At 40.1% G+C, this 72,089-nt stretch overlaps 1 protein-coding gene across 2 annotated transcripts; it reads left to right on the forward strand.

Moving 5' to 3' along the window:
* The first annotated feature begins 18,538 nt into the window (after nt 1-18,538).
* On the forward strand, nt 18,539-43,676 carry UGCG (UDP-glucose ceramide glucosyltransferase). 2 transcript variants are annotated; one of them, XM_085307883.1, is made up of 9 exons: nt 18,539-18,719; nt 35,989-36,130; nt 37,084-37,186; nt 38,048-38,149; nt 38,662-38,774; nt 40,826-41,004; nt 41,289-41,375; nt 41,866-42,055; nt 43,466-43,676. In XM_085307883.1, the coding sequence occupies exons 1-9, from the start codon at nt 18,622-18,624 to the stop codon at nt 43,634-43,636; spliced, it is 1,185 nt and encodes a 394-aa protein (XP_085164009.1). In that variant the 5' UTR covers nt 18,539-18,621; the 3' UTR covers nt 43,637-43,676. The 2 variants fall into 2 exon arrangements, with proteins under 2 accessions (XP_085164009.1, XP_085164010.1); XM_085307884.1 differs by lacking the exon at nt 18,539-18,719 and adding an exon at nt 34,645-34,694.
* Nucleotides 43,677-72,089: the final 28,413 nt, after the last annotated feature.

Raw genomic sequence — 72,089 nt, forward strand, 5'->3', positions numbered from 1 at the left:
AGGACACAGAGGATAAGGAAGGAAAACAGCCTGCCTTAAGCAGATCTATCAGGCTAGACAAAAATGTGTAGATCAGTGTATCAAGCTTACTGCAAAGGTCAGTTGGTTGTCATTTGCTCGTTCTCTAACACTATTGCATGAACACTTGAAGTATTAACCCTTGCACAACCACATTACAATAATGGAGCTCCCCTTAAAGCTGGGGCTGAGACAGTTCTATAAGGGTTTCCATTGTTTTCCCCAAAGTTTCTGTGAGACTGTCTAACTCCACTGCTGGTAACTGAGAAGACAGGAAAGATCCAGAAAGTTCAACTAAGCCAGTTTAAAATAGCAGCTGCAAGTTGCTCTTGTTGCCTAAAGACAGAACAAAGGAAGCTTGAATAGGAGACAGGATGGAAGACTGGCTGGAATCTTTTGCTGTGAAAATCTATATTGCAAGAGTTATGTGTTTTTAGCACATCAGTCGTATTAGTCCATACAGGGCAAAATCCAGCTCAAAATACACACCTCACCAAATTGCCATATTAAGGGTAAAATTTATTTTAGTGGATAAAGTATATGCAATACAGACACAGCAGGTGAAGCTAAGAGGCTGAAATTCACCCTTAACTTTGACCTGAACATGGAGAAACTACACCAGACTACAGCTCAGGTCTTCCCTTATAATGCATTATCATTTCTCGGACTATGAATGCAAGAGAGGAAACCTCTCTGTACTATACTACTATACTAGCCCCTGCTCCTTTATGACCCATGCTAGTGTGGGAGTACATTTTTACCYAGATGAAAAAAAACAGTATGCAATGACTTGACAATAGGTAAGAACAGATGTAACTTGAAATGTATCTCATTAATAAAGATAAATACATAAATGAACAAACAGTTTCATGAACTGAATTTTTCCATTAAAAAACGTAAAATGCTTGATCTCTAAGATAACCCACTAGTTTTTACAGTACATCTATTACGACCGCACAGTTGCATTGTGGAAGTTTACAAAGCACTAATTATAAAACAAAAATTGGGAATCATTGTAAATACTGGCGAGTTTGTTTTCACGATGTTCCTGGACAACCTAGTACCTCTTATATAAGCAGAATCTCAAAGAATGTCAGAAAAAAATATATTTGGCATAAGTAGTTTGATAATTTTGGTAGCATATGTAGCAACCATTGTACCCAGATCAACACAGGGCTTTGCTGGATGTGGCTTAGGATGTTAGCTTTCTTTTGCCAAGCAAGGGACTATAAGCAAAAGGTGAAAGAAAAATAGGAGAACAGAAGCCTTCCTATTACAAAGTTTAATTGAATGATACCTGACAGATCTACGTTGAAGATCATGACAAAAGATTGTGCACTGATATAATAAACTTGTTTTCAAATTAGCATCAATTGTGCTAATTTGAAAATGTGCTCATTGAGAAGGATGATGGTGCTGGCTCTGGAGAGATACAGCTGGACCATTAAATAAAATTTAACCAAGCACTGACCTGATCTACTGACATGAAAAAAAGTAATTTGGACTGACATCAGAGATCTCATTTACAGCTCTATAAATCACGTTCATGAGGTTGAGATTCCTTTCTCCTAACAGGAGTTTTTAGATTATTCAAAAAATGTAAATAAAAGTAAGACCTTAATTGTCATATTACCTTAAGCAGCCCATTTAGCTTTGTATCTCAATTATCAATTCAGTAAAATGGGAATAATTATACATACTTTCTTCACTGAAGTGTCGTGAGAATTATATATTGTTTGTAATCAGCTTGTAGGCTGAAGAAAAATACCTTTCAAACATTCACAAAAGGGAGGTAACACTTAATTTAATGTTAACATTCTCAAAGAAAGGAGCAGAGGGAGGAAAAGATGTCTGTCAAAACTTCCTTCCCAATGTGTTCTTCCAACAGATTCCTAGCCCAAAACAGTAATTAAGTCAGAACAAAATAAGCCAGGCATATGAAAATGATGCTAAGATACTCCTAGCAGAGTTTTGGGTTTAGATGCCAGCACTACAGCAGTGTTACTCTGCTGACCAGTCAGGAACAGTCAGGATGACTATGGAAGATGTACACAAGAGCATGAATTGTTATACAGGGTGAAAAGAAGGTAGCTCATCTGTTCACTATTGCTTAACAGGGGTTTGGACAGGATTCTTCCCAGGCCTCCTTGGACACTTGGGAACTCTTTCATGTAGAGTGGTTATGAGATACTGTGGTCAACGTACTTCTGTTAACAAGCTGTAGCAGTATTTATAAACTGCAGGGCTCCAAAGATGGCAACACACATGCTACCAGGAAGTAAGACATGATTGCTTCACCTGTGTGATTAATGAAGCAAGCTTCTGCATGTTCTCACATCCTTATACAAGCAAGAAATGGACAGAAGATTCTATTTTCACAATTAAAACTCTCCTGGACACATCAAAGTACAACAGGAAGAGTAAAACAGCACAGATATCTAGCTTGCCTATCTAGCTAGGCAAGATAAAATTAACATAAAATGTAGAGATTCAATACAAGAAACTACCTTCTCAAAGTAAAATCCTCTGCTACATATACTGCAATGTAAATTTTTATAGCATTGACAATGCTCAACTGTTGGTACAGATGGTATCAGTATAAGGTACTTACTTAATATATCCACGTGGTAACACAAATTGTTCTCAGGTTGAGGTTTTTTTTATCCACACAAAAAAGTTATCACTTCTTAAAATTTACATCTAGTACTCAAGCTCTGGGAATACTAGGCCTCCGCCCAAAACCCACAGCCTCGTGCTCCAATAATACCAAATGGATGTAGGATAGTAGACAGAACTCAAAATTCAGGTCAGGGCATTTTTTGTCAGTGTTTTGCTTATGTCAGAAAATGCTTGCAAATAGCATTTCTTCTGCTCCTTCTCCCCTCTGTTGTAGCCCAGGAAATTAATCTGCTTAGAATTAGAATTTGTGGTCTTCCTGGTCACAGACTTGAGATCAATATGATCAGGGGTTGCTGAAGAATAACCACATTTCAGCTAGTTGAATTCATGTTCTCAGATAATACTACAAATCAGCTTTTTTTCCTAAGAGCTACGATTGTAAAATATGTTGTATAATACAATCTTCTTACTTCTAAAAAGATCTCCCCAAAATTTTCTATATATCTATATAAAAGGAAGGCAATAGAATGTTGGTACTAATATGTCACCTACCATCTAGGAGGGCTTAGCACACAATGAAAAAGCAAAGTCCGGGCATGAATTTGGAAAGCTTTATTGAAAACTTTTTGAAGTGTGTCTCTAAAGACACACAGACTGCATGTCATAAAAGTTGATAATGGTGAATTGTTCCTATGAGGTGACAGAAAGTAAGTTCTTTGTAACAATACCAAAGTTCTGCCTGGATACGACAACTGGAAAAAAATACTACTCCATTTTGAACTAGCTGCAAATCAGTACAGCATTTAAACTGTGTCCACAGGGCAAAAATGAGGTTTTTCTAGATCTAGTGTACTTAAAAACACAGCAGGAAAATGAAGAGCAAATTAATATGACTTGGGGGAGAAGGTAGAAAAAATATACTGGGCCTTGGGAAAGAAGAGAGGTTTGTTTTCTATCTTTTGCACTGCTGACAGCATAGTTGGCACTGAATGCATCGTAATCGCAGCCATTATAGATACACAAGTGCGTGCTGCAGATATACTCAGTAAACCACTTTTGCCAGTAATGACTCCTAGTGCAGTGCTTTGTTACGCATTAGCAGAAATACATAATTCGGAGGGGCAAGCATTCCTGCATATTGTGCTGGCAGGGCCACTCATTTCTCACTTCAGTAAGAAATCTACCTCGCAGAACACCAACCATGATTTGCTGTGTTTGGCAAGCTGCACTTGCAAAACTTATCACAAGCACAGCACACACAAACACACACAAAGGTTTTGTAAAATGACAATGTGCCCCAAACCCAGAAAGCAAATGATCATATTTCCAAACGACCTTGCCACATATTTTTCTGAAAGACATTCTTACAACATATTGTGGTGGCTCTCAAGGTTTATGATGGCTCACACCTCCTTCACTAGCTTCACTTTTCTTATTGCCTACTCACACTGGCTCCGTAACAAGAAAGCTTTTTGTCTCCACTTTTAGTTTTTAATTCTGAGCTCTTCTTTTTGTATTTGTTCTTTACCATGCTTCTGTTTCATCATCTTTTTTGGTGCTGGATTCGTCCTTTGATCTTAGCTACGTGAGATGAGATTTTGACTCCTTTACAGCAGATAATCAGCAAGATTGACGAAAATGTGCTCAAAAAATCTCTAGTATCTAGTCAGGAAACCTGCAGGCACTTCAGTACAGGTGGTGCTTCAGAAAGCATCCCTCTGAGCTGTGGGTCTCCTTAGAAACCTTGGCAGGCAGCAATCAGAGGTTGGGTACGGTGAAGAAGTGGTGACAAACTATATGTACTGGGGAAGCTATTAGTAGTTTTGTAGCACGTAGGAACATCCCAGGGACTTCAGGACTTCAGCCAGGCCTCCAGAACTAAATACCTGCAGACTTCACAGAGATTACAGAGCAATCTTCTCTATGTCTGGCCCACCCCTAAAGCAGACATTGTATTTTAAACATGACTTTAGATATACTTCATTTTATTGTAATTTGTATCAGTAAGGCAGGAGTGCCTTGGGAAGCTCTCTTTAAAAATCCTAGCTCTGTAAAGGGATTTAAAATGGGAAGTAAAGAGACTTTAACTTGGACTGAAGTGAAAAATGACTGTGTTGTATAATAAAGTTTAGCCAGTGTGTGCTCTTGACCACTGAACAGAAATACTACACAAAGCAACTGGACTGCTGGAAATTTCAGTATCAAGCTAAAAGCAGCAACAAGGATGCAGGAGTCGATGTGTTGTGCTAGTAAATGAACRTATAAGTTCCTAAAAGTGAGTACAGGCAACAAAGACAGATGCTTAGGCAGCAGGGTTGCTGAGTAGTGTTAGGTCACAGAGGTCCTCAGTACTCACACGGTCAAACTAGCTCTTTGAAAACTGTGCTCCTAGTACAGATCTCACTGCTCAAGAGTCTGCACAAAACAGACCAAACGAACTACACCAAGTCTCTATTTCTGATGTCTTTTGCAGTCTTCAATCCCAGGTTTTAAGAAAGGCATCTCCCCCTTTCTTATTTCAGGCTCACTTGTGAACAGTTCCCCAGCACCAGAGCTGCACCACCTGCAGGATGGGAGTGACCTGAGGAGAGAGAAGGCAGATTCAGAGTATGCTGTGTGATATTAGCAATACGTGATATCAGTATCTTTTCTCAAATTAGCTTGGTATTTGGGTATGTTCTGCTGGTGACCCTTCAGCACTGAATATAAGCACAATTCTTGGATGGGAGGGCTTTTCTAACTGTTGTATTCTTTTAGGGTTCCAAAGACGATACATAATGCCAGAAATATATCCCACTCTTTTTACTCTGAATCGCTGTACATTTGACAGAACTTGCTTCAAGCAAATGGGAAAACTAGCTGTTAGACGGATTCCTGTTCAGAAAAGTAAGTGAATTAAAAAGACAGAAAAAAGGGCTGAAAGCCTTGGCAGTAAAGAGGGAAAAGGCTTAAGCTAGCCTATGTACATCAGAAAATAACCCCAGTATTTATATATTAGGCTGTGAAGCAGACCTCAACATACTAGGAAAAAAAATTACTCCTTATATTTGTTACTTAAAAACAAGGTTCTGCTCACTGAAGCCTGCAAGTGGGAACCTGCCAATGTCAGTGACTTTCTTAGAAGGTATGAGGAAGAGATTCTCTTTTAACGAAAAGATTTTATGACAGATTTATATATGCTTCAGGACCAGTAAGCCAGCCTAGGTCTATTGTAACAAACACTTAATATTCCCTATGCCTTAAAACTTATTTTGCTGATTACAAACTTCTGTGAAGCTGCTGAGAAAAGTTTCACTGGACAACAGTGCAGTGGCATGCATCTAATGAAAGTGTATTTGTTTTTCAGCTGGAACAAAATAGAAGAAGCTAGAAATGTACTCAATGCAAATGAACACAGAGGTTGCTTTCTTAAGAAGGGCACGGTTTAAGATTAATGGTGTGTTAAAAAAGGCATTCTATGTTAATTTCACATAAGAACCTGCAGTCATAGACTGCTTTTCATAATTTGCTTTGCATTTCTAAGTATACTGTCAGTATTTAACTTGTAATCTTAATTTGAATTACTGCAGAATTATCAGAACAAAATCTATCGAACTGCTGAGCTTAAACACGTGCCTTAAAATGTGATCTAGAAACAAATGTCCAGATCAATACTAATGACATTGTCACACTGCTGTAGAGAGACTAGGGAATGGGTTTCTGATGGAGTCTCTACACTCTGCTTTATTAAAAAAATATAAAAATTGGTTATAACCTTAATTCCACATCCTTATCTCTCCTTCTTTTTTTATTGCTTTGTAGTATTATGGATAAATCTGACTAAACACTTCTTGAAGAACAGTCTGGTCTCTTCTTAGTGTGTAACACAGTTTGAGCAGAAGTGAAAAGAAGTTATAATAAAGAACATAGAAGATTTCATGTCAGTAGTTACAAGAAATCTAACATGATTAGATCACAAGCACATATATAAATTGCATTTATTTAATAGACTTGGGAATGATTTTCCTAGTTCTTCCGAAATGTTGTTAAAAGTTAGCAATGGTATATATAAGGAAGGTTATTGGTGTTCATTGATCTCTTGGACAATTAGGTCCTCATTCAATTAGAAATGTATAGGTAACGTGGGAAAGGATTACAGATATAAATGAATCCAGAATAATACAATGTCAAGCATCCTACAATCCAGACATTACAACGGGATTCATGAGAGCAGAATACAATTTTATTATGTTTTTGTTTTTTTCCACAAGAAGGTACACTGAGGTTTCTCTAAAATTTCAGAAAATTTCTAGGATACTTTGGACAGGCAGCATGGACTTTTACTAATATCAGCTTTTTGGAATACTGGGACTGGTTCTAGGCTAGTATAGCTGAACTTAGCTCCGTTGCAGCCAAGGTTCAATATTCCTGGACAACTGATGSAGCATTGGTTCATCCTGGAATCACCCTTTATTCAATACTTAGAGTATCGAATAACATATCTTGTGTGGTATGCCTGCTCCCCAGTGAGCACGCTCTCCTAGGGATGGTGAGAAGCACTATGGTCAGTACTAGCCAACTTCTTTGGCCACATGGCCCTTGAACCAATGAATAAGTTGTGGTTAGAACACTGAACCAGCCAGAGAACTCTGAACATTTCCTTCTGCCTTTTGGGAAAATGGATTACTTCATTCCATCCATGGCTTTGTTGCTCAATGACAGTTTGTTTACCAGCTCCACTCTCATGAGTAGATAACTACAAAAACATTCACTGGTGAATAAGTTCCTGTTGGAAATATTCTGCAGTTTCTTGTGAAGCCACATCTGCACCCATCATCTCTAAACCTCTCATGTAAGCCTCCTGCTCTCTCGTGGCATTGAGAAACTAGTATATGTCACACCCCACTGGAAAACAAGGTAAAGCTGTACTGAACATACAAACACATGTGCAAGAAAACTAATGGCTTAAGATCACCAAATAACACTATCCATTCGGCCACATCTAATGTTTTAAATACTTATACAAAACAGGAAGTAATATCTCTTGCCTGATCAATGTTTCSTTGTGACTGAGATGGAAAAAGAAAGAAAGAGCATTTTCCAGGATACAGCACACAATTTTTTTGATTCAACTGCAACAGATTCAGCTGAAGACAAAATGCTTAATTTCTGTACAAGTCCAAGTCCTTAAAAGTATGAAACAAGAAACAAAACATAGCATTTCAGTCCCTATACTTCACACACTCTTATTACATGTCTGAAAAGAACCTTTAGCTGTAGTAAATATCAGTGCAAGTCATGAAGAAATGAATGAGAAGATACGATTTTGTAATAGTCCCTTTTGGAGGATACAGCAATTTGTATACACCTGCTTCCTACATATCAAAATTAACCCTCACACCTTACACTGACTCCACAGGGTTGGAATACATGACACAGAGCAGTAATGACTCATGATGAGTAGCAGTATGATTAATGAACCTGCCCCTCATATTTCAGGTAATCAACTCTGTTAAGATTTACTGGTGAATGATTGAAGTTCTTTTCCTTAGGCTAAGGGCAAAGGAGCTGTGTCTCCTAGATACTGTGCAACACTTCCCTTGTTCCTCTGTTCTCCCTCAAGAGAAGATTCATTCCAGAGCAGTTTTGCCTACTACAGGGCTTTTTGGTAGACATGGACCAGCATAAGGACATAATCAGGTACCAGCCCTATAGTTTTCACTTTCACACTACAGGCTAAGTTCTCAAACTTGAGAGAAAATGAGAGACATTTCTCAGTCACCTTTTTTTCCACTTTTTCAATATGTGGAACAGATCACAGTCCTGAAAGGGTAAAATTCTGATGGATTCCACTGGTTGTCCCACGGTGATTAATATCACCAAAGTTGACACAACAACAGCCCGCTGTGTTCACTTCCCTTCCTGGGAAAATATATGTGGAATTTTATAAAGTGATGATTTGAAAAGGTCTTCGTTTACATATTTTGCACAGAGCTGTCTCTTTTGTTATGGATAAAAGCTCAGCCTTTCCTCTCACTACTTTCTGCTTAATTATAGGATTATTCTGTTGCAAAGAAATTTAAAAGGGCATTAAACTGTGAGGGTTTGGCAGGAGGGTATGGCAGTGGGCTTAAATGGTAAATAAAACTTATATACATATATAATCTTCATTTCTCCATCAACTTTCCCCAGTTTCTTCAGGTGYAGCTCATGTGAATCAAGTTGCAACAACAGAATTAAGGGTGATCAAATTTGTTCTTTCATTTGCCAGCAACAAATGCTAAGAAAATGTTAAATATTTTTAGAAACGGGAATTCAGACAGAGTCAATTATCTAGAGATAGAAACTCAAAACATGGGTTTAAAACTAGTCTAGACTCAATGTACAATAGTATTCTGAGCCACTTAATAGCAGCTGGACTGTGAAAGTGGTAGTTAAATAACCACACCAGAAATACACCACCAATACCAGAAGAAAGACATCACAGGAAACTTAGCAACTAGGACATCAAATCACCACATCAGTTGCATGTCATCATTGGCTCTAACTGGATGCTCACCTTTKTGCAAAGCCATAGGCCAAAAATACTGTGAAAATGGACAAAGCTTGTCATAGATCATCTATCTGATCTGGGTGAACAAGGTGAGAATGTGTGAGGAGCTGATCTGAAACTTCCTGCTTTACTTCAGCTAGCCTTGGTTCATGGTGTGTTGTGCATCTCCCAGCGTGGAGGGCTACAGAGGTCACAGCAACATTGACCAGTTAGGAGTGGTCTGGAATGTCCTTTTAAACTATACACACATATTTTGGGGCAGTGGATCTTCTTATGCACAGTGGTCTGCTACTTGCAACATTTAGCAGCAGACACAGAGATAGATGCTTTTTTTTTTGTGGGATGTGAGCCTGTATTTCATACAGTTAATGAGATGTAATCCTGCAAAAGAATTTGGCTCTACTAATATTAGCAGTGTATTTTTATCTCCAGGCTACACTGTAAATTATCTTCATATTTCTATTAATGCAAAAAGCAAAGGTTTAAGAATATTACTGTAGAAATTTTGCATTAATAGAAAAGAGAAAAGAGCACATGAATAAGTTTATCTAGAATAACATGAGCAGAAACTGAAACCTAGTATCACTATACTGTGAGGAATCTGTTGTTTAGGTGCAAACATCTTGTATAGTAGACACCTAAAAATACACTTTAGAAGAAAGCTCCTTGTAACTGYTTGTGCATTTTGTATTTGGATTTTTTGATCTGTGCAATGCTTAAAGCCACTTACTGGACTTTTTAAAAACTTAAGATAGCCTAGCAATGTAGGGAGACAACTGAAGATATTCTGAGATGGGCGTCTGCATGTACAAAATCTAGCCAAGTAATTAGGAAAAGTAAAACAAAAGCTTTTCTTCAATTTTTGAATTGCAAAGGGAGGATGGGAATTGTATATACAGGTGGAATACAGGTCTCAGAGAGTTCTGGTTACTTGTATGTAACCTTTCTTTCCCTCTTCAGTCCACATCTCCATTCAAATTTTGGGATATTGCAAGCAAATATTCACAGTTATGTGCAAATAGGTCTCAGCACTCCAGGCAGGAGAACAGAGTCATTCCCAGATGCTTACCAACTGTGCAGCAGTCAGGAAAGACTTCACAGATACTGTGGAAAGGGACATTCCTACTGATGCCTTTGACAGAGCAAGTGGAGTATGCTGTAATTCTAGTCCTTGAGAGATAAGTAGGACATCTTGTGAAATGTCTTGATGACTGTATTCAATCACAAAGGACATCTTATAGTCAATGTGTTAATTATGGACTTCAGAAACTGCTAAGTACTCTGCTTCAAGGCAGAGCTGAACCTGGTTTCTAAGCTAGACATCCGTCTAAAATCATATATTTCCTCCATTCCCCTAATACTCGTGTGTTTTGAAAAATAAGGACCAAAACATCTTTATGACTTTGATTTTCTATTTGGCTAAAGCAGTTTTGGTTCCAGGCTCCCAAGGCTCTATTAGTGAGAAGGACACAGGGGCATTTGCACTGCTCTTGAATCTGCTTTCACTTAACGCAGAAAACACCCTCCACCCTAGCTGCCCTCTCTGCACCATGGTTTTAGGTGTTGAGGCCTGGCAGTGTACCTGTTTTCTTAAGGAGTAATTTCTATGTGAGCACCTATAGATATAGCCAGAAATATTATCTGTATATATCTGTGTTCTTGGAAGGTCAGATGTTTGCTGGTGGAAGCATCAAATATGGATTTTAAATGTAGCATCCTATTCTGTCATAAAACAACACTGTTTAGGTCATTTCTCCAGTGGACTGACTCTCCGTTCCCACTATCACCTTTTTCTTTATTTCACTCTTTTTGAAAAGCTCTCTGCTTAAGTAAGTATTCCTGTTCTTGGTCCTCTAGCCCAATTGCTGTTCCGTTGCTCCCAGGCTCTGGGATGCTGCTCCCTAACTGTCTCCCCTCCACACTCCCTGGTCTTGCTGAAGGCCTTTGGTTCCTAACTTCCTGAACAACTTTCCCGTTACCTAACTGAAACCCACTAAGATTCTGAAATTGTGCTCTTGACTGCAGTTGCATTGGTTAACRAGAACGGAACAGTTTCACAGTAACTGTTCCAGTAAAAAAGGTGATAAGAAACAGAAGTGGGAAAAGATGTGTTTTGGTCCAATATTTGGGACGAGAACCTACAGAATCTTGAATCTATGTTTGTATTGGTAGCGTCCTTTTTAACTTGCTCTCAGCAAAATATCTATTTATGAGAGGTTTTTTTTGCAAGAATGATTGTGCTGATTGAAACTCTCAGAAATTCTCCTATGGAGAATCTCTGGTTTTGGATGAATTACACAAGATTAYTTATCTAATCAATTTGTAGTTTTGTTTGTTTCTTCTTCTTATAAAAGTGAATTGTCCAAACAGGACATTAAACCATTATGAGGTGATGTCAGGGCCCAATCATGATCTACAAATAAATTATGGTTAGAGTGAAAAATTCATGAAAAAAATTAAACTTAAAATATTACTAATCAGAGCAAAATGTTGTAAGACATGATGACCTTTCCTTTCCTTCCAGACGGCTGTTTTCTGCATTTCTTTAATGATGTGGGTTTTTTGTCATAAAAAACAGAAATACATTTTGACATACATCCTTTTCAGCATGTAAAATTCCATGGATATACCTGCAAACAGATTTAGCTCCTAAAGGAAACTAGTTTCTTATTCCTTGAACAGTTGGTTTCTGGAACACTTTATTTCTAAAACATACTTAGCCAAAGAAAACAAGAGAAAGACTTAGAAATTTTAAAACCTGCAAAACTCTAGGTGATATATACATATTGCTTCCTTCCATATCCCAGATATCATTGTTCATGAAGCATTAACACAAACAGCACGGGAAAAACTTTAAATGTGAGAAATATCACATATATTCAACTGTTCCTAGCAGATGCTCTTACCACTGATCCTCATCTCTTTTTGGATCAACACACAAATCTTTGCCATGCTGCTTTGCCTGTAGCTCTGCCATAATTGMAATTACTGTGGCCAGATAGTTCTGTCAGGAGCTGAGGATAGCATTGTACTCCTTAGAAGAAGTATGTAACAACTTGTTTATAGGGACATTATACTTTTTAAGAGTGAAAGGAATTACTAGTGGAGATACCACACTTAATGTGGCAGTCTGTGTATGGTAAATAATGTCTTCTCACCTTACAGAGATTATTATTCTTGTTCTGAAAATCTTGAAATAAAAAWTGAATTGAGACAAGCAAAGAAAAAAAGTAAAAAAAAAGGATAGATTAAAATTGAAAATAATTACTACAAACACTTCTTATTTATAACAAATTCAACACACTGTGCTCATTGTTAACTGGATATTAAAAGGATAAACTCCTAAATACCCATTAGAGTGTAAGACAGAACAACCATGCTTGCAGATAGACTTTGGAGAATAAGTACCTGTGAAAAATGGGAGAACATAGTTGAAGAAGCACTAAAATCACAAGGAGGGGTGGAGTAAGCTACAATAAAAAGAAGTTCAGAGAGCAAGAGAATGAGAAGACTGGGCAAGGCAGGAGAAAGGGATATTAAAATGCAGAGAAGATTGATCTACTAGGCCTCTACACTGAAGATGAGGAGTAAGAAGTTCAAAGGAGAGTCAGGGGAGGGCAGTAAAGAAAGYGTACATACTCGAAATACATGAACAAAAAGGCTGGATTCCTGGTCTAATTTATGTTTATGCAAGTGTGTCAGGTCTGAGGCTCTTTTCCAAATCTAGGAACTGCAAAGGCCTCAGTCATCTTCAGAATCCCTTGGGAGAGAGGCCTAGGGAGAAGAGGGATCCRGGAAAGCTAGCTCATTTTCAAGCATCATTTCCTGCAAACTTGAGAATGATTCATCCTGACCTGCAAGAAATCAAGTAGAAGTGGCAGGAGGCCTGCATGGATGAGTGAGGAGMTCCTGACCAAAATCAAACACAAAAAGGACTCACACATGAGGAGCTGGCAGGGACAGAAGACGACCCAGGAGGAACACAGAGACACTGTCTGAGCATATGGGATGAGGTTAGGAAAGCCAAAAGTCCTCTGGAACTGGACAATGTCATTCAGAGGCCATTCTCAGTTACCTTTGAAATGTTGTGGAGATTGGAAGAGGTTCTGGATGACTGGAAGAGAGCAAATGTCACTTGTCACTTCAAGAGAGCAAGGAAGATGATCCAGGGAACTACAGGCTAGTCAGTTTCACCTCGATCCCTGGGAGRGTGATGAAGCAAATAATTCTAGAAATAATTTCTAAGCATATGAAGGACAAGAAGATGATCTGGAGTAGTTAGCATGGATTTACGAAGAAGAAATCATGCCTAGCCTACATGACAGCTTTCTAGAGCTAGATGACTGGTTTGGTGAACGTAGCGGTGAGAACTGGATGCTGTGGATCTAAGCTTTAGGACTTTTGACATTACTTGGCTCTCATAATAGCCTCATAGACAAACTGATGAAGCATGGACTACTTAAGTGTGCAGTGAGGTGGACTGAAAACTAGCTGAACTGCTGGGCTCAGAGGATTTTGATTAGCAGCACAAAGTCTAGCTGGAAGGCAGCTATTAGCAGAGTACCCCAGGGATAAATATTCAGGCCAGTGCTGTTTAAGATCTTYGTTAATGACCTAATGATGGGATTGAGTGCACCTTCAGAAAGTTTGCAGGTGATATAGAACTGGAAGGAGTGCCTGACAGCCTAGAAGAGTGTGCTACCATTCAGAAGGACCTTGCCAGACTGGAATGGGCAGAGAAAAACCTCATGAAATTCAAAAAGGCAAGTACAGGGTCCTGTCCCTGAGGAGGAATAATCCCATGTACCAGTACAGGCTAGAGACCAAGCAGCTGAAAAATTAGTTTTGCAGAGAAAGATCTGGGGGTCCTGGWGGATATCAAGTTGACCATCAGCCAGAAATATGTCTTTGTGGCAAAGATGGTCGATGCAGCCTGGGCTGAATTAAGAAATGCATTGGCAGTACAAGACAGACATGAACGCACTGGAGTGAGTCCAGCAAAAAGGGCACAAAGATAGTTAAGGGACCAAAGCATCTCTCATATGTGGGAAGACTGAAAGCGCTGGGACTTTTAAGCCTGGAAAACAGAAGGCTCAGGAGGTATTATCAATATGTACAAATACCTGACAGAAGAAGTTAAGATGACCTTGCAGTCCAGGCCTCCAGCCTGGAGCAGACTGAGAGGGGATCTTATCAATGTCTACAAATACCTTAAGGGGGGATGTCAAGAGGACGGGGCTGGATTCTTTTCAGTAGCGCCTTGTGACAGGACAAGAGGCAATGGGCACAAACTGAAACACAGGAAGCTCTGCCTGAATGTGAGGAGTTTCTTTGCTGTGAGAGTGACAGAGCACTGGACCAGGTTGCCCAGAGAGGTTGTGGAGTCTCCTTCCCTGCAGATACTGAAAACCTGCCTGGATGCAAYCCTGTCTAATATGCTCTAGGTGACCCTACTTGAGCAGAGGGRTTGGACTAGATGATCTCCAGAGGTCTCTTCCAATTCCAGCTATTCTGTGATTCTACAAAATAATTTCCTCAAGCTTTGTAGATTTAGAGGTGAAGTGGGGAAACTGATGGCAGAGAGCCATTGCATAAACTTTGGAGTTTCAAACAGCAGGAAGCTGCAAGAAGACAAAATACTTGCAAAATAATAAATATACTTGGCAGTAATATCCACATTTCTTTGATTTTATTCAAAGAAAATGTACAAAAAAACATTTTAACAAAGAGTTACCTACACAAATCCAACATCCTGCCTGGCCTTTGAGGCAGACTTTTCAGTGTTTAAGATATTACTAAAAATGAAAATTTCATTTCAAAGTGCATTGAATGCAAATGCACGAAAAGATGAAATCATTATACACAGGTCAAACTTCTTCCCTCCTTTATTTCCATATTTTCAAAAAAGGAAATTGCACATAATCAAAAGAAAGCTAATTTGTTCTTGCATTCATTTTGCCCAGAACCTCAGCTATATCATTCTCACCAGAAATAGTGATGGTTCAGTGAACCTGGAAAAAATAAGCATAGGAACACAGAAGCTGTGAAACAGCATTTCAGTAGATGGAGAATCTACTGAAACATAGCTATTTCTCAGTAGACAAGCTGTGTTGTCTTCTGAGGATGCAAGACCAAATTTACAGTTTTCTCTCTCCAAAGTTTATGTAAACTGTATTTCTCAACATAAACTCTCATGGTTTAGGAGGAACCTGAAAAGTCTTGTGTAGGTGTTAAATGTTTACACAGTGATAGTAGTAAAGAAAACTTCAGTGGTTTTGGTTTGGACAATCTCAGAACTAATATTAATATCACTACAGCTTAACATACTAATATTTTCTAGCAATTATCTATCTATCTATCTATATATATATATATATACACACACACTTTCTATCAGTTTAAAATTACTTAAGATTCTTCATATTTCATGATTTGCTGTCCTAGCAGCAGCTCTCATATCTAGATACCCTGTGGCCTTTTAGGACACTTGAGAAGGAGATTTCTATTAAATTAATCTTTCTCAGATTGCAGCAAAGCTCTACTCAAATACTGTTAATTAAATTTATAAATACTTTACCAAAATGATGAATGAACTGACAGCAGTACATGGGAATAGTGGCTGTTTTTTTTTTTTTTTTTTTTTTTTAATAAAACAAACATAGTATCCTAGTATGCCCAAAGTATTTGATTAAATCTCCAGGGTGCATCATGCCTCCGAGGCAATATGATGAGCAATCTTTGAGGAGGTGGCAGATTTGCACTAGCTTAAGAATACCGCTCTTTGACAATCACTACAGTAGGGGACATCGGGCGCACGTCCGCTATCACTTTAAACTTGCACAGCTCCAGATTTCCCCTTGATCAGGAAACCATATCCTTTACTCTTTGCCTTCCCACTAAGCTTAGTGCACATTCTCAAAAGAAACCACATGTCAGGGGTTGACTGGACAACAATTTACATAAAAGGCCTTCCCCCACCTATTTTTTCTCCAACAGGCTCTCAAAAAAAACCTACTGAAAGTAGATCTGAAGCTTTGTATTTTAAGCTAGACATCAGCAAGAGTGTTAAGTTCCACAGGCTTTCAAAAGCTTCTCACTGCTCTTTTTAGCTTCAATCTCTCATAAGGCAGAAGCCCCTTATTCCCATACAGTTGAGCAAGCAGGACAGAATGTGGTCCCAGAGGGCCTGGCAGAAAGATGGGCCCTTCTCTAAACTTACTTACACCAGTCTAGCATTTTTCAAAATGCTGTTGTTTAAGGATTTCTCATGTATCAGTATAACTTGCTGAAGTACAGGCATCAGTAGCAGAGTAAACACTCTTTATGTATGKCATTAATATATCAACAATTCTTAAATACATTTTACAGCTTACAGAAGAAGCCTCAAAAAGATTTGTTTACTTGAAGTCATTGACCTTAACAGCTATTGCAAAATAAGTAGCATGTCAACATAACTTCCCAGCCAAACAGCTCTAGGACAAAGGATAGGTTTTACTGCTTTAACTCAGTACAGCTTGAAAACTAGAAAAAGTTTTATATACCTTGGTTATTTTGCTCAGTTTTCAATTGAAGACAGGCCTTTAATCTTTCTAAATTCACGGCACTGTCATATTTTACTGTGAAATACTGTTTTGCAGAAGGAGTTTCTGYCTTGGAAAACAGAAGCAGTTCCACCAAATAAGAGTTTATTAAATATTTCAGTTAGCTAATAATTCTCTGGCTAGAATAGTCTTGGGACAATGTTGAAAATTACAATTCAAATCATGGCTAACAAGTGCTCATGTAACTTGTTAACAAATCTTCAGTCCATATAAATTTGATCATTTGACTCTAACTACAGATAGAAAAATGAAAAGCTCATTACCACTTTCAGATGCAAATCAGACTGGGACAATTTATGACAGGTAAATTTGAATATTAAAATTGTTTGCTTTGAAAAATTAATCATAAGAGAGTTTTGCTAAGTAAACACTAAAACTAGTGAAAAGGCAGGCTGCCAGCTGTCGTAATTTAAGTAGGAATGAATGTCAGTGGGAACTAACAAGATTACCAATGCACTGATTCTTATATCCAGTTATGAGCCGGAAATGTCGATTTATCTCTTCTGCTGATGGTGTAATAGGCAGTCATGCATTGCATTAACTGGTTTTGATTTAACTCCACTCATCTGTCTGCCTGTGCTGTGGAAGGCCCGAGACTCGTGCTCCCTGCTTGCGTTCTGAGCACGTCAGGTGCAAGTTTGTTATAGTCTGGAAGAAGCGTAGCCACGGCACATTTGTTATAGCGTGCCTGAGACTTGGTGCTCTTTCCTCAAGACTCTTGACCAGAAGAGATAAATCGACATTTCCGGCTCCAGCTAAAAATGTAATTAAAATTTAAAATATTAAATAAATATAAAAACATAACAGTAAGGTCTAGCAAGGTTCTTCATATGAATCCCTCTCAAAATCCTCCCTCCCCCCCCAATCACAGTCAGAGGAACAGCTAATACATACTCTGACAAAATAAGGACAAGACCAGATGCCTAGTAATGAGAAACAGGCTCTTATTAACTGGGTACCAATCCAAATCCAGTCAAGGCTGGTAATAGCCATGCTTTTTTACTACACAGGGCCTGCTGGCATATCCCAGATTCCTATGGCAGCCCAGCTGACATGGGGAAGAACAGCACTTTATTTCCATGTGCACACCTAACCTGCAAATAGCAATCCTATCCTGCAGCATTCCAGCTGACTGAAACTTCCAAAGTAAAAATAAAAACAACAAAAGCTACAGAGCCTTACCACCCTATCAGCTAGTTCAAGTCAGCAACCACAGCCGGCCCTGAGCCTTATCTTATTCTGCCCATTGGAGGACTTTGGTCTCCTCAGCTGCAAACACAAGGCCTTTGTATGCACGGGGACCGTTTCAAAAGCCACCCGACAAAGCCCTCACGAAAGAGGCCGGGGCGTAACAACGAACGAAGAGCGCTACAGCGCCGTGCGCGGCGGCGGCGGCGCCCCCCGCCCCCCGCCCGCGCTGCGCTCCCCTCCCCTCCCCTCAGCGCGCGGCGGGAAACCCGCGCCGCCGCCGGCGCAACCGACTTAACGGCCCTCGCGCGGGGCGCTGACGTCACCGCCCCGCCCCCGCGAGGCGGGCGCGGCGCAGGCGCGGGCGTGGGCGCGGGCGCGGGGCGGCGCCTGCGGGTGACAGAGAGGCGAAGCGGGAGGCCGGGCCGCCGGCCCCGTCAGTGCGCCAGCGGCCGGCGGCGCGGAGGCCTCGGGGCCGGCGGAGCGGGAGCGGGAGCAGGAGCAGGAGCAGCACCAGGCGCCGCGCGAGCGAGCGAGCGAGCGAGCCCGCGCCACACGCAGCCGCAGCCACAGCCCCCGCCGCGGCCCTGCACCACACGCGCTCACACGCGCTCACACGCACGCACACACTCACCGCCCCCTCGCCCCGCGGCGGCCCCGGGGATGGCGGTGCTGGCGCTCGCCCTGGAGGGACTCGCCATCTTCGGCCTCGTCCTCTTCGTCGTGCTCTGGCTCATGCACTTCATGTCCATCATCTACACGTAAGCGCGGGCCGGGGAGGGCGGCGGCGGCGGCGGCGGGGGGCGCGCTGCCCCCGAGCGCGGCAGCGGGCGCTGCCTCCGCCGGCGCCCTTGGGAGAGGAGTGGGGGGTGCGGGGAGGAGCCGGGGGAGGGGAGCGCGGCCCTGCGGGTGTGCCGTGTGCCCCCCCGCCGCCGCCGCCTCGCCATGGCTTCCCCGCCGAGGTGCGAAGCCGCCGGTTCCCGGGCGCTGCCGCCTCGGCGCGGGGAGGTGCGCTGTGTCCCGTGCCGCGCCCGGCCTGCGGCTGCCTTCCGTCGAGTTAAAAGCCTGCGTCTGTCTGCAGGGTCGTGTGCGTGTTCAGGGCGCGCATCGGCGTGTGCCTGCGTCCCGCTGCCGCCGGGCCTGACGTACCACTCGCTGCCCTTTGGGGCTTGTGTCTGYTTTGGAGGGTTCCAGTGATAACTGAAAGCAGGTCTTCAGATCAAAGCCGCTTTATGGGTTTGTGCCATCTGCCTTCACGTTACGAGCTTTGTTGTCTTACCTTGCAGAATTTTTAGCTAAGGTTTTGCATTTTGCTGTTGTTCGCTGATGCTCCCTCTGAGCTTTTTTGTTTGTAGTGGTGGTAGGGACTGATGATCACAGCAGTCATAAAATAGATTAATATTGTACTTTYTGACCATACAAACAGCATGGAGCAGACCAATCTAGCACATTACTCTCTGCTGACTAGCCAGAATTGTAGTTATGAATACGCTGGTGAGCTTTTTGAGAAATAACAATGCTAGTGGTGAAGGMAAGCACATACATATGTGTGTGTGGATATATATGTGTATGTATGTATATGGACATATGGACCCTTCTTAGATAACTGAGAAGAAATACTTTAAGAGTTTGAAGAGTGCTTGCTTTTCAGTGGCTGATAAAAAGCAGATTTTTGCTGGAGCTTAGTGGAGGAACTGGCCATGGGTATGTGGGAAAGGATTAATAATGCGCCTCTTTCTTGTAGAACACTTTTTGGTGAACTTTCTCTTAAATAAATGTCCAGTCTTGCAATACTGGAGCTACTAGAAAATAGGTACATTTCTGTTTGTTTTGTCTGTGCTTATCTTTTCTCCTTTCTTTCTGTTACCTGTGCATATGATAGGTATCTGYGATAAACTCCTGTCCATGTTGAAGTCAAAGGACTCCTCTTGAGTTCATGGGAGTTGGAGTTTTGCTTCTATTATCTTTGGTTACAGTAGCCTTGTTTTTAATTAAAACTGCTGTAAAATTGCTTATATGAGTGAGTTTCTAATCATTTTGCTCTGTTGTAATTCAGTTACATTTAGATTTTATATTCATTCYGACGTTGGTATCTTTGTTCTTGAAAAGTAGCTGTATGGGCATGACAGACAAGGTTTTGATGTTGGGGGGCAGTAGGAATGCCTGGTGTGGGAGGAGACCATGAACAGCCCTCTGCTGGTCACAGGTAGTTGTGGATGTCTCTGAAACAGATGAAAACATCAGAATCTTCTACCTGGCCAAGGACTGCTTGTCATGCTGCTGCTCACACATATTAAAGAAAAAGCAGCAGCCTCAAGAGGCAGGAGACACAAAAAGAGGAGACATGTGAGAGAACACACACTAGGAAGCATGTGGAAGACAGCATGGAGAAGAAACAGAAGATAAAGCTGAGGGGGACATTGCTGGGGATAAAGCTGGAAGTGTGCTCTCTGGAAAGAGGCAGTCCATGCCAGATGAGATACGGCACTCGAATGGACTGTGGCTTATGGGTAAGCTACACAGGGACACATCTGAGGGGACTGTAGCCCACAGACTTTGGAGCGGGGATACCCCACAAGGGATTGCAGCCTGTGGAGGCTGTCCCATGCCAAGGCAGGGACACTCCCAAAGAGACTGCGGCTATGGAGGAAGTTGTGCTGGAGCAGAGGAGGTACAAGAAACAAGGAGCAGTGGAGGAAAAGGGGTAAGAAGTCAGAAATGGGAGACAAACAATTGCACACTGACTCCAAGCCCCTGTGCTGCCTGTCACTTCCTGGAAGGGATTCGAAGTGCCTGAGCACAACTTGTACAAAAACAAGGGAAACTGAGAGGAGAAAAGGGGAGGATAGGTGTTGAACTGAAGTTGGGCCTGGTGAAGGGGAAGGAAAGGTTTCCCTAAGTGTTTGGTTAATTTTCGCTCAGTTTCTCAATACCCAAATCAGTAATTAACATTTTCTGTTAACTGATAGTAAATTAACTAGAATTCCCCCAATTGAGACTATTACCATGATGCTAATTGCGGGCAACACGTGGACCAGGCATGGCCTGGGGGTGCAAAAACTGTAGTAACTGAAAAAACTCTGGAAAGAACCTTGGCTCCAGGTATTGGGAATTCTGGTATTGTACTGTGGTGTAAGTGGTATGCCTGTTGCAGATGGGGAGGATAGGTGTGAGCAATGTGTAAATAGTGGGGAAGGGAGGGAGGGTGTCAAGGGGACGGAGACAAACTCTTTTCGGCTGTCCCATGTGACAGGACAAGAGGCAGTGGGCAAAAATTGAAGCACAGGAAGTTCTGCCTGAATGTGAGGGGGGATTTCTTCCCTGTGAGAGTGACAGAGCACTGGCACAGGTTGCCTAGGGAGGTTGTGGAGTCTCCTTCTCTGGAGATCCTCAAGGCCCGCCTGGATGCAACCCTGTCTAACATGCTSTAGGTGACCCTGCTGAGCAGAGGGGTTGGACTAGATGATCTCCAGAGGTCCCTTCTGACCTTACTGATTCTGTGATTCTATGAAACAGAATCCAAGGGGGCCTTCGGCGAGCTCTTGCTGGACAGGAAGGCAGTGGGGAAGATACTGGGTGCACTGCTTCCAGCCATGGGGGTCTGGAGCCAGGGCCATCTCCTCTTGTGGCACCCAAGAGCAGCAGCCCCGGCAGCGCAGTGGCTGTGATGCCCCAAGAAGTGGTGCTGCTATGCTGAGTGTGACTAGAGCTTGCTGTGTCCTCCCAGCAGGCCTCCAGAGAAAGCAAGGGAACCAGACTGGCTGCTGTTGTCGACATTTAGCAGTTCCAAACTGGTGAGTTGGAATGGCTAATCTGTGCTACTGGAGTACTAAGATAATATTAAAAACACTTCAGCAAAACTGTTCTGGCCTAAACAGTCTTCATTCTGCAACTCTGCACTGGTGTTTTGTATGTTTGATTTAGGAAGACACTTAGCATGTGCAAATTAAGAAAAGAAAAAGCATTATTCATATGTTAAATAAAAGCTTTTCTTATTTTAAGTGTTGGTGGTAGCCACCAGGGTTAATTTCATACCAGTAGTTCAGTTGAGTTTATGCTGAATTTGCTTCAGTAAGGTGTAGGTTTTGAGTATCTAGAGTGCTGTACAAGGATTCAGTTGAGGAAGAACGCCCTTTCTGACATACAGCATTTGTTAACATAAAACATTTGCAAAAATTTAAATCTGGCTCTTTTTGGCCACCTTGTTTTCACTCCTACCCTTCACTACTTTGAATGATTTTGGTATAATAGGTTCACTGGGTCTCATACTCCTTTAAAATAAACAGGTTGGCTGAAACAATGAAATCTAAATAGCCATGCTGTTAAGTCAAGTGGCAATTTTTATAAATTGTCTAATGCATGTGATTGTGAAACCACTCTAGGTTTGTCTCTCTGTAATACTGAGTCAGCGAAGTAAATGGAATGAATGTGGGCCAAACAGCGAACTGTCTACTAATTAGATAAAATGCAGTTTGCATATATGAACTCTGTGTATTTAGGTTGTGTTGTTTGAGCTGTTTCAACTGAATTAGTATCCACTATGCCTGATTTAGGTTTTTGAATAAGACCCCTGTATTTGTATGGACTCGCAAGTGGAGCAGAGCCACCTACTAATCCTAGAAGAAGAGAAGTAATGTTGAGACTACCTAATATGCTAATACTGAAACCAGCTAAAATGGACATTCAGTACTAAAAATGAATGTATAACTTTGTATGAAGTGGAAAGTAGTGTGAATGAGGTACTAATAAGGAAAAAGACTTAAAATACTAGTTGAACTATTACTCGGGGAAAATGAGGAGTAACTTTGATATTTTAGTGGTCTGTAAAATAGTTATTTCAATAAAGCAATGATTTCTACTAACTTCTAAAGATATGCAAACAGAAAGCTTCTAAAATCAGAAAAAAAATAAAAAGAACTGCTAAAGCTGTTTTTTTTTCAGATTTCTGCACTCTGAGGCATATCTTGTATTTCTGAATCAGTGGCTGGCATAGCCTGTGGCCATGGATTTGCTGTTTAACTGTTTCAAAATGAATGGTTCTAGTTTAATAATAGGAATTTTCAGAATGATACATGTCACTTTTTACTAAAGCTAGCAAACAATGCATGGCGAAACCAGAAGATGTCTTATTTAAGCTTAATCTGTCTAATCTCATTTTTCCTATTGTCTTCAGAATTTAGACTAAAATAAATGAAAGTCTGTATTTTTTTTCTGAATAACTCTCTCACTTGTTGATGCTTCTTTCAACTTGTACCAAATACAAAATTGCATGTTATAAATTTATTCTGGGATTGAAGAGGGAAGGAATGGCTTTTAAGTTAGGGAAGTTGAATTTCATCTTTGATAGCTTTCCTTCAACTTCAGTAGTGTTTAGTAAATCATTGAAACTGCTCATAGCCTGTGGCATTATTTTCTGGGTCTACAAAACTGGACAACCGGAGACCTGTTCCAGATTGAGTGTCTGTCATTCTTGTCTGTCAGCAGGGATTCTAATTACAGTACTTCCATAATATAAACTAATTTGTTTTTTTAAGGTACTTTTAGTAAGTTGATATTGAAGTTGTTTGTTGTCTTGGCTCCCCAGATGTAGTTGGGAGGGATAGGGCCATGTCATTTAATTGATAAACAAATTGATACTTTAATCTTTTTTTAAAAAATTAAAGTATGTATAACTTAAACAGCAGTCAGTGAAGAGATCATGAATTTGGTGTTCATGGATGCTCATTTAGATGTGCATGGGCAGATTACATCTTGTCTACTAAGCGGAACAGGGAATTCTGTCAAAGACAAATGTACCAAAACATCTGAATGTAATTAAAAGCATAATTAACTAATAGCTTTGTCATGAATATACACATAGAATGCCTTTTAAAGTTACCCAGGCACTTCAGGAAACTTGAGATTCCTGTTTTTGTGAAGTCTATATATCTTCCTAAGACTTATCTTCCAAACTTAAACAAAACATACTTTGGAATCAAACATGTGATATATTAACCAGGAGATTAAAAAAACTTCACATATGTTACTCTACAACATTTGTGAGCTTCTGTTATTAAGAAAACTTTTTTTTTTTTTTGCTGCTGAATTTATTCATCCCTTGCTATGTAATCCATGCATTCGTGTCCAGTCTCTCCCTATACTGTTCTTTGACCTCTCCGGTTGTCTTCTCTTTTGTCCTTTGGCCTTTTTGCATGTTGGTATGGCTGCTTCATCCTTCATGTTTTATTTCTTCACCATGGCTATAAGCATCTGGCAACAGAGTTGCTAAGGCACATGTTAACAAGAGTAAAATTTATGCATGTTGCCATCATTGAGTTGCAGCTTTCTCTTTYGTTTATGGAGGTGATGCAGAGGTGGCCTTGTCACTGGTAGGAACCATAAGGGGACAGTGTGGAGTTCTAATCYGAAAGATGCTCTTAGGAGAATTCACCTGTTAGTATCAAATATTATTCAATATTTGAATACTATCAAATATTATTGAGCCATAAGTGAACTAAAATTTGAATAGATTTTCACAGATATAGTGTGAATATTAATCTCTTAGATTAGAGGTATCCTCCCCTCTTCTTGATAACTGGATTCAAACAGAACACTCAAAAATGTGATTGTACTGAAGCTTCCCAAGAAAAAGATTGGAAGACTTGGCACATGCAGAATTCTGGGTCTGTTTTTGATTTTGTTCATTGTCTTAGTTGAATCAAAGTTCAGTCACCTAGGCTTGTTCAATCATTTTGCCTGCCGGTTTCGTGCCTCAAGGTGAATAGTTCTTCCTGTTATGTAGCTAATGACAAAATTGATGTGTAGTGTTGATAACCTTCAGAATAGCTTGCCATCTGTGGTCTTGTATGTGTGAAAGCAGGGAATAGATCATGCTCATCATCTGTATTAGGAATCTTTCTCTGCAGGTAAAAGCAAGCAAAAATAACTTGGATCTTTGACCATAAACTGGGGCTTTAGAGAAACATGAAAAGCTGAAAAATTATGAGGCTTGTGTTTGATATTAGTTAACATCTTTAACTTCTTGCTTTTTCTCTTTGCAACCCTCTAATTTTATCTAGGCGTTGAGGGCAGACACTACTTCTTGTGGAAACCTTGTAAGGTGTTTGTTGCAAGTATTGCGTCTGTACAACTTGCTGGACTGCTTTTATGCAGCAACTGTATGACAGTGTTCTTGTAGAGGGGAGTCTGAAGGATAGCATAGTTATGAAGTTAAGCATAATTATTGGGGAGAGACACAGGAAAAAAAAACAAAAGGAACAGGAGCAAACCAGTAGTTGCTGAAACTTCAAGAACTCAGAGGCAGTGGTGAGATTCGGTTTTTCAGCACTGAATGGGAAATTATAGAATATTTTAGGTTGGAAAGGATTATTGCAGATTGCCTGTTCTTACCATGTGCTCAAAGTAGAGTGAAATTGCAGCACTTTGCTCAATGGTCGGCATATGGATAGGGAAATGATAGCTTCTGTCCATGATGAAACAAAGAAGCCACTGAAGAGATTCAGAGTTTGAGAGGTGAAAAAAATCACAAGGCAAAAAAGTCCTTTGAACAGCATTATGAAGGGTTGGCAGTGTGACAAAACTCTGTTTCTTCGCACTCAYGCACACAACCCTTCCCCCCACCTCCAAATCCCTAAATGCCCTTTTTCTTGTGTTCAGACATAAGACAGACTAAAGAGTGAATTGTAAGCTGTATAAGCGAAAACAGAGGTTATCTTAAGGATTTTTTTTTTAAGAGAGAATTCGCCTGATTTATAGCAGGGATTTAAGGATGTAGGGAGAGGCAGGCCATAGTAAAGGTCACAATCAGTGTGTATCTATGAAGGGGAAAAACATGCTTGACAAAGCTGATAGCCTTCTGTGAAGAGATAAGTGGGTGAGAGGAGAGTAGTGGATATTGTTTATCTAAACTTTTGTAAGACCGTCTCACATTACATCCTCATAGAGAAACTGACTAGATAGGTAGAGTGTGACATGGACAGCCAGGCTCAGAGGTGTGATCAGTGGCATGAAGTCCAGATGATGGTCAGTCACGAGTGATGTCCCCTAGGTGTTAATCCTGGGACCACTATTGTTTGTATTAATGGCCTTGATGGCAGGACGGAGTGCACTCAACAAGTCTGTGGATGATACAGAATTGAGAGGAGTGGCTGATGGCCTAGATGGATGTGCTGCCATTGAGAGAGACCGTAGCAGGTTGGAGAAATGATTGTGGAGGCTCCATCCTTGGAGATACTTGAAGACAGACTAGATGCAGCCCTGAGCAGCCTACTGTAGTTGACCCCTCTTTGAGTAGGGGTTTTGGCCTAGAAGTTTTACAGGTCCCTTCCAGTTTCAAGGTCCCTTCCAATTCTGTGGAAGCTGATGTAACTGTTACTGSTTGTATTATTACATAGTGATTGTATAGTCATATTGAGAAGGAGGTAGTGTAGAAGATATAAGTTGGATATGTTGCTTATTTTAAGCACACTGAAATTTACCTGAGACTGCTGTCACAGGAGTTTAGTTCAGGCAGTATTTGGGAGAAAACAGGTATGGAGAAAGCAGGAGGGTTAACCTGAGAGTTATTTATACTAAGATTGTAGTTGAATGAATTTGTGAGTGGTGAGATAGAGAATTAAGGAAAGTAAAGCTGTGCGGAACCAGAAATCTGAGAGAGATCACAAGGTGAGAGAGAAACCACCATGTTGAAAGCAGCTAGGGAAATTTGATATTTTTAATAGTATGTGCTTCTCTAAAAGAAGTCTAGAGGACAGGAAAATAGAATACTAATTAAACCTTGAGGGGAAGTGTGTTATTGGAGACTCTTGACAGGAATGATTTTTACAGAATGCAAGGAAGTGAAGCCTAAAGATTGTCTAGAACAGACTTAAAGGAGAGTAATTACAGCTAACTGGATGGCATGTTTATTGTGTTGAGGAGGAAGGGAATTTGGTATGTGTTGTTGATGAGTGGGTTTTTAAAACAAACCACGACTACTTATTGAATAGCTTGCATGGAAGGGAAAGATAGAGGATGGCAACACTTAGAGTATGTAAGATGGAAAATAGGAAGTTAATTTGGAAATGAAATAGTTTGGGTTGCTGAAGCCCGTAGATGCCCGAATGCTTTCTCCTCTCCAAGACCTGTGTGTCAGATGAAGCTGAAGAGTGGTGTAAAGTMTACTGTGTTTGTATCAGCTTTTATAGGGATATGAAGAAGTTCAAAAAAGCTGAGGTTTCACAGAGCCAGATGTTGTCATAAAGGCATAATTTTTGATTAAGCTGAATTATAGAGTTGTTTAAATAGCTGATGAAGACAGGTAAATTGTATTAGAGTGAATCTGTGAAATTTCTGCCAGAACTACTGTGTGGCATGCCAACTCTGCAAGTAGTTTTACTGGTTTATTTGAGACCCTGCTTTTTTTGTTTCTGTTTTGTTCTTTAACAGACTTGCTTAGGGCCAATTACTACTGTAAACAAATCTCAGGACTTTCACCTTGRACTTTATTTTAATTGAAGTTCAGTGATTTTTATGGACTTAATAGTGGTCTTGCATTTAGACTGAAGACTGATTTAAAAGAAATCACAAACATACTTTATTGTGAGAAACAGTCTGCTATAGATTAAAAAGCCTTTAATCTTGCTTATTCCAAGTTGAATAGTTTTGTATTTTTCTTAAATGAWTTTCTTACAGTCAGTTATGACCTAGGCTAGAGTATACCTTCTGTTGTTTTTTGGTCTGGAGTAATTCATATCTGAGTCAAACTCTAGAGGTTGTATAATTCATTAAAAGAAAAGTCTTGCTACCTTTTGGGCAAGTAAGGTTAAAACATGGTTATGAATGCAGTCAAAGAGAAAGCCAAAATAGAGCATTGTACTAAAAGAAGGATTARGAGCATCTGAGCAGTGCTACCTGTAACTTTGTTTTGGAATTCCTGTTTCCTTGAAACAATCTTTGGTGAATACTTGACTCTAGTGGATGAGATACCATTCTGCTTTCCTTTCTTTATTTTTTTTTTAATTAAAACAGTCAAGATAACTAAAAAGAATTACTTGCTGCTAACTTGTGCTGTTTGTAGCTTTGACTTGTGTTTTAGACCACTACAGTTACCATTCCCCTCTTTACTTTTCAAAACTATCTCTGTGAAAACCGAACTCTGATTCTGCTGCTTCCCCCCATCCCATCGCTTATATGAGCTCATGTGCTATGTATAGAGAAGAAAACATTGTAAACAAAGATAAACAATCGTTCTTATATTATCTGCAAGTGTCCTGTTTTTATGAAGATTTTATTTTGAGGGGCTGGTGCAATATGTTTATATAGTAGTGAATTCCTAGCTGGTTGTTGCTTTGCTTTGATAATGCTACACTTAATTTTGAAGCTGAAAAAATATTTTTCTAGACGTATGTCCACTTTTTTTAGACAGCAAGTAATCAAGCTGAGAAAATGAGGTTTCAGTRAATTCCCTGAGCTGTCCTTGGACAGCCCTTTCTACTAGAGGGAAAAAAAAAACTTTTTAGCCTCAAAAACAGCATGAATTTCTCCTATAAGCTTTGGTAAAGTCTGAAATTCTAGTTTAAAGAGATAAATGAGTTTCCGAGCTCATCTGTTTAATAAGAGCGTAGGTTTTGATAACTGATAAAAGTTTGTAAGAACAATGATAGCAACAAGAGAGCAAAAATTTTTCGATGTGTCCTCACCTCTCTCTGTAACTGGTAAGGGGGAAGARAAGACAGTTTTCTAGAGATTTCATTGCACTTTCTCTTGCCCCAGCTGTATTGATTTCATAGATGATGGTGATACAGTGAATGGTTGCCATGGTAGAAGTTTTGAATGTATTTTTTAGAAAAAAATTTACAGATGAAATTTACAAAAGTATTTTTTSCGTTTTATCTACTGACCTTAAATCACTTTTCTGATACTTCACTATTCCATATGATGCCAACAAGTAAAGAACTATTACTTTGCCCTGACCTTCTTTTTCAAAGATTTTTGTAATCATTTTCTCTCATTTATAATGTTCCTTATAGAAAACATATCCAAGTTTTCCTTAAGACACTTGTAGAGTAAGAACATATACACTAACAGTTCTATATTCTGGACAAGCTTTGTAGCTCTCTTGGTCTTCTCAACTTGTGCTAAGAAAAGAGTGTGAAAATTGATGTTTGAGCAAAATTTCTACTTTATAGAGTGAAAAGCAGTATTTCAAAAAATATTTACATGAAGTTCATTTGAATATAAATTTGGGCTGTTATCTACTGAAAGTTAAGAAAAATATTGGTATGATTTTTTTTCTCTAGTTCATTCAGTTTCTGATTGTCAGTGCTAAAACAAATCTTTATTACTGACAGTTAACTGAGAAGCTTTTAGGAAGGACAAGCTGGGAAATATTCTTGGGTGACAGGGATCTTTTGGCAGAAAGGGAGCAGGATGGAGCAAATTGGAACTGTGGGTAATATTTATGTAAATAAACGATGCATTATATTGTCATTTAAAGTTGTGCTGAAGTGAATAGGGATGAACTATTTTTCATATAATTGCAAATGTACTTAAAAACATCCCCATCATTCACTCACACTACACATATTCTAAAGCTTTATATTTAAAAGATTTTATGCTTTGAGGGATTGATTCTGTGTTAAAAGCTTACCCCTATGGTGGGTTTATCTGACTGTGAGTTACTGCCTTCCCCTGAAAATGCTTTCATAAATAAACCAAACTCTGTGTGTGTGGCTCTCTGAAGTTACATTAACRTTTGCTGTTTGTTCTTTTCTTTTCCAAACATTAAACATGTAGTTTTTTCAAAAATCTTTAATAAATAAGACTGTGTGAAGTTATGGATTGCATATGCTGAACTTGCCTTTTGCAGTAACATATTCAGCTGTTTGAAAGATAATCCATAGAATTTCAGCCATGTATGAAGATTTTAGAAATGAGAAATGTCAAATCAAACTAGATTGAAAAAAAAAAAAAAAACTCTCTTCAGTATTTTGTTTTTATTACTAGCCAAGGATTAAATTACTCCCAAAACTGGAAGAAGAAATTAATGGTTGATTTTTGAGAATATTTAGCTGCTGAAATTTGTAATTATCACAAGTTGTATGTTTAGGTTCTTTATTCTATTCTTTTAGATCTGTAATTCTTTTTTTTTTTTAATATAAAGAAAACCTTGACTCCTGCCACTTATTTCTCTTCATGTCTTCTTCCTGTTTTCCTCCTATACTACCTCCAATCATGATTTCAGTGCATTACATTCTGTTATTCCTTTTCATATGTCTGTAGGGCACGTGTAGTAAAGGAGAGCATTTACCTAGAAAGACAATGAAATATATTTGATCTGCCTTTTCTCTTTTGTAAGTACGTGATGAAACATGTACTAATCACAGCATGTATTTCAGCACGAACTTCTAATCTGAGAATTTAAAATAAGGTACACAGGCTATTAAGTGGGTAGGGCTATTAAGTGCTGTGGTTTTTGTTGTCATTGWATTTATTTATTTATTTATTTTTGTCACACCAAAACCTATGGTCATTTCACTCTGGCAGGCATGACGGCTGTGTTCTATGAAGTGGGCACCTGAACCTTACCGAGTGCTTTTTTCATTCTTACTTGTCTACTTACCTCTGCTTCTGAGCATTGCAGCAAGACCAGATGACACTTACTGTTTTTATTTATAATTACTGTCATACTAAAAGTGACATTAGCGTTGCCTCTTAAAGTCCTCTTTCACCTATCCCCACCTGTGCGTTTCTGCTCCTCCATTCTGTTGGACCTGAAACTGACTTGCWGCTTGTCCTTATGAACACTGACTCCGACCCAAGCAAGAGAGCGGTGTTGATCAAGCTCATAATCATCTCACCAGTCTTTCGAACTGTATACCTACTGAGTTAATCTGGCAGAATTCTACATTACAAATAAAATAATAATTTTATGGTGCTTTATGTCTCAACTAGATCACTGTGGGATCAGACCAGTGTCAGCACCACTGTAAGATCAGAACAACAATACCCCAAAAAATGAGCGAGGAGGAGGAAAGAGACTGCCTCTCTGCAGTAGCCCGTGGTTAAATTGGTTCAGCTGTTCCCCAGACTACGCTCTGAGAAGGAAAAAAAAAAGAGTGAGGAAACAAAATCAAGATGTTTAGTTCCTGCTTTTTAAAGAATTCTGGCCACTTGCTAAGAGGCGTGTTGCCATGGRTGGTTTTAGTTTTTGTTTGATAACTTGTTCTGTAACTTTCAAGTTCATCTGAAGTCTAGGAGGTACTTAAAAAGGAAAAACAATGTCATAGACCTCTTAACGAACTTCTGGAATTCTTTCATTTACAAGCTGGACTGAGCRGTGTGAGAAATAAGAAATAGTTATTAGTGTGTTGTTCAGGTTTAATTATTTCCTTGTAGAGAATCTTCTCTTCCTTCCTTCTCTCTGCCTCTRTGTCTAAGCGTGGTGTTTTGCTTCCCTTTGGTATAGAATAGTGCTATGACAAAGGGTGTTCGTACAAACCCCATCCCTCTTCGTAGCTGATGAGCTGACTACTGTCTTGAATCACTGCTTCTGAAATTAAATGGAGTAAGATACAGTGTTATTAGACACTGCTGAAAAACGGTCAGACAGACTGTTCATGAAATTACTACCATGAGATGCGGAAACTTACTTGGTAGCTATCTGTGTCTTTCAGTATGGAACTGTTTTAATACAATTACATTAATGATACAGGATTTTAAATGAACTAACTTTAGTCTTCAAGGATGTTTTATACTCCTGCAGAAACATAGAARTAGTTTCTACTGTTTCTTCTGGACTTTCCCAGTTTTCCCTGTTTATTGTGTTGGCCAGTGTATTGTACCTCTAGCAAATCCCAACATTTCTTCTGTGCATGAGGGTACCTACATTTGGAAATATCTTTACTTTTTAAATGTCTTATGTTAAGAAGATATGGTGAGCTCATCTCTTACCTTTCTACTCCTGAAGAAAGAGGACTATCTAAACTCTTGTTTCACCCACTCCAAACAAAGACCTCTTTTCCATTGCTCCATAGCAGATCTGGCACTTCCCAAACCCCTCTGTGAGATGATTCTGTTCACTGATACTAAAAATTCATCTGAGGCAGAAAATGACCCCTTTCAAAAGTGATGATCCGTTAGCTTAGCTCAACTGTCTGTGGCTCCACAGCCTTAGACATATTCAAGGAGTGATTTCAGTGCTTCTCAGAAGTTTCATTTATGTTGGCTTGTAATATTGGAATATCTGTTGCAAATCTATAACCAAAGTTATTTATCAGCCAGTAATAAGAGCATTCTTAAACAGATAAAATGGCTGCTGTGGGAAAGTTGAAATTGGTGAGTGAAAAGTGTTGAGATTTCTTTTTTAAGCTACTCTTAAAAGGCATATGCTATTACTCTGAGAAACCCAGCAGTTTGTAACAAGCTTTTTATATTTTTTAGCGTATTCTTGTCTTCAACCCATACCCTTTCAACTGGGGCGGGGGAAGGGGAGAAGGCCAGGAATGTAGTCTAAGCCTTAAAAAAAAAAAAAAATCTATTTTTGTTACTTTAATTGGTACAAGTAAGTAAGAATTCATCAGATGGTATGCTGGATGATGATTATTCAGTAGCCTGGATTTTGCTTTAACACATGTTTCTCGTCTGTTAAAAGAAGAAATCTGTATTACAGTTGCTTCTATGGGTTAGTTATCTTGTTAAAGGATTAAGTCTGAGCAAATTTTGCAGATGCTTCTTATATAATGTAGGATAGTCAAACTATCATGGCACGCTTATGACATTCTGCTGCTTCTCTTTCCACATCTACATATACCAGTAGCAGATTGTTTTGAAGGAATTTCACAGCCTCACTACCTAAGAATTTCAGGCTTGTCCATTTAACATTTATCTAAGTATAAGAGTGCACATAAATATCCTAACTACTGATCTTAAATTTTTGCATGTAGGATGTGAGTGTCCTTAGTGCTCTACCAGCATTTGTTTCAGAGCTCAAAGTTCTTATTCCTTGGCATGGTAGTGCTCTTTTGCAGCTTACTGTATTAGGCAGAGGTTGAAAAAATCCATTAAGAAAATGCATCTGAATAGCTGGACTCCTTTTGGGCTGATTTCAATGCAAATTGTTGCGATATTGTACATGATATTTGAACTTCATGAAGAGATTGTTAAATTTTTATCATTTTGAACCATGTGTCACATGGTCTTGAGCTTCTTTACTGCTAAAGTGGTTGAGACCTAAACCACTGTAAGTTCATGCCCAAATATATTTATTACTTCATCTTACCCTTTCTTTGTAGACTTTGTGGTAGGTTTCTGAGGGAAAGAAAACTAACGGACTAATGAGTAACTATTTGTTAAAGTAAAGGAAGTTATAGTCTCTTTTCAATAGTATTTCAAAACCAAGAGACTCTAAAACTTGTACAGATTCTGTAACATACAGAACTTTATTGTAATTTGTTACTCATAATAGTTAGTCTGTTTCTGTAGTGTTACTAGGTTGTCAAGTGTAACTCTTCTCTTCTAGTTCAGATGCAAATAGGTGCCCTGAGCATAAGGTGGTCGATTTCCTGTTAGTTTTTGTCTTTTGCTCTATTGAGTCTAATAGGTTATTGCACAACTGGTATGGAAATTCTTATTCTAGTATCACAATACCATAGTACTTTCCAGATGGCAGGTTGCCACTTTTGTGTAATGTTACGAATAGAATGTGAACTGAGATCTTAAGATAACATATTGTATATAGTCCTATCTATACTGAATTCTATTCTGTCAAAACTCTGTCTACAGTGCTTCATAGCTGAACGGGCCCTGATAATGCCTCATTTGCAGGATTTCTAAGGCTTCTTTTACTTTATGCTATGTGTAGGCTTTTCCTTACGTAACTGAATTGGTTGCATAATCCTATATGTGAGCATGGCTTGTAATGTGATATTCTGCAGTTCCACCATTTGCTGCTTATACTTTATCACAATCCTGCCTCAAATCTTTCTGTATCCTTTCTTCTCTCCTAGTGTTTCTGCATAAACACATTCACTCTGCCATTTGCTGTTCTTATTTCATAGTTTTAAAGTCTTTGGCCTCAGTGCATCAGACTATGCTGCAGGCATTGGTTTATTCCATTATAACTGGAGAGCTCTTCTGTTCTTGTTTTATGTCTCTCTTCCTCTCCTGTTCTCCTGAAGTTGTGCCTGCCTTTTGTTGGCCCTAAAGCTCTTACTTGTTGCTATGTTTCTGTGAAAATTGTTAAAGAAATCTTTTTGTCCATGGTAGCTCTTTGAACTATTACTTTCCTTACTTTGGTCTGACTGCCCCTTGGCTGTTCTTTGCCCAACAAGACTATTTTAGTTTGCTTCTGCAATTCCCAAGGTTCAGATCAATGACAATACGAGGACGTAATCCTCTAACCTCATCCTTTTATCTTCGATCAGCCATTGTTCATTCTCTACAAGAACGTTATGCCCCTGCTGTCTGGCTGCAAATGTGCTTTTAAAGAGATGCATGAGGAAACAAACGAGGTGATGTCATTGTCCAGTTCCAGGCAAAAGAATTCTAGAGAATTACAGATCCTTGTATTTTCTGACAAGATCTCTTTAGTAGCTCAGTAGCTATGCTTAATCAGGTCCATTCTTCAGGAGTTTGCTTCCTAGGAGTCTGACCTTTTATTTTATTTTTATTTAAAAAAWTTTTTTAATGCCACCTAACTAACTTGAAGCACATTTTGTGGACAACTGCATACCGGGCTTTTTTTGAAACAGCATGTTGTAAGTTTCTGAGTACAAAAATTCTGTTTTAAGAATTGATTCTGTTAAGGTATATCCTACTATAAAATATTYTTTTGATCTCAATGTTGTGCATATTTTTAGAAAAGTGCAGGATACAGTAACAGTATAACAGAACTCTTCAAAATAATGATATTCTAATTATTCACAAATGTTAAGTTTCAGGAAATAGTTTTTTTCAGATCATGTATGTTTAATGTATTAAAATTTGATTGTATACTGGTACACAAAGTTTTCAGAATTTAATTTTGCCTTTAAGTCAACCAGAAAGAGTGTAGAACTGAATATTCAGTTGTGACAGATCTTACTTTTTCTATTCACTGGTGAAATAGTAGTTCTGTGAATTGTACTCTGTTTGTCCATGCTTCTGATCCAGCATACTGTCTAGGTTTTTAGACTTTGTATACTGTATCTTACTGATCTTCATCCTCAGTGTTGTTAGTTGTTGATCTTACTGTTTTTTTTTCCATTTGAGCATGTGGATGTGTTTTGCGTAACTTCATGTAGACATTGAACTTGACCCTTCTTCTTTGACCCTCTCCTGTTTACAATCAATTGCTCTTTCTGATTTTTCCTATTGTAATATTAGCTATGATTTTTCAACACTTAATGGAGGAAGGAGGTAAAAAGTAATCTTGTATAGGTAGTAAAATGCTGAGAATTTACCTGAAAATACAAATTTGTAAATTAGTCTGAGAAATACCCAGTAATTTAGACTAAGATATTGTCATTATTTAATTGAATACTGACAGTAGTTTCACAATAAAAGTCTCATCACTGATGTTTCTGTTAGCTTCTTATTTTCATATTCTTTGATCCTCAGTTAAATTGGCATTTCATTTTGCTTTTGAGGTTTAAAAGTAACTTCAAATGCACTGCTGCTATAGGCAAGCCCCCTCCTTTTTCTCCTAACACTCTTGTGTGTGACAAAATCATGGAAGCAATAGAAATGAAATAACAGATATCCTACAAACACAGACTAGCATGCAGTTATGAGCTTTGAAGTGACTTGTACATTTTTTATGGGCTGATTATTCAATCTTGAATGAAGGCTGAATTTAACTGCCCTAGTTATAAACAGTGCTAGGATGTTTTATACACTTGACATATCAACTGTCAGATACAAAAACAGCTGTTTTTATACAAAATTAAAACTTCTGCAGCAATTTTAAAACTTCTAAGCTTTGTTACTTCTGACCGTCTTTTTGAATAGCATATTTGAAAATAGCATGTTTTCTTTTTCTTATTGCATGGTATATGCTGTTTCTCCTTGTAGTCGTCTACACCTCAATAAGAAAGCAACAGACAAACAGCCATATAGCAAACTCCCTGGTGTTTCACTTCTAAAGCCGTTAAAAGGCGTGGATCCTAATCTGATAAACAACTTAGAAACCTTCTTTGAACTGGATTATCCCAAAGTAAGTATTTACAACGTTTTCTCTCCTCCTTCCTTAGGTCATATTAGTGACTTGGCTAGTAGTTCTAGGCTAGAACCACTGAACTTGATTGTACAGTGAATTTTTCATTGTGGATGCATATTTACGTGTTCCAGATGTTCTTTTTCTAAAAGCTTGAGTATAAAGGGACATGACCAAGACTTGTGGGCAAAACGTACTCTGTGCTTTGCTAAGATTTTATTATTTTAATATTGTCTGTTATTGATAGTATTATGAAATACTCTATATTTTTGAAGCTCTTTTARTGATGAGGCCAGACACCCTCCTCCAATTTAATACTTCTCTGTAACAGATTGCCTAAAAAAGAACTTCTATTTATAATCTAATAAAGTTACTGATGGCTCTTCTGACTGTTTTTCCAATAAAGAACTTGCTGGTGATCCTGTGTACTTCACTAATTGTTGGTATACAGTATAATCCCCAAGCCACTTGTCAATATTGGAAAATAAATAGTTAATAAAAGCTTATACTTGCTCTTGAATACTGTTTGACTGTGTAATATAAGTGGTAAGTATGTCAGATGCTGTCCATGCTCTAAGAAGCTTAGAAGTTAAAGGAGAAATCTGTAAATGCTTGCTTGCTGCATCACTCGGCAGTTAAAGTGCTTTTTTGTTTTTAAAAATGACTGTAACTGTTCCTTTGAAAGTCCTTAGTTTTTAAACTCGACACAGAACTTAATCATCACCATTCTTCTCAAAACTRCTTCTGGCACTGCCATGTCAGTTGTAAAAGGTCAAAGGCATATGTAAGCTGTGTAATGAGGTTTCATTGTATATTGTGACTGAGTGCTTTAAACTCATTCCTAAATATGCAGGGAAAAAAAAAACTTATCAAAGCTGTTTAGGCTTTTTTTTTAATATAATTGTTTGGTGTATTTTGAAAAGCTTAAGACACACTTTTTCTTTTTTTACTAGTATGAAGTACTACTCTGTGTACAAGATCATGATGATCCAGCTATTGATGTATGCAAAAAGCTCCTTGGCAAATACCCAAATGTTGATGCTAGACTGTTCATAGGTAAGTTACATAACTCTGTGGTGGWGTTCTTACAAGGTATTATTAGAGTCCTTTGATTATACATGCAATATTTTAAAATAAACAGCTCTCTTCTCCAGATGTTGGTCTGTAAAATGAGTTTGCATTTGGAATCTATGACATCAGTTAAAAAAAAMGTAGGAAGAATAACTTATGCAGAAAAGTGGCTTTTTCCTTCTAAATCTGATATACAGCAATTTGAATTAGATTCTGTCTTTCCACTGAACTAAGTAAGCAAGAAGTGATTTGAGTTGTAGTTAGGTTTGAGCTTGATCTACTACAACAATCCTTTACTCAACTTAGAGTCTATAGAACTATTTTTTTTCATGCTCCATTTCTCTTAGAGAAAAGAGGGGATGCTTCATGACCACTCCTCTACCAACTGACCTGAAATAAACTGAATTATATCTGGCAGTCAGAAACAAAATGTTGTGTCTTGCTTTTATCTTGTTTCTTGTGTTTTCCTTTGATCCTCTATAATTACCCTAAAATATATAGATCATATGCATAATCAATAGTCCGAACATAGAGGTAGAGAATGCTTACCTTGTAGAATGTAGTAACTACCTTTATAGCTCCACTCTCAATTACTACTCTGCCATTTTAAGGAAGGACTTGATTTTTTTTTCCTTTTAAAGTCTCTATCATTATAGTAAGATCTGAAATATACAAGTGAATGAATGAATATTTGGTATTTAAAGGTTATTCTTAATAGTAGTTGGACTTTTAGAATTGAAAGCTAAACTATTGTTCAGTTAACATAACTAAATATTTGGAATATGGAGTCTGAATTCTAAAAAAACCCACCATGCACTCTCTGTTTGTAATGTTTCTAATTTTTAGGTGGTAAGAAGGTTGGCATCAATCCCAAGATTAACAACCTAATGCCTGGATATGAAGTTGCTAAATATGATCTCATATGGATTTGTGATAGTGGAATCAGAGGTGGGTGTGTGCAGTAATGTGCTGACTCCCCAGTGGAACCAGCACCAGGAAATCTTTGGGAGGTTGAACTAGATGATCTCCAGAGGTCCCTTCCAACWTTACTGATTCTGTGATTCTGTGACTCTTACACTTCCCTCTAAAGTAAGAATTCACTACCCTCTTACTTCCTGTAGATAGGTAGTTTTTGTTGATTGTATTGACTGAGAACGGAAGTAGAAATGAAGGCGAAAAATCTTGAAAAATATTATCATGAAATAAAAATGTTTAACCTCTAATTAAAGATGTTAAACTTGCTAAAAAAAATGTTCAGACAGTTTTCATTGTACATACTGTTGAGTGAATTGCCTGTTAATCATCATTATCATTTTATCGAAACTTTGCCTCAGCATATTGTACACCAGAATTCTGTCTCAATATTAGTAATAGAACATGAATCTCAGTGTCTTTGTACAGAGCTTTCTGCTAATGACAGAATGGTTTAATGAACTGTCATTTTTTCATTTATCACTTAGTAACACCAGACACACTGACAGATATGGCCAATCAGATGACTGAAAAAGTAGGCTTGGTCCATGGGCTACCCTATGTTGCAGACAGGCAAGGTTTTGCTGCTACTCTTGAACAGGTAAGTGCAATCTTGTCTGGACTTTCTTTGCAATGTATTTCTAAAAATTGTAGGTTGCATTTTTCATCTTTTGTGTGAAAAAAGGTTTCATTTACTTTAAAGCTGCAATCACACTTGAAACTAGCATAATTTTAAATGCTCTAAAGTACTCTGGTTTATAAATTCTACCAAAGCATTCTAAATGTTGATTCACTATGTATGATTATAATATGAACAATAAATACAGGATAAAAATTACAGATTTTATATTAAAGTTTATTAAAATTGTTTCATCACTTAAAGTCAAAATTCTATTGGCTTCTGAATAGGAACATAAAACCAGCCATGATACATCAGACCAAAGTATAGCTCACACAGTATSACCAGCAGGAGCTATAAGCAGAGGCTCTTGAAGAGTGGGATGAAGACAAAGTTTGTGCTATTTTCCGCTTAACAATCTCTGAGCTTTTTGCTGTTTTCAGCTGAGAAACTTTTTGAGTTGGAGGTAGATATGTATATTTACTAATGCATAGGAGATTTCTTGCATCAACTTTTCCATTTAATTTTTTTCCTTGAGCCYGTATAGACTTTGAACACTTAAAACATTTTATGGTTCTGTGGACGTACTATCTGTTGCAAGATGAACCACCTCCTTTTTTAATTGCGAACTTARCTTTTCTGTAGTGCTGTTTTGTGACTCTTTAACACTTATCTTGAAACATTAGGTGAACAGTTGATATATAGCAAACATCTTATCACTCTTCATGTTGTCTATCTTCCTCCTCCTCCTCTTTGTTATTGAATTCTCTGCTTTGTAGAATGAAGGGGCTGAGTTTTTTGTTTGTTCCTCATGTCTCAAGGCATGTGATTTCATCCCAGTATCCTTTATTCTAAGCCAGTATAAGCAAGGCATTTTTGCCCTAAGGCTAAATAATGTGTGTCAAAAGCAGGAATATGAGAGGTGAAAGTATAGTGAGACTCAATATTCTTTCATTCCATGGAGTGAGGGCATCTTGTGTGATTTTTGTGAAGCAGAAAGTCTGAGTTAATTTCTCATGTAACAAAAGTAAGGAGCTATGCAATAAAGTAATTAGTACTATTACTTGCTAAATAGAATTACTACTACTGCTTCTCTATTCCTGCAACAACTTTTACTTCAAGATCTAGTGCAAGATCAGCTTGCCTTTTCTTCAGTGAATAAACGGTTTAGTAAAAAGTAGTGCAAAGACCATGTGTAGGAACAATGGGAATGAAAGGCTTTAGCCCTCAAGCCCAGCTGTCCCTCTGTAGGATATGCCTTGTCTTAACTTGTTAAATAGTGTAACATGTAAACTCTTATACATGTGCATTCATTGCAAAATTCTAGAAGGTATGTTTAGCTTGGTGTGGGTATTTGTCATATAAGTACAAGTAGGAATAGATCCAAGAGAGATAGGCCCTATGCCATGCGTTGTATTTAAGATATATTGATTAATAGATTTTGAGTTTTGTTTAAATACAATATATCATTCTCAATGAAGACAAAACTAAAAAAAATATCTTGTGATTGCTTGTGGCACTTCATTGTGTTCTGCAATCATCTAATTCGTTATTTCATGAAAAATGTCTGAATGGAGGAAACCTTTTAAAAATTACCCAGTGAATTTTTGGACTATGTACTCTCCCTCATTCTCACCGAATTGACCAATTACCAAGCTATAGCAGTGGATGGTTGTTATTATTAATGCAAAAAGTGAACATTATGCTGAGTTCTATCTGATAGCCAAATTGCTTACTTCTTCTACTTTGGCATAGGTATAACCTTTAAAATATCTCAAGTTGTCTTCTAGAATGAAAATGTTCTTATAAGCAATTGCTACATTGTGGGAGAAGGATTCAAAGTTAACAGAGCAGCCAATAAGAAATAGTTTGGTTTTGAAAGTATTTCCAAGTATGCCATCATAATTGACCAGATCTGGGGTATTTTTTCTTTTGTCAAACTCTTTGGAGAAATACTTAGAAAAAGCTGCAAGTGGAATAGTATTTTCATAAATTTCTATAGAGTTTTAAAAGCCCTATTATCATTTTTGCAGGTTTACTTTGGGACTTCACATCCAAGGTCATATATTTCAGCCAATTTAACTGGCTTCAAATGTGTAACAGGAATGTCCTGTTTGATGAGAAAAGATGTCTTGGACCAAGCTGGAGGACTGATAGCTTTTGCACAGTATATTGCTGAAGATTACTTCATGGCCAAAGCTATAGCTGACCGGTAAGGTGACTCTACTGTAAGCTCATTTAAGTGCAGTTTTGATCTGATACTACTTTTTTTACACTATAATGCATACTATAGATAAGAACTGAACAAACATAGCGATATTTGCTGTTTTCCAATAAAGACTTGATAAAATATTCTGTTACTTGTACCCATTGTAATAGTATGGTGCATAGGCTGAGGAGACTTTCGAAGGCTAATAATATCATGAAATACTTGTGCTGAAAATGATCTGTGCATCTCTTGTTTGCTGGATACTTACTTTGTGCATTCATTTTCAGGGGCTGGAAATTTGCAATGGCCACACAAGTTGCAATGCAAAACTCTGGTTCATATTCTATTTCTCAGTTTCAGTCCAGAATGATCAGGTAAATTTTTAATCTTTCTTCCCACCCATCACCTTCTTCCAGTGTGGATAACACAATAATTATGAGAGAAAGAACCTTTCTGAAGCTAACTTTGATCTAATATCTTGAATGCTGAAGTTACAATGGACATCTTGATGTACCTTTCTTCTCTTTTGGGAGAGAARAACTGACTTTTAGGATTGAAATATGAGCAGTTAGTATACTACTTAGCATGAAAAGATGTTAAGTTTTTCTGTTTTTTTTTTTATGTGCAGTATATTTGAAAGAATTTTTACAATGTTTTATTTGAAGGTGTAATTATTAAATGAGACTGAATTAACATGTTCTCAACCAGGTCATAGTGGCTCATCATGTGAAGAGGTTGAGGAACAGATATAGAGTCAATACTATATATATAGTCAATATAATATAAGTCAATAATAATGATATAATATAGTCAATATATTCTAAGTCATTGTGTAGTCAATACTATTTTTTTTCTTCTTTCTAGGTGGGCCAAGCTGCGAATTAATATGTTGCCTGCCACAATAATTTGTGAGCCAATCTCAGAGTGTTTTGTTGCCAGTCTAGTTATTGGATGGGCGGCCCATCATGTATTCAGATGGGATATAATGGTATTTTTCATGTGTCACTGTTTGGCATGGTTTATATTTGACTACATTCAACTAAGAGGTGTCCAGGTATGTCATACCACTTTATTTTGAAGTTCCAAACATTRTTAATGACAACTACTTTGGGAGATAACTAAGCCTACTTACAGTAATGATATATTATTTTTAGTATCATCAAGAAAGTAAGAGGTCAAGTCCTGTCACTTCTGCCCTTCTTCTGGCTTAAATTATAAACAATAATAGGAAAGGGGGACTGCACTGCTCAGTTGTAGTTTTGTTCGCTATAAGCAGGTGTATATGTACTTCTGCCTACACCTTGAAAGTTTGGTTATGTGCTTTTCTCCTTCTTCTGACAAGAAAAAAAWCACTTTTTTTAAGTATAAGAATAGCAGCTTTAGGAGGATTTAGTATGTAGATACTGTTTTTTTTCTTTTTTTGGCTTTTTGTTTTTATTGGTTACTCTTTTATGTTTTACAAGATTTGAGGTTTTTATATACTACATACTTTTTTTGGCCTATTTTAATATTGAAAATGGAATTGCAAAAGAATCTTAGTCTTTTCTAAAAACTAAAATATTCCTATCACTACAATGAATGAGGCCTCAACAGAACTGGTTATGGAGAAATATCGCATAAATCAGAATAGCATTTGCTCTTCTAAAGTTGTAGGAGTTCTTCAGGCTTTCCTTTCTGTTCTGACCACATTCCAACTAAATTTGATCTATAGTTATCTGTGAATTCAGATTTGTCAAGTAGTTCTTGTCACACTGAAAAGTATTCTTTAATACTTGGAGGAAAAAAAAATCCTGTTTTAATTCTGTAGGATTCTTGCAGACCGGTCTAACAGTCAACTTTTCCGACTACTCTTTCACCATGTGCAGCACATACATGGAATAGTATTGTTATACTAGAGTAATAGCTTTGTGTCTTCTCTTCTTCTGAACCCTGTTCAGTTCCAGCTCTATGTGAGGCATAAAAATTCTGTATGAAACAGAAAATACAGAGAGGCTATAAGCTGTTTTGTTCTTAATTCCATTTTTTCATATGCAGCCTGCCAAAGTCTCGTTTAAATTTTACTCCTCTAAGAATGTACAATAGTTGAACTACTATCTAGATACTGCCCTTCAGAGGCTATGACAAAAGTCTAGTGTCTGTTTGAAGGCAAGTCTTTTCAGTGGTTTTGTTTTCCAAACTTTAAAAAAGAAAAAAGTGAAATTATATCATTACTTTTCTTTGAGCCAGCTGCTACGTACTGATGAGGTTTGAAACCTTCCAGATCATTCTTGTATATTGCCCTTGTTCTAATGTGTGGGATCTTATCTTAAACAGGAAAATTTTATTGGCCTGTAAAAAGGAGCACATGCTCTTGATAATGTAAAAGCTCTGTGATTAAACAATTGTATCATGCATAAGTCTTCCCTGAAGCTTAAGTTACATTGTAGTAATCAGTATGCTTAGATGTTTGTTTTTGTATTCCTAGGGTGGTGCTTTATGTTTTTCAAAGCTTGATTATGCAGTAGCTTGGTTCATCAGAGAATCCATGACAATTTATATCTTCCTATCTGCTTTGTGGGACCCTACTATTAGCTGGAGGACCGGACGCTACAGATTACGTTGTGGAGGCACTGCAGAAGAAATCCTTGATGTATAGCCTCAGCTTTGTAACTGTGAATGTCAAAAAAAGAAGGGGCGGGGGGGCGGGAAGGAAAAGTACTATAAATTGTTTATATAAATGCTTTTAAGAAAATCTACCTTCAATAGTTTTATTACTTGTATGTTTTGGTATCTGTTCTTTAATTTATTTTTGCATGGCACTTGCATCTGTGAAAAATACATCCGTCGTCTTGGCCAAATGATACCTTGCTCATTTGTACAAAAGGAAATTGAGAGAACTTGCTCCAGTATCCATTTTCTATGTGGATGCTCTGCAGCAAACTCTAAAAACAGTATCCTTCTGGATGGGAACAGCTTCTTACTCCATGGCGTGCTAGTCTAGCAAATCCAGGTATCAAATAGCTATTGTCCAGCTGGATTGCATAAGGCTGCACCTAGTAAAATCACAGACAAAAATACAGCTGATTTCTGTTAATATCTCACAAGATAAAGCACGTAACAGGACTTTGGGAAAGAAGCTCTTGAATGCTTTATGCCTACCTCTTCTAGTTGCTGCAGAACAAAATGAATGGAAAGGTAAATAGACTTTGCAAAAACAAAAGGTAAACTAAAGCTGGAGTTTTATGTTTATATGTATATATGAATTTTTTTGTCATTGCAATGAACCGAAAGTGAACTGAGTTTGATAAGATGGGTTGGAAGGAGTTATTGGTTGGGCATGTGTTGAAGGCATCTTTTGGCCAACTCCAGTCTGGTTCTGTCTTGAACCTTGTTAAGCACTGTGCTGTAATTAGACTAGCTGGTCCCCTTCACTATTCCCATCCTTTTTTTAAGGGGTGTTTTTGTTTTTCCTGTGAGTGAGTGTTTTGATAGGGGGTGTGTGTGTGTATGTGAGCGTGTTTGTGTGGGACACAGTAGGGAGTGGGAGGGGAGCAGAAATACATTTCAGAAACATTTCACACATGAGCTATTTTCTTACACAATGTCTTAAGAATGTAATTTCATGATGCAGGTATTTAATAACTTTTTAAAGTGAACGTACATGCCTGTATTAGTCACCAATAAGTATTCAATTGCAGTAGATATTGTGAGTATATTAGARGGCCAGATGAATTTGCTGTTACTGATTAAAATTGTAATCTTAATTTAAATATCAAACTAAGTCTACTCTTGGCTTTTTGCCTTCTATTGTTAGTCTAGCCCTTAAATTGGATCTTTGTATTCCAGTGGTATGACTAAAAGGAGTAGATTATACTGCATGCCGTGTCCCTTCTGCCATTCCTCCCTCCTAACACACACTCTTTGTAGCTTGCTTTCCAACCTCTTTGTGAGACTTCTTAATTTGTGGTGAACTGGACTTATTTTGTTTGAGCTTTTTTTAATTAAAAAACACAGCAAAGTTAGAGAGGGATGTTGCATAAGCCTTTTGTTTTCATAATTGTATTTATGCTGCTTTCCTTTTCTTCAGAGTGGAATAGCATATTGTCACCATGAACATGAGCTGCTAATTGCAAGGCTGCCAGTGTCAACATGGCAGCTTTAAAAGTTGGACAGCACTTCTATGTCAAAGCATAATGTGTAGCATATTAGCAATAATGATATATAAAAAGGGACACGTATACCTTACTGAGCCAATCCCTTAACTGTCATATGCTACACACAAGTGTGTATGTAGATACCGTAAGATGCTCTGGGCCAAAATACTTCATCTTCCTTAACATTTTTTTGCCTTATGATATCACTGAAGTTTATTTTTAAAGGGCATTTCTATAGGAACAAAGGCTTTTGATGCATGCTGTATTCTTCTCATGTGAATCGGGAAGAAARTCCTGAGGAAAGTTGCACATTGAAAACTAGTCTAGTTGTGACCCACTAAAACACTTTCTTTTTAATATTAGTTCTACATAGTTGAATTTTGCTGACAGTGTTTGCATCTTCATTTATTTCATGAAGTTTGATGCCATTCATTGTGCTGCTGAAGTGAAGCTTAGCTTGCAACTTAGCTTTATGCTGATTTCTATGCAGGCAGTGAAACAAAACCAAAAAAGGCTGAGCAGACTTCATTTACAAAAAAATGTAGGTAAGAATAATTGTTGTTAATGAGTGCTCTTGCATTAGTAGAGTCATCTTTGGTAAAGAAAATGAAGCATCATATAAGAAAATAGCTTGATTTTTGGTATTGTTCAGTTGATTATGAAATAGAAATCAACACTGTCAAATGTTGTAGAAGGTGCTGCAACAGAACTCCTGGAAGTTTAAAAATGGCTGATTTTTTAAAAGTTGTGTTGATCTACAGATATGTCAAATACACCATACTTATTTAAAATCATTGTCTTGTTTTTTTTTTGTTTTATTTAAAAATAAACTTTGAATACAATCAGTGTTTGGAGTATAATTTCTTTTTTCCTGACTATTGTTCAATGACTGTAACATGAGAGATTTGGGATTTAAGAGTGTATGGCAGTTTTTAAACAATTAACTTTTAATTATTAGTTGCAATAAATGGATGTGTCTTTTGGGTTCTTCATACTCAGACAATCTGCTTTGGATTTTTTTTTTTTTTTTTTTTTTTTTTTGCTGGAATTACTTAAACTCACATGTGCCTAAATCTTATTTTAAACTATGTTTAGGGATTAAAAAAAACCCTTTGATATACCAAAACCTCAATGGTTCCCTGTCTATTGTAACTGATCAGTCTACATTTAAGATTATAGAAGTATGTATCTTCATCATAAAACATGTAGGGTTTTTTGTGAGTTGACGCAGTTTATGCTTACTTCTAACCATCTGCTTTTTATTGTTTTAAAAGTTTTATTCCTTTCCAAAGATCCCTTTTAGTCCTAACTCCTAATTACTTTCTGATGATCCAATTTTAGGGAAAGTCTGAGCTCTAGGCATTTTTGGATTAGTCTTATCCCACAAAAGATGTGACTAATTCCAGCTGTTGATGCTAAAGGAAACAAAGGTTTTATGTGGAAATCTGGATAATCTGTATGAATTTCTGTGGAGTGAATTGAGCTTAAATACTTTTCACGATTGTTTAAATAATAAAAACACTTGGAAAGGAGGATGGTAATTTACAGAGTGGCAATAAAGTCAGATTTAGTCCAATTTTTGTTTCTGAGAATGCCTAAGGTAAAGTCATTAACCAATTATTACAGGATAGCAAATGAATCTGTGACTTGGGTATTCAGAGGGATGCAAGCTTAAATAAAGGTGCTTTCTCAGCACTTGAAATAAACAAAAGTCCATGACAAAACTGTTCCATTGCAAAATTGGCAGATGGAGATGACTTTCTTGTCTTAAGATGAGAACAAACATGAACCCACTTAATGATGCCTTTGAAGGCATCTGATTCCTACCTCTGTTTCAGGACTATGCTGTAACTCAGATCACAGATCAAGGCTCAGATCTTGAGCATTTTGAAATTCAGCTGTTTTAAAGGTTCTCAGCTCCGCAACACCACAGAACAAACTTCCATTGTCCGCTCTTGGGTAACTAAGGACAAATGATAACTCCTTAATTTTAAAATTCCCACATTCTGCTTTTCCTGTATGTATTTCTAGTCCTGAAGGTCTGATCTTTTGTCAGTAGGGAAGCAGAAGTCTTAATGCAGCACTTCAAGCAGTACTTCAGCCACTGTCATGCTTGTGCTATGACTCTGGCTACCTGTCCCATGCAGAAAGTTGCTGTTTACTGTACTACAGATCTTGGAAGTCTTTGCTGCTACCTTGGAGCAGAATTTTTCTGCTGACAGCTGGTTCTTCTAAGAAGTCCTATGTCTAGGTATGTGTCTTAAGTACTTCCTTCAAATGTATCKTACTGAACTGCAAGGAAGCCAACTTACCTCAAATCCTAAAGCTTTGTCAATTCTAGCTCTGAACTCTTGCAAGGTTATGTCAAATATGGGTGTTTTTTTCCAAAAGTAGTTTTAGATCAGAGCTTTATAAGTGCTCTTCTGAATACACACTGCACAGTACTGGCATAGAAAGAACCTTCTCTACTTGTATCCTCTTCAATGTATAAAAATTTTTGCAATGCTTTCTTCTGCGCTTAGGTGAGGTCAAAATAATTAGTCCAATTAGCTTATTTTTATAGGTTGAGATACTACAAAAAAATTCTTAACATTCTCCAACAGTTTTTGAATGTTTTATCTCTTAAATTCTCTTAAGATCAAGTCAGCTGCTGCTTACATGTGATTGGCCAAAGGTTGTACAGAGTCATTTCAACTGGATTAGCAGACACCTGCTTCTGGTGAGTGTATGGTTTCTTTTCTAGACCTTCATTATTGTCCGTCCTAATTTTTGCTTGATCTGTGGGTGTGACAGTAGATGATGTAAGTCAAATGACTTGCAATTGAAGTTTGTGGGTGTTTGTTTTGATGATGATGTTTCCCCACCTCCACCCATTAGCTTCTCCCTATTGTTAACAGAAAGGGCAGGCTTAGCCAAAGCCATGTGCCAACTGGAATTAATGGCACTTTGGCTATTTTATATCCTGCCAACTTGTGGATGTATGGCAGAGTTCAGGCTTATGTTCTTGTCGGTGTGCAGGAAGTCAGTAAGTTCACTGGAAACATGAAATGGGAGCTGTCAAAAGAAATCTTTTTCACTAGACTTTGACATAAATTGAGTTATTTTTCTTGACTTGAGTCTTACATTCTCTAGGCCTSTGTTAAAGTTAGGTCTGCTGGCAGAATTGGGGTGACTTCATAATTAATATTAAGATTTGCTGGTCTTTGAGTCTTCCTGCCCTTAAGGTATGATGAGTGGTGTTTCTTCTTTTAAGGCTGCCTATTCCATGGAAGAGTCTCTTTTTATTCAACAGTATAATATTAAACAATAATTTGTTTTTGTTGGCAATGGCTACTTCCTTTCTCTTGATACCAAAATGCTGGCAAGGATGCTGAGACAACAGAATACTTGCACATTACTTGTTTAAAATGCAGTAACATATTCAAAAATGACTTTCAACCTTGTGGAAAGAAAAAAAAAAATGAATCTGTGAAGACTTCTGGGGATTTGTGAGAAAAAATGAATCTGTGAAGACCTTTGGGGATTTTGTCAGTGTAACTATTTTAGGAGAGGTTTATTTTATATGTAAAAATACATTTAAAAAATCCCAACAAAATAAAACTGCTAGAGGTTTTTCATGATGACAAGCCTGTTCTTTTCTGTGGATGGGCCAGACAAGTAAATGGAAGTTTTCTAATATAAGAAGCCAATAGCCAGATTAACCAATAGTATTTTTTTTCCATCTTAACAGTGGTGCTTAAAGCTATGTAGGCTTCATGTAGCATCCAGTAAGTTGATAGAGGAAGACTGAAACATAGTGTGGTAGTGTAACTTTCTCAGGCCTCTTTCCTTGTAAGCTTGAGCAGTGGTTCATTCTTCTACCCTTTCGGCTAAGAGCAGTAACTCCCCATCGAGGAGGAACTCAAGAGGTTATACTTTTTTCCCTGGCAGCTTCCCAAAAGCTGAGAAGAGCAATGCACATACTTTTGTCACTTGGCTCCTTTCTGTTTAGTCTCACTGGCATTTACTGTTCTCCCTTCGGATAACTGTTTTGTCCTGAAGACCTCTGTAAAAGGAGCTTCCATAGAAAGAAATGTAGAGGAAGGGGACAGAGGAGATGATACTGAACTGAAATTAATACCRTGTTAGATTCCTTTGTGACCTTAATCTCCCTGAGTGAAAGAGTATGGGCGGCTCTGGGGGCTTCTGAAGCTTGCTGGGTAAAAAGAAAGTATATTACTGAGGTGAAACTTATCTTATTTTTATCGTATTTTTAAGGCTTTTAATTTAGAAAAAGGCTGAGACTGAAATGTTCTTTAAGGCTTACTATTTAGCATAAAGCTGAGCAGCCTGTTTCTCTTGAATTATATAGGGCTTTCAGCAAAACCTATTTCAGGGCTGTCATGTGACTGGAGTTTTCTACTTGCCAGAGGAAAGCAAGCTAGCAGAGGAAGCTGGCCATCCTGAAGCTGCGTAGCAAGACATGAGACTGTGTAGCTGTTGTCTCCTGGTTGGAGACTGTTAAAATGGAAACCTCGTTTTGGCTCCCCAAATCCTGAAACTTTCAGTTGCACGTAAACTGCTCTAAATGACTGGTAGGATAAAGCAGGTTCATCACCACGGGGTGAACCTGGGAAGAGGGCTACAGCTGGGAGATTGATCTGGACTYTCCTCAAGTTTGGGAGTGTCTGAAGCCATGGGATGGGTTTTCTGAGATGATAACATTTGCTCTTTGTTTTGCTACTCGTTGATTTCCAGATGATGTGAGCCTTTGCTGATGTGTGATTTGGGGACTCCATTTATCTAAAACACACATTGTATTAGAAGAAGTGGAGCAGAAAAGAGACAGTAGGCAAATATTAGAGACAGTATTGTCTTGTGAACACAACCTGTCTAATCCTGATCGTATGGAATATAATGTTTTTTTTTTCATACTAGAAAAACAAATTCCTGAAATGTTTGCAGTTTCAGGCATCATCCTCATTGTAATTATGATCATACTTAAATAGAATTGTGTAAAATATAGTTATTTATCACTGTATGTAAATATAAAATATATCTTGTCCATATACAGATTGATACAGTGATCTCATAACAACGCGTCAGCGGTGTGCTAAAACTGTTTGAAGTGAGCCGTCGTATTTGACAGCCAGTGGTACTGTATTAGAGGCAGTCTTTGTGTGGCCGGAATACAGCTGCATGGTATTTTTGTCCTTTGCCTGCAAAACAGATTGCTTTTGTATGCAGTGGATGATGGCTGGGGAGATGGTTTAATTTCATTTAATGCCAAAGCTGAAATGAGCATCAGAAGTKAAATCTGGCACTTCGAGCTCTCTACTCTATGGTTAATTCAGAAGTTTATGCATTTCTGCCTTGGAGCAATCTGTTGATATTGAACAGTATACTCATTAGTGTACAAAACAATAAAATCAAATTTATAAAGAAAAAAAAGATTCTACTTGTACATAGGATCTACTTTAATGCTGGTTTTGTCAGAATCTCAGCGAAGTAGCCTAATCCCAAAGGCAGGTTTATTCTGTGTTATACCCAGTTTATACACTGAATAGACTGTAAGACTGGCACAGCTGATCCTTGGCACTCTCTTACCAAGGTAACRTCTCCAGATATTATTAAACAGAAGACTGTTAATCCAATAAAAAAAGAAAAAAAAAAGGCAAGCCTTTACTTAGAAACTTAGAAACACACAGGTTGTATGGAAAGTCTCACTATAGTATTCTTAGGAAAATAAGGTGTCTGTGCCAGCCATTTCTTTAGCAATGTTTTAGATTCTTGAGCATTTTTCTTCATACTTAGCTGAAATCTATTTTTTGGAGAGAAAAAAAAAGTACATTATGGCCCACTGCCCTTTTGAGTTGGTCAGACARACTTCATCAGTTTGCCTATAAGTATGCTATGGGAGATTGTTAAAAGGCTCACTAACATTGAAATGGGTAACACCTACTGTTTTTGCCCRTCCACTCAAGCCAGTCATCTCATCACAGAAGGCTATTGGGTTGGTCAGGCATAATTACCCCTTCATAAACCCATTCGGCCTACTTTCAATCACCTTCTTGTGCTTAGTATTTTTGAAAATGATTTCCAGGATTAGTTGTTCCATCACTCTCCTATGCTTACCAGCCTGTAGTTCCCCAATTCCTTCTTCTTGCCCTCCTTGAAGACTGRGTGACATTTGCTCCTTCACAGGCTTCAGGCATCTCTCTCAGTTGCCATGACTTTTCAAAGATGATCAAGAGCAGCCTTGCTRTGACATTGGCCAGGTCCCTCGGCACCCACAAGAGCATCCTATCAGGGCCCACCATCTTTGCATAGTTGAGGAAGGCACCAGATGGAGGTGAACCTTAGGGCACTGTGGTTGACAGATACACTCTTTAGGACATTGACAAAAGTCACTTGCTGGGTTTCCTGGACTCTTTTTGCTTGCTAGTAGAAGAACTTGTCTGTGTTTCAAGGCTGGCAGTTGCCTGTGAAGAAGATAGCAGTGTGCAGAAGGAAGAGGTGCAAAGTGATGATGACTCATTTCTGTGTCACTGTCTGCAGCTGTGCACGTGTACTGAGGGGCAGCATAATRCTCAAGGCCTGGGCCCTGGTTTGCATGGATCTAGGAGGTGAAAATGTGCCACAACTCTATTTCCACAGCAGACCTTCTGCATTCAAAGTGTATGTGCACACTGTAAAAACGGAGCTTGTATATCAGAGTACCTGTCATACATACCTAATATATTTGACACTTCTCTGATAACATTCCTGTTATGATAAATGTCTTTGAGTCCTCTTGACAGCAAATCTTAGTTATGCAAATTAAATTATTTTACTAGCTCCTTCTAAATTCCCACAATTTTAATTTGCATAGACTTGGTGCGTGACTGGTCTGTTTCTGTCTCAGTGATCTCCCGCAGGCAGCTATTTAAAGCATCTGAACCCCATTGTTTTTGCCATGTTAAATAATTGTAGATATGTTAGCTGTTGGGGGAGCTGACCATTCTCTGATACTTCCTACATGATTGGTTCCTGCAAGAACCAATGATTATGTAGCTTTTGTTCCCACTTTTTATTTTTCCATTAGATATAATAAATAGAAGAATATCAACTCAGATTTCAAACACTTCTTTGCTTTTGGTTATTGTGTACTATTCGAGGACCTGAATGAAGTTATATTTTGAAGTCTTTGAATATCTATTGGAGAGAAAAAGAGCAGAAAGTACTCTGAACATTACTAAGCTGCCTGAATATGGCTCTTCTGATGCACCCAGATTAATAATAAAGAATTTAATGACTTCAGGAGTGTTACATAGGCAGCCTATGCTGCTAGACCATGAGCTGCTCTGTCTGCATTATATGTTAATGAACAAATAGGTGCATTCAGACAGAGAAATGAGCATTCAAACCTCTTTCCAAGTGTTCAGATTACAAATCTGAAAGAATTTTGCCTCAGTGTAAATGGGAAAAAGCATTCTGTTACTCTGAACCAAAAAAGGCTCCATTACTCACTTCTGAAATARCTAAAAGAGAAAGGAAATAAATAGGTTTTGCCTGATGTATCCAACTGGGCACATATTCTGTTTGTGCTCATTGCATTTTGGGAAGATCTAGGCTTTTCTGGGAGAGGGTATCAAACTGTCCTTTGAGTCAAGCTTTCCTTTTTGCTCTGGTTTCCCCTTCACTGCCATCTCTCTGCCACTCTTTCTGCTTCTACTCTCCCACTGTTGCCCCTTTACTGTTTCCCTTACCTCTAGGTCTTGCTCTCTTTCATGCTGCTTCCCATTTCTTCCCTCCCTTGTGTCAGTGCTACAGCCAGGCCCAGCCACAGACTGCTCCCTGCCCAACAACATATCATTGGAATGAGCGTTGGCTTCCAGCGTGTCCTCCTACATGTGTATGATGCAGAGACTGAGGTGGCTCTCCCCATCTTTGGTCTTCTGTCCTGCTTTCAGAAGGTGTTGGCTCACCTAGAAACCAACCATGCGTGCCCTGACTACTAAGTGCACCCTCCTGGAAGACTTGCGCGKGGAAAGAGCCTGTTACTGAAACACAAACGTGGAGGCACCCACAGAGGCCCTTTGCCCGCAATGGCTTGTGAAAATGCAACAGTGACCTAAAGGAGGTCCCCTTTATGCTTGATGATTTGTCTGTTTTCTCAGTTTTAGCAATTTGATATAATTTGCTCTGTAATGTGGGCCTGTGAAAACAAGAGTAACAGTCAGAAGAGCAGCACTCAACTCTTGCATAGTGGGATGCTGGGTATGAATGAAGCAGCCTCTTCTTTCCTCCACACTACCAATTGCCACTCAAAACCCAGAGATGTTTTAGCCAAGAAAGATTCATACTGAGAAAGTCGTCTGCAAATTTTACCAGCACATGAAAGAAAAGCAGCTCTTGCCTCGGCTCTGCAATGGGGAATCGCAGTTGCACAGCTCATGCTGCCCAGCCTACCTTCTGCGATGTTTCAGAGTGGTGGGGAAAATAGGTCAGGGAAAAGCAGGGAGAGATCGGCTGCTGCTTGGGTGTCAAATGTCTTGTGATTTTTTTCTTGTTATTTTGGTGTTCGGAAAACTGGTGCCACGTGTTTCTATGTGTCTAGCACCTGTCATGTGATCCCCCAGATCTTAAAGTCTTCTGGTTTAGTTCAATTTAGTTTACAAACCAAATTCCCTAATCTCTGACCTCAGGGGCAGGCTCCATCTCTGTCAGGTCAAAGCTTCAAGTTTTTGCTGGCGCAGTTCCAGATGAGAGGAAATGCAGTCTCTCTTCCCTTAGGAAAATATGGGACACTGATTGAATCTCCTTGAGCTGCAACAATATCTAAATCAGGCCTCCCACACCAAGGGCAAGCTCTTCATCCACTGGGCTATTACCATAAAAGAGGCAGCACATCCAGCTCTTTTCTGAATGTGGTTTTCAGTAGCAGAGGCAGCTARAAATCTCTTGCTTCTTTTGTGTAAGGTTTGTCCTGAATGCAGCTGGCATYGGCCATAATCAGATGAGCATGTTGTCTGCAAGACCTCAAACAAGTTGAGGTGTGAGGCAGGATTTTCTGAGCCTGATGAGATCCTGGGAGTCGCTGGCCTGCGCGAAATAGATTCTTAGCAGTGAAAGTACCTGATGGCTCTGAGATACTGGAGTAGTCAGGAGAAGCTTTGGGGATAAGATAATTTCCAAATGCACCTTCTTTGTCCTGTGTGTGGTGATTGCTAAAGCCTTTGTAAAACCATTTCAGCACACTCAAACCAGTTTTAAGGTACCTGAAGTAGCCCAAGTTGGTTTTTTTTTTTCTTTTTTTTTCTTTGCCTTAGTGATAAAGTCAGTGAAGGGTTGGTGGGAAGACAGAAACTGCTGCAGCCAGGGGCTAGATCAGTCCAAACTGCTGTGGACTCAGACAGCAATGCCACCAAGAACATAGTCTAGCTTTCAGCGCACATGTTGGTTTTTGGATGTTGGTCTAAGTGATTTAGATGTTTTATAAATAAACATTTAAAATATAATTTAGTCRTGAAATATATTCAGTCTTTGAAAATTGAGCTGCATACTGAATTAGATTTAGGTTTAAACTAGTTAACTAGCATTCACCATGTGTATTTTGTATTTGTATGCAGTATATTAACAAGACAGCCTATAAGAGAAAGTTACATGTTATGTAACTCTAAATGAAGTGTGCTTTTAATGTGCACGTTTGTGTATAAGAAATGGAAAATATGTTGTTTCTGAATCTCTTTCCTTTTATTTTGTATTAARTATGTACAATTTCTGTATAAGCAAACAAAAAAGATTTGCAGTTTGAGTGCTTGCCTGTCTACTCAGTATAGGTATTTACATTCCTACTTGCCATAAAGACCTGTTGTTCAAACACAGAGCTCTTTCTGAAGGGTGCCAGATGTTACAGAAGTAAAGGCAAACTACAAATTTCTCCAAAGGGGGGAAAAACGTTGTTATTTATCTAGAATGCAAAAAGAGAGGGGAAGAGTGTAAAATGCTGCTAGTTTGAAATCTAATATCTCCTACCTTCTTAAAACCTCTGTGACTAGCATAATAAATAACACGTGAGGCAGTGAGCATGYCCTCTCTGTGTCACGTTTGAATAGTTACACAGATATTTTCCAGTTGTGTTATTGARGTTGGTCTTTTTGCTAAAATTGGTGTTTTATAACAAATGTCTTTATTGAGACTAGCATGGATTTTCCACAGGTCTCTGCTTTTGCAGTGACACATTCCGATTAGGTCATGTTGCACGTCCCTTGGATTTGCCATTTCAGCCACATTGCCTGGACTGCAAGGAGGACAATACTCCGTGGCTGTCCTTCTGCCAAGACTATCCATGGAAGGTATGCTGGTGAAGCTGGATGAAACCTCTGGGCATCACAGGGCAGGATGAACGTTTCTTTCGTTGGAAATAGATGTGATGAGTAGAGATCTGCATACCTACTGCTGCAACATGCTCATCCCTGGGATAAGGGATAGCATGAAAACCATGCTCTTGTCCTCACCATGTCCCTGAGAAGATGACAGCACTGCATAAAAGCTGAGACAAGACTCAAGACCTTTCAGACATGTAAGTCCCAGTGAGGAAATGCCATGAGGAGCCAGAGTCTCAGCTGCACATCACCATGTCCTATGTGGTATAACTTGCTATTATAAACCCCACAGGACTGCATGGACCTAGGAGCAACAGACTGAAAYTGAAAACTTTTAACCAGTGCCATACTCTATATTGTTTTTCATCTAGACTGCCTTTAATATTACCTTTATTTTGGCTATTTACTGGTAATCCACATAACAGTATTTTGAATTAGCTTTAGTACTTTGATGAGCTTTGTGTATAGCATTGTTTCTTTGCGTTTTTCTTATACTGTTTCTTTGACATCTGAACAGCTATCTAAGCTGGGAAAGGTTTTGCTAAAGCCTGCTCTTGCAACACTGAATATGAACATGTCCCCTCAACACCTAACTGCAAGTTGCTTTGGCAGCAAGTTGTTTCTTTACATTTTAAGCTTACCTGTGGATACTGAATTGTCAAATCACTTTTATGGAGGCTGGTAGGTCTCCTGCAAAGCAGACACCAAGTAATAGTGAGAGAAGAGCTTTTTTTTCTCTTAGGTGGGTAGGGTCTGGGTGTAAATCGTCTCCACTTGTCAGGCTCTCCTGCCTGGTGGCAGCTCAGGCTGCCCCTGCAGTATGTTTGCGTGAAGATGGACAGCCAAGGGAGCCTTTGCCCTTAGCACAGGCAGGCTGATGGCAGTTTGTGTGTGTGATAGTGCTGCAAGCCCAAGCTGCTGCTCCATGCTCGAGTAGGGCTCACCAGCCCTTTTACTGCCTAGCCAAGAGCACAACCCTGCCGTTTGCTTTCTGGTTTTAGTAAGAATTGAGTTCAACTGGGTGAAAGCTAAACCAGATAAAGTGTATCCTCTGGGATGCAGGGGAAGTTGTTCCCAGTGAGGTGGTGATGATCCAAGGTGTTGCTGATCGAACAGTCAGATGCAGAGTTTCAGCAGTCCAAGGCAATAGTCATTCCTTAAGGTGTGTTGCTTTCACCTTTTAAGTACAAAGTAAGCCTTTGTGTACTCTGGAAATGGCATGTGATTAGAAATCACAGAGACAGCAAATCTATCAGCAGTGTGGGCAGACTGAGCCAATGGTAGTTATTTAGKTTTTTTTTGTTTTGTTTTGTTTTGTTTAAGTTAGTCCTCTTGCAAGGTTTCAAAGCAAGGAGGAATGACGGCCACAATTGCAATTACCATTGCTGCCTGTGGACAGACTTGGCTGAGAGCTGGCACCAAGTCTCTGCCGAGGAAATAACCCGTTTTCTTAGAGGTGATGCAATTGCATGGCCCACGTCTGAGTGAGCCAAGACAGCAACATCCTATGCACAGCAAATTGCACGCGTCGTGCTGTGGCAGCTGGGTGACGGCYGCAGTCGGCCGCGTGCTAGCGGTGCGGCCAGGCAGGGTGGGCTGCGTGAGCAAGTCAGAGCCGAGCGCTGGGCGGCGTCGGCACAGGGGCAGCCTGGCTGCGTGACCGGGAGAGGTGCAAAGGAGGCAGCGAGGGATGGTCGCCAGTTACCCCCGCCAAGGTGCTCCCGCCCAGCTCTGTCCCTCGGGAGCCTTCTCAGGGAGGCCGGGCAGGACAACCAAGTGTCCCCGCCTCACAACAAGCAACCCTGGAGTGTCTATCTTTAAAAAAAAGGAAGAAGGTAATGCAGTTTCCAGAAAATCATGCTCTTGGAGACATACTAAAGAGCGTGCAGTTTGTGGTAGTAATGCCAGGCCTGCCAACATGGCCACTTTATGAGAAGGACTTCATCAAAATGTTATGTTCTCTGCCCAGTTCCTATTATAGTGTACACATTAAGTACCCCTCCTTGCAGCCTGGATAAGAAATACAAGTGCTCAGAAGGGTTATTCCAGCCTGCTGCTTGATAGCTCAGCTGTTTCATTCAAGTCCAGTTCTTCCAAAACTCTGCACGTCTCTAGGAAACTGCCGAGAGCTGGCACCAGTCCCTACAGCTGGAGAGGAGGTTCACACCTGCACAGAGCTGCTGTTCAGTTTGTGAGATTTCTCAAAAATTACAAAAGTGCATTTTGGAATATGGAAATTGCATGAAAATGCTGGAGGAAGCATTAAGAGAGACAGCAGCCATGCTGACCACAGTCAGGAAGTTATAGTCATGCTACAGCTGTGTGGAGCAGGTGTCTTGAGGGCGATGCTGCAGCGAAAGTCAATTACCAAAAAAATAATCGAATTGCAGCAAACACATGTGCATGTGAGAAGTGTCCTACAGCCAGCTCCGCTTGCTGGCTGGATACCACCCTGTGAGCAATACTGTGGTACAGCCTTTCAGTAGCTGGGAAAGAGGGTTGCTGACCTGTTACTGAGGGGTAGGAACCTCAATAATACATTTACTGAGCCTCGTGACAGTTGGCCAGGATAAATGGGCCAATATCTGGTTACCTCAAATCAGCATAGCTACAGGTGGGCTCTTTCTGTAGACTCTCTACCAGCACAAAGCTTCTGTCTTGTTTTCTCTGCACACATACTGAAACTGTCAGGCTCAGCTCCTCACCATTTCAAATGCCTGAGAGATGGGGAGAGTTCAGACCAGAGGTTTCAGTAGAAAGCAAAATAGATATCTTAGGAAGCAGAAAACAATATGGGTTTTTTTGTGAGCCTAAACAGTGTAAACTACTGAGAGTCCATGGCTGATTGTTGCCTTCCCTGACTGAAGTGCTAGTTCTCTGTCAGCATTGACTCATTTTGGCTTCCAAATAGAGTAGAAACACCAAGAAAGAAAAGCAACAACAGCAACTTCCTGAGAAAGGAAGCAGCTGTAAGTCTTTACCTTTAGTGTCTTTCATCTTGACGCAGTTCTCAGCCTTGTCCTACTTCAGTCTTCCAGTATGATAAGGTAGAGCTGACAGAGCAAAAAACCATAGAGTTGTGTAAGAGGCGAAAATATGAAGTATTTGAGATATTCAAGGGTGGATGCTATCTGCAGCATGATTTCCCRGGCTGAGATGATCTTGCAAGGATGCAACTTCCTGATGAACTCTGATCTGGCAAAAATCTTTGGCTTGGACCTAAAGCTGCATGCCACTTGCATGTGCAACTGCTCAGAAGTGCAGCAACATTTGGCAATTTCTTCTGGCAGGAGGAATTTCAAAAAAAAATGCCCTGAAGAAAGCTCTGGGTCAGATCAAAATACCCGCAACAGTGGATGTGCTGGGGATTCAGTTCAGCACTTACTATGAGGAAAATTTGGCACCACTGCAAGCAGGCTGTCCAGTTTTCTTGCTCTCATTTCTCTGGACTATAGCTAGTCATGACCAGTGACTAATTCAGCTGTTTGAAGAGAACTGTCCCTTTCTTTTGTGTTGCATATGGGGATGAAAAGACTTTTCTTTTTGGCACCTCACCCTGGACAAGACCAGTTTATGCAAGCTGAAATCAAGCTGAAATCAAGCTATCTCAAACATTGTAGGAGCTGGTTTCAATTTGCAGGAAGGTCTCTTCTGTACCTGACCAGCTATATGAGGGTCTGCCTGCCCTTTTCTGCATTGGTACAGCTTTGCAAACTGCACAGTTGTTTTACTTCCATGCATTTTATGTAGTTGTATATGATGTCTATGGAAAAGCCCATCATAATTTTTCAGATGGTGCAGTTTTGTGTTTGGTGTTATGCCTTATCTAAAAATGTAGTATTTGTATTTTTATCTGTATATCAAAGCACAGCTGAGGTTTTACTGGTTTCCAAAAAGGAAATGCCTCACCTTCCTTGTGGTTCTTCTTCCCAGGATCTCTTCCTGGGAAGTAATGAGCACCCATAAAGTCCACTGGAGAGAATAATGATTTCACTTAAAAAGAAAAATAAAAGTTTAYTTATTTTGTGGAAGAGTTGGTGAAGTCACTGGTTTTCCAGAGGCCTAAAAATCCCCTATTCCTGCTACTTCCCTGATAAAGTCCATGTCAATGCAAAGCAGTTAGGATAATTTCCTGGCCTGGAGGAATTAAACAAGTGGCACTGGAAAGATGTATTCACATACAGTCAAAATTTAGCTTTAACAAAGTGGAGAAAATAGGAACTCCAGAAGCACAAGTAGAAATCCACTGCACAGCTGCTGTGAAGATGGYTGAAGCCAAGGATGCAAGAGGTGCAAAGTGGGGTGGCTCTTACCAGAGGTGCAAAGCTAGGCAAAGGAGCCTCAGCACAGCGCAACCTGGGACCACCTTCTCCAGAGGACGAGGAACAGCTCGGTAACAACCCCCAGATTCAGCTTTCCGAGACCTTTTCCTTTTCCTTCTGACTTTCAGACTTCCTKTTCTGGGTGTCACTGGTTAAATGCTGTGACACTGTTTTTTCTGGATGAAACACTGCTATACAGATGTCTACACTGTATTAAATTGTATGTCATTGTACAGGGAAGCCTGTGATGCAGGGGTGAATGTTGCACATGATAGAAGAAGGTAAATAGGATAAGTACATTTATCTCTCTGAATTTTTTCTTTGCATTTTGCATCTGTTGGGGGCCCGTGCTGCTGTTTGACAGCTTCAGTCACAARTTTTCAGTAGAAATATCAGGATTTGGGGAGAATTATAAATTGCACAGTATTTGGCAATAGTGGATATTGTGAGCTGGCTGTGGCCTGGCCCAGCTTTGAGAGGTTGGTCCTTGTGTGTCCAGTGTGGTTTCAGAGTTTCTGAGTCAGACTGAGCTGATGGAAACTGGAAGTGCTCAGAAACGAAATGAGATTTCAGAGCACTCATCCTTGGTTTTGAAGGGTTGGACTTGAACTTGATAGGCTGAGAAATACATCTCAGTTTCTTCCTGATGGTGCCTGCTCTTGCTATTCTTACCTTTTTAACCATTTTTTCCTGAATCTTTAAATCTTCCTTTCTTTTCCCTTCCTGTGTTATAAAGTTGAGTCTGAATATTAAGATCATTCCAGATCCAAAAGTTTGATAGGTTAAAACACTGGATAAGAATTTACTTTTTGTCTTTATGTAAATCCAAGTGTGTATGTGTGTGCATGTGCGTATATGTGTGTGTTTATCAATCTATCTTTATGACATATAAAGCGCATACAAAGCATTATACAYGTAAAATGTATCTCTAAAAAGATATTCATCTCTTCTTAATGCACCTGTGTCTGACTGAGTTGTCCCTACAGTAAGGAACTACTCAGATTTTTGCTCAGCTGCCTTGACTCTTTCCCCTCAAGACATTAGCACCAACTTTAAGTGGAGGCTTAGCAGCTCAGTATTGAATTCACCCCAGAAAGCACTGTGAAGGTATATTTTTGCCCATGTCGGAATCACAGAATCACAGAATGATTGAGGTCAGAAGGGACCTCTGGAGATCATCTAGTTGAACCTCCCTGCTCAAACATGGCTACCTAGAGCGTGTTAGACAGCATCGCATCCAGGCGGGCCTTGAATATCTCCAGAGAAGGAGACTCCACAACCTCTCTGGGCAACCTGTGCCAGTGCTCCGTCACTCCCACAGGGAAGAAATTCCCCCTCACGGTCAGCCAGAACTTCCTGTGCTTCAGTTTCTGCCCATTGCCTCCTGTCCTGTCACACAGGCACCACTGAAAAGAGTTTGTCCTCRTCCCCTTGACACCCTCCCTTCAGGTACTTTTACACATTGATCAGATCCCCCCTCAGGCTTCTCTTCCCCAGGCTGAAGAGGCCCAGCTCTCGCAGCCGTTCCTCATAGGGCAGGTGCTCCAGCCCTCTGGTCATCCTCGTCCATCCTATGCTGGACTCTCCCCAGTAGCTCCATGTCTCTCTTGTCCTGGGAAGCCCACAACTGGACACAGGACTCGAGATGAGGCCTCCTCAGGGCTGAAGAGAGGGGCAGGATCACCTCCCTCAACCTGCTGGCAACACTCTTCCTAATGCAACCCAGGAGACTATTGGCTTTCTTGGCCACAAGGGCACATTGTCAACTTGTCGTTCACCAGCACTCCCAGGTCCTTCCCTGCGGAGCTGCTCTCCAGCAGGTCAGCCCCCAGCTTGTACTGGTGCCTAGGGTTATTTTTCCCCAGGGGCAGGACTCTGCACTTGCCCTTGTTGAACCTCAGGAGGTTCCTCTCTGCTCCCCTCTCCAGCCTGTCCAGGTCTCTCTGAATGGCAGCACAGTTGTCTAGCGAATCAGCCACTCCTTCCAGTTTGGTATCAATAAACTTGCTGAGGAGGCACTATGTCCCTTCATCCACGTCATTGATGAAGAAGTTGAACAGGATGGGACCCAGCACTGAGCCCTGGGGGACTCCACTAGTCACRGGCCTCTAACTAGACTCTGTGCCACTGATGACAACCCTCTGAGTTCTGCCTTTCAGGCAGTTCTCAGTCCACCTCACTGTCCACTCATCTAGCCTGCACTTCTTGAGCTTACCTGTGAGGCTGTTATGGGAGACAGTGTCAAAAGCCTTGCTGAAGTTAAGATACACAACGTCCACTGCTCTCYCTTCATCTACTCAGCCAGTCATTCCATCAGAGAAGGCTGTCAGGTTGGTTAAGCAGAATTTCCCCTTGGTGAATCCATGTTGACTACTCCTGATCACCGTCTTTTCCTCCATATGCTTGGAGATAACATCCCGAATGAGCTGTTCCATCCCCTTTCCAGGGATGGAGGTGAGGCTGACCAGCCTGTAGTTTCCTGGGTTCCACATCAGAGTAGATATACAGGTGCATGTGGGAGGCCAAATGATTATACAGGAAAATACCTGGTGTATGATGGCAAGCCATGCCTGTCCAGGGTTACCTTGCTCCCCTCCTCTCCCCAGTGCAAAACAGCAGTGAGGAGGCTGCTGACTGCAAAGGCTCCCACCAGCTCCGCAGAGGAAAGGGTAAAGGCCTGGTGGGCCTTGCTTCCCTCTTGCCTGCAAGGCTAGGGCAGGTGGCTGGCGGGTGGCCAGCTGGGCAGCCTGCCCTGTCACAGCACCTGGCACCAGTCTGYCCCTGCTTTCCTGTGCCCACCGCCCCAGCACGGGGGCTGCCCAAGGGAGAGTGTGGGAGGGCACATGGGTTTGCTTCTGCCAGCTGCTCCCAGAAGGAAAAAAGCTCTGTATCAGGGAACTCTGTCCTCCTTCGGCACGAACTCTGCTACTGCCTCTGGTACGCTGCAGCGGGAGGGGAGGAAATGAAAGTCCAGAGCTGGCCCTGGTTTCCCCAGAGTAGCTCACACAGCAAATGTCTTATCACACCCACAAACACACATTTTCACCCTCTTCCCCCCACCCCCCCCCGGCGCTCATCTCCAGCTCCCTGTTTCTGTCTCTCACGCCCACAAGCACTTTCTCCAGTTTGCACATTTGTTCCTCGGCGCTGTCTTTCCTTCCAGCTCGTTCACTGTGTCTCCTCCCCTGGCTTGCCCCGTTCAGACTCCGCACTCAAGGAAACCTGCCGTTTTCCAGCTCGGGTGTCGAAGTGCTGAGCCGCGGGTCCTGGTGGAAGCGGGGCTCTGCTGGGAGCACCTGCGCAGATCCTCRCCTCCGCCTGTGCTGAACACGGCCTGAGCAGGGAGCTGGCAGTCGCAGAGCAGGCTCCCGGGGCTGACACAGTCAAGAGAGGGTGTTTCTTCTTTCCCTCATTCTCTTCAACATTTCCTTTCCCCGCATAGAGCTCRAACAGCTGCGCTGGGAGAGGAGCTTTACCTATATCATCGCTTGTGCCGCAGAGGTGTCCGGAGGTCCTGAGCGAACTCCAGGACTTTGCATAACGTACGTACATAGTGAAGGTTGTTTGCTTTGAAGAGCTAGCCACAGTGGCACAAAACACACATTTGTCCCCGCGTTGGCAGTTCACTTACCTGTGTTTCCTCAGGGTGAAGGAAAAGTTTGGAGAGGTGAAAATCAAAACCCTCTTTCCTGTAGGCTTTATGTAAAACTAACGCCTCCTCCTCTCAGCGATGAAGACCGCTGTCTACGAACAATGTTTTGTGACTGTCTGGGGACCTGAGCTTTAGCTTTATTGGGTGCTGTGATTGACCGATTCCCTGCATGTCATCCAGGAAGAGCACAATTTTCTCTCTGCGCAACAACTGCTAGTTGTGGCCATTTGGCCAGGCTGAGCTTTGGAAGCCACGGGTTTGACCTCTCACTCTTCCAGACTCCCAGCGCCATCTTTTAGGCTCAGATTTTCCAAGGAATGGTGGGTCTCAGGAATCAATAGGATGCAAAATGTCGAAAAATGCCTCAAGCATGGTAGGGCATGGGCAGAAAAGCCCATCTCAGCCGTGCCTGGGGGCAGAGCTGCCTTTCTTTGTGTTCATGCATTGCCTCTGGCAGCGGGGCCCGGGAAGCCCTGCTACTGAGGAGCATCCTCKCAGGGAAGGCTTGCCACCTCAGGGAACCGACGGAAATGGTACTGGGTGTTCGTCGGTGCAGGGGAGGGAGGTTCAGGCCAGTGTTGCGGTTTTCCTAGGGGAACCACAAGCATCTTGAAACAGGCCCTTCCTGGAAAGCTGGCAGGAGGATTACGCTATGCAGGGACTGCCGCCTTGCAGGGGTTCATACAGTGCCCTGCATACTTCGGAGTTGTGTTCTGATAACCACCAAACCTCAAGAACAAGATGCCTGACCGAACACAAACATTTAAACRGCATTTTCTGAAAATAATACCTATTCTATGTGGCATTGCTGGTTCTGGAGCGGTCAGTTCTCTGTGACACATCCTAAAGCAGAAATGCCTGTGCACACAGTTGTATTTGTTATAGTCTCACATATGCTTAAAAGGTAGCCCATCTCTGCTATTAGCTGGGGACAGATTTGTTCAGCTGTCACACAGCAATATGCTGGAAATTGTGTGTGTAGAGCTGGGTCTTCTGATGTCATCCATGCTTTCAAGGCCTCTGCTGCCTTGGAGGTCCATGCTTATGTGACTTAYGAGTTTCTCTTGTAACTATTTGCTCTTGCATCACTGACTGATCAAAGTATATACATTTTTACTATATAAACCTTTCACAACTATTTTTGTTAGTGTCTGCCCATTTACAGCAGTATTAGTGAGAATTATCAAGTCTTCCTTTAAATTTAAATTCTCTTAGGCTGCCACTTACAGGATACAGGCAGTACACAAATTACTAGGTAGCTTTGTGAGCAGTGGATTTGCCAGCACCTGGTCTCCTGCAGCCTAGCATTTTGCAGATCTCTTGTCTCTGGAGGAGCAGTTCATGCTGTTGCATGAGTTGTGGGGGTTCACCTTTCAGTTGCCTATCCCACAAAAGTTTTAGGAAATTAATGTCCTTGACACTGCTGCTTCTCTATGAAATTTGGTTGAAATGCRGGCAGTGGGGACAGATACGAGTGCSTGCACTCKGAATTGAAGACAGCATGGGGTTGGCTGAGTTGAGAAGCCAAGCAAACAGGGCTGGACGTGAGGGTGGGGATAGCAGGATTCCAGCCCTCCCACCTTGGCTGTCTGCGCTGCCTTTAGTTCACAGCTTTTTGGCTGAAGACCCTGCCAAGGAGGTGGCGGGGCTTACATGGCCTGTGTGGGCAATTTTAAGTTGAGGTGGATGCAGTGCTATGGTAACTGAACCTGAAACTTGGAGACAACTTAGGGATGAAAATGATACAAAGCAGCAGATATCTGAAAATGAAGAGGCAAAGCTTGCACAAAAAGGCATGCTCCAAGCCTGTTTACAGCTTCAGAGATAGCCTCCTACACAGATTTTTATCAAAAACAAAGTTTCTTTAGGTAGTTTTGGGGAAATACAGACTCTTTAATCAAAAGCTTTTGATTTTGTGGCTTACACTGAAAGTTACCACTGACCTCATCTGAAAAACAAGAAAGTCTAACCAACAGCTGTGCTGTTCTACGTTTYGAGCTGTCCCCCTCAGTAAAAGTAGGTGTAAAAATCTGTCAGCCTAATTTGCTGGGTGCTTCACTTTGCAGCGATGCTGAGCAACACACAAGGTGCAAGGCAGCAGAGACTCCAGCACTCACTCTCCTCCTGAGTATTTGTTTCTCCTTCTGACTCCCAGTCCATGCTATGGTGTACAGTCACAGGAGAAATCACAGCTGCTGCCTTTGGTGGGATGATAGAGAGTGGATGTACAGTTTRTCTGGGTTTACTGTCCTGATCTGTGGCACTTGTGACCCAGATTCCTGAGACTGGGTGAGAGGAACAGAGCTGCTGTGAAAGTTAATTCAGTAGTGGTTGCAAAAGTCCCTTGACACTTTGCTGATGACTGGCCTGTGACCAAACCTCCAAACCCATGTGCAATAGGTGGCCACCGGCTGGTTTAGGAAGCATGAGTCATAGTACCTTTTCTCGTGTTTTTCAACTCCCACATGATTTAGACGGTGACTTCTGTACTCCAGTGACTGTGGCTGGTTTATGTTACTGGTGATATTGCAAGTGAGTAAAGAGCAGTCCTTCCTCTAGCAACCGCTCACTCAGGAGGGCTCCAGGCAGACTGAACAAACCTGAGAGGGAAACTACCAAAGTATAAACAAACTGTGATAGCAGCCATGAACGTCTTTTATTTCTTTCAGCCCACTAAAAGAATCTGGATTTTGCTTTTCAAAATGGATTTTTGCCTTCAGAGGGATCCCAGGCTTCCTCTGCAGTGTTTCGAGAGTTTCATTTTTAGTCCTTGACTGTCATACTTGCCAGGAAACTTCAGAACGTGGTTTCTACATCATCCTACTCTAGGCTGACAGTTCTCAGCCTGCTGTGCTGGCAGGAGATGATCCAGCAAAAGAAACCTATTGATAACAGGTTTTTATTTGCCACAAATGGGTCTTTGCCTCTGTCAGAAAACCTGGAGGTTTCGAAAATTGAAAACAACTTGAAAATCACTATCCTAATGGAGTTGTTGAAAATCCAAAAGAATCTAGCCCTATCAGATCCAAATATTAGCTCTCAAGTCTTGTGATGAAAAACATATTTGTGTTCCTTGGTGTAGGTGCGTGTCAAAAGGCACAACAAAGGAACGCCTTTGCTTAGGCAAGGCAATCCTGGTGTGAGGAATTTCATCTTGAGCAGAGCATTTTAAGGTGGCACCAGCAGTGTTTTTTTCTCTTAGAAACCATTCGAAAGATGTGCCACTGCTAGGACACCTCTGTGTCTTAGTCTTCATTCCATGGCAATCAACAGGACTGAAGGACAGATGCAACTGTATGCCATACTTACTTCCCTGACTTCATGAAATTCACTTCTCTGCTACCAGGTATTCTTCTTGCAGATTCACATGTCCTCCAGAACAAACTCGCCAGGTGCAGCAAGGATAGCTTTCACTACCACTGCTGACCACACCTTTGCAAGGCGCATGACTCCACTAAACATCTTCCTGTAAAAAGCTAAATGCCATGCTTTTAGGTTTGAAACTTGCCTGTTCAACATAGCTCTAATGTAATGAGAATGGTTAAAAATGGGCTTTCTAAATTCAGTGTAAACCAAGGTTTATGTTCATTTTGGATCTAAGTAGATTTAAAGAAGCTTTACATCTATTTCATAATGTTAGTATGGGAATACTTGCACTGGTTTTACGAAGTGATGTTTTAGTTGCACCTTTATTCAATCTACAGTGACTTGGAGTAYAAATGGGGTTTAGATCTGTGCTGAGAAGACGTAAGGAAAACTAAAAATGTCATATATTAAACCTAGTAATAATGGAAGTCTTATAGCTGTGGACAGCACAATCTACTTAGAAAAAAAATACTAAAGAAAATCTATCATTTCACTACTAAAATTACCACAATTTGCAATTCTATGTTTAGGGAGAGTGTCTAATCCAAGTGGCTAATTTTTTAATTTTGTGACCAGAAATCTCATTTGCTTCATTTCAAGAAAGTGCTTGCCCTTTGTGGCTTGCATTTTATGTTTAAACCATCAGGAATGTATTTGCAGGCTGTTGCAACAATGATTTTAATGACTGCTCTTTCTCTGATTCAAGAACAACTGTTTTGTCTAAGCAGACTTTACACATTTTCATTATGTTCCTTTAGAATGCTTCACATTTGTGTTGGATTAGCTTTTGCCAGAAAAAAAGAGAGAACTACGATGACGCCAGCTTGCATTGTGTGCTGAACTGCATTTCATTTGTTTATAAGCTCTTGCTCTGGGCCATCACCAAGGACAGAAACAACAGAGCTGTTCAAGGCTGTGCTTCACTGGAGATGTTCCTACGTGGAAGCCTGCAGCATATGCTGAGTTTATGACCGGCTGGCAGAGGCTTGAACCCTGAGGCAAGGGAGCGGAGGATGAACACCTTAGTTTGGAAATATGCTCTTGCACTGCTGATGGCTTGCCTTATTTGCGCTGTGCACCATTTATGCCAGCATAACCCATAAAAGCTGTTTTAAGCTTCAGATTCAGAAGAACAATATTTTTTGGCATTTGGTGGTTCACACCAAGCACATTTAAAAGGCACCTTCAAGCCTTGGGCACATGGATGCATACATACACCTCTATATGCCCTTCTGTAGTATTCCATACACATGAATATTTTAGTTCAGTGATTTCCTGAATTCCTCCTGTCAGCTAGAGGATTTGATTTAGAGGGTTAAATTGTGTCCTGGCTGGAGAAAGGCAAGAACATTCAACTTTTTTCATCTTGTATGGTGGAAACGCGATGGAAGGAAACTCAAGAGACAAGAAAAAGAGCACTTGGTTTTAGGAGCACAAAGGAAATTCTGATTTCACTTTTATTTCCTCCAGATCTCTGACACTTTCACAGCAGTGAGTTTGCCCTGCTGCACTCAACACCAGTGACATTGGGATTTAGCCTCCCACCACTCTGGATTACAGTGTTGTGTTCCTGGTGAGTTTATGGGTCAGTAGGGTTCTGTTTTTCCATATTTGTTCTATATTTTAGAGTTTCAAGATTTTATTCTGTAACTGCAAAGAAACATGAAATAGCAGTATCTGATACTTCTCAAAGGGAATTGGCAACAGGCAATGAGGTGAAGGGATTTGCAGAGAGGGTCTGAAAGGGAAAGGAGAAATGAGCTTGGTGTCTAATGAGGAAAACAAAACAGGCTGAAATACAGGGCTGAGCTGGAAGGGCCAGAGGTAAAGGTGGAGTTATCAGAAGCTGAGATGTGATAGTCAATTAGCATTAGAGAGTCTCTGACCTTCAATAGCTGAGTAGCCTGGGAAGTTTTGGTTGTTTTGGGACAAAAAGAAAGCTTGCCTTAAAGATAACACTGCTCCAGATCCATTGGATTGATGACCTTAAGACTTAGGCTGGATGTTGCATCATTGGGAGCAGAAAGAGGATAAAATTGTCATATGTTTGCACAAACTGTGGCTTTCATCATTACCTTGGTGGATTGGACTTTGCCTTTTAATTAAGGCTTATCTTCACCTTCAAAGTCATGTGCTCTGATTTGACTGAGCAATGACAGCAGTTGCCCTCAGTAATTTTTCCTCCCTGAGCTGCCTTCTCTAACTTATGCCATGATCCAAGTAGTGACTGTCAGAGGAGTCCTTTGGAGGGATGCTCGTATCACTGCAGATCTCTATAGTGGCAGTGACTTTTGTGTCCCCAGTATTTCAATTTCCCTGAAGGTCCTGCGCTCCTCCTGGCACTGCAGCATCATAGCAGCTTTGGAGGAGCTGAGAGGCTGGTGCTCAGCACTGCTGCTGCCTCCTGCTCTGCTGCAGAGGGAGCAGCCTGCGGAGGAACTGGTGGTGATTTTCAGGAGCAGCTGGTGGTAGTGCACCGCTGCATGAAGACAAGCTCTGACCAGGGCAGAGGTTGAAACATGGGGAGTGTCGTATTTTCCAAGAGGCTACTACAAGAACAGGGTTTACATCTGCCTCCACTGAGGCTTGCTTGCTTGCTTGCTCACTGTGTCTTCAGACCCCAGAAGTATACCTTTCAGCCTGAAAGTCTTACAGGAGTAGTGCTGTGATAGCCCCACAGCTGCAGCAATTAGCAGGGGCTGTGAGGCCACGTTCCTCTGAAATATATGGTATTTTCTTGTTGATTTCAAGCCCATGCAGTCTTGGGATATGAAGACTTACTGAACTCTGCTCTTCCAACATCGGGTCTGTCAGATTTAATGCCTGTAGGCGTTAAAGGAGGTAGACACTTTAAATTAGTCATCACTTCTAAGGGCTCCATCCGCCTCTCATAATGTACCGTTGGCAGCCCACATCTCCTTCACCACCATGGAGGGTACTGAGGGCTATTTAGTCACTTGGGCTGTGCTGAAATGTAGTTTACCTACCTAATTTGGCCGCAGTGCTGTATAGCACAGTGGAAGTCTCTAGGTTAGTGGGCCTATACAATTCTGAAAGTCAGACCTGTTCAGATGTGTGAATTTGGCTTGAGAGTCTGTTTTTAAAACAGAACTTTTTTCAGATTGTACATCATCTTAGTGAGAAATGTGTTGCTCTGCATGACACTTTTCTGTGTAATATCCTTTTTATTATGTACAATGTACATAATTTCATCACTACAGTTTATACAAAATCTCTGTAACTCAGCCACTTCTATGATGTAATTCTAGTCTACTAGCCATTTCTTTGGAAAATAGATGTGTTTTCTGGTAATTCTAAAATTTCTAGGTTGTACCGAACAAAAAAAAATACTGAATCTGTTTCTATCATTTTACTTGTTCCCCTGGGCATAGGTAGACACTGGTATAGTTGTTTTATATTATGCTTACATTTTTAACTTCTAGTTCTGGTTAAACCCTGAAAAAGAAATCAGTAAGGAAGTAATTTTTCTTTACTTTAAAAATTTCATATAAGAAAGTACATAGATAATTTAAGGGATTTTTCAGCCTCAAAACCTCGAAACTGTTTTTTTTCTTTGTTTTCAGTGAAAATTTGGAAACATATAGAAAAGAAAAAATGTTTCTTCTGCTGAATGTTATTTCTTCTGTCAGTGAGGCCTTCTGATTAAAAGTTGATCAGTTCCTTTTTTCCTTTCTTTTTTAAAAAATGATGATGATGCTGTAGTTACATGTCATTACGACATATGTGACTTACTTTCTGTACAGCTGGCAAAGGTTAGTATTTTTCAAATGATGGTGCAATGTTATGCCTTATTTGCCCACATCATCTAGTTACAGTATTACTGCAGTTCAGAGAAGAATTGCAAGCTTTCTTAGCTGGCAGTCAATGGGAAATCATCTCTAATTTCCAGTCAGTTATCTCGGCTTTTCCATAATCAGCCATCACTTAAATTAGGGACTTCTGAAACCCCAGCACAGTTCCACACTGATTTTGCTGAAATGACTGATGATTGACTGTCAGTTAATGGAAATTGAGAGTGCTGACCAGGCTTTCTGAGGAAGTTAAAGCCCAGCTTTTCTGAGCAGAGGATCCTTCAGCAACTCTTGATGCATGTGGAAATCAAACACGCCTCTAAATAGATATAGAAAGCACTGCATTTTTGTGTGGGTCAGATCCCACGAGCAATGTTTGATGCATGGTCATTAATGAATCCACTCTACAGTCTTTTTTCAAGCAAGGTAGTGTTAACTAGGTTTTCCAGCATGAGCAGATAGGTTTCTTCTGCTCAGTTTCAACTAAATCGGATAGCCCTTATCCTCCCTACAGCAGCGTCACCCAGAGCAATCAGCGCTTTGCCAGCTGCCATCTTCTGCATGGCTGTCTTTCACCCGATCCCCTTACCTGGCTGCGGAGAGGTCTTCAGGAGGGTAGAAATGTGATTTCCATGAATGCTGACCTGGAGGCAGTAAGAAGGAAAACCAGGCAGCAATCCTCAGAGCAGAAACAGGCACCTACACTTATTATTTACATAGGCCACTTCAGCACTGGCTTTGGAGATGAAATCAGACCGTTGCCTCAGCTGGCACAGCTTTTCTCCAGTCAGCTCTCCCAGCAGGCTGTGGCTACTGTCTGCCTGCAGACTGACAGAAGCGTCCAGTTGTATTTAATAAGCAAAAGCATTAGAGCGCTCCATGCTAGATGCAACACAGGGGCAAGAAATACTGCATGAAAATATTTGCTTGTTGTCTGCGACTCTGTAGCACCCCAAGGGGAGAGGAACATAGCACACTTTCTCCTCCGTGGAGTACCCAGCTATACTCATGGCCCAGGCTGAAAGCAATCAGAAATTGTCTGCCTTGTGAGCCTTGTGTAGGTGCATATGCTTAGGGAGGTATTGAGGTGCTTGCAAACTCTGACCCGCAGGATAAATTCCTCTCCTGTCTGTTACAGACTGTAGTTGAGCAGGAAGGTTCACATCTGTCTGTGGGAAATGGTGCTAAAAGAGAAACCACCAAACCCATATGGTAGGGATAGGAATTCTGTCCCAGTGTAGACTGTAGAGGAAAAACAAATGTGCTTGTTTCATTCTGTATTTGTTTTAACAAGACACAAGGATTCTTTGAGAAAAAAAAAGGGAGTGAGAATCTTAGTGGTTAGAGTCTAGCAGGAAAGGAGGTTTTTATCCTTCATTTTGCAAATTAAAATCCTCAAGCAACAGAAAATGTTCTAATGCAAATCATTGTACAGATCTCCCCCTTCCCTCAAAGAC

Source organism: Rhea americana, unplaced genomic scaffold, assembly GCF_003343005.1.
Source record: "Rhea americana isolate MKP2758 unplaced genomic scaffold, rheAme1 scaffold_267, whole genome shotgun sequence".
NCBI lineage: Eukaryota > Metazoa > Chordata > Aves > Rheiformes > Rheidae > Rhea > Rhea americana.

What these genes read in the sequence shown, in the direction of transcription:
- UGCG (XM_085307883.1), top strand. Translation starts at nt 18,622, where the DNA reads ATGGCGGTGCTGGCGCTCGCCCTGGAGGGACTCGCCATCTTCGGCCTC. An exon ending in TTCATGTCCATCATCTACAC is followed by an intron (nt 18,720 to 35,988) that starts GTAAGCGCGGGC and finishes TTCTCCTTGTAG; the next exon opens with TCGTCTACACCTCAATAAGA. An exon ending in TGATGCTAGACTGTTCATAG is followed by an intron (nt 37,187 to 38,047) that starts GTAAGTTACATA and finishes TCTAATTTTTAG; the next exon opens with GTGGTAAGAAGGTTGGCATC.